At 38.6% G+C, this 60,109-nt stretch overlaps 1 protein-coding gene and 2 pseudogenes across 1 annotated transcript; all 3 read right to left on the bottom strand.

Annotated features, from left to right (window-relative positions):
* Nucleotides 1–11,049: 11,049 nt before the first annotated feature.
* Nucleotides 11,050–13,766, bottom strand: LOC102405362 (annotated as a pseudogene).
* Nucleotides 13,767–20,941: 7,175 nt separating this feature from the next.
* Nucleotides 20,942–21,905, bottom strand: LOC112584346 (olfactory receptor 6C2-like). Its single transcript, XM_025282451.3, has one exon. It carries the CDS (start codon nucleotides 21,884–21,886, stop codon nucleotides 20,942–20,944), a length of 945 nt encoding a protein of 314 aa, XP_025138236.1. The 5' UTR covers nucleotides 21,887–21,905.
* A 9,830-nt stretch (nucleotides 21,906–31,735) lies between these two features.
* LOC123333099 lies at nucleotides 31,736–41,438 on the bottom strand (annotated as a pseudogene).
* Nucleotides 41,439–60,109: the final 18,671 nt, after the last annotated feature.

The following is a 60,109-nucleotide window of genomic DNA, read 5'->3' as shown; positions in this document are numbered from 1 at the left end:
GTAAAGAATCTGTCTGCTCATTGCAAGATACACAAGAGATACGGGTTTGACTCCTGGTATGGGAAGATTCCCCTGGAGTAGAAAATGGCAACCGACTCTGGTATTTTTGCCAGAAAATTCCATGGACAGAGGAGCCTGGTGGGCTACAGTACATGGGGTTACAAAGAGTTGGTCATGATTAAGCATGCCCACACCAATTCTTTTGTAGGGCGAATTTGTAACAGTGCTTTAGGACTTAAAGACCTTTAGTTCAATATTCTATCATTTTATTTTGACTACATGAGCAAGTTTAAGGCATTAATAAATCATATTCATTAGCATTTACTTTTATTTCTCTGCCATTTTCAAAGTCTCCTATACACTGATTTGGACTATATTTCTGAGAATAGAAGTCTTGAGAGATCCACAGACAGCATCTCAGAGTAGATTTTGCTCAAAGCCTCAAAGAGTCCTCAGTGGCAAACCAAGGATGATAAATTTATCATGCTTCAAATTTTCTTGGCATACAGAACCCAGGAAGAGGAACATTCATGTTTCTGACAATGAGTCCTTGTACATAAATTGGTAATCCCCAAGGAAGAAAATTTTACTGGTAGTATCCTGTGTGCCTCTTTAGGTTTTTCTGATTAAGAAGCAGAAACAACGTAAAATACCACTCTAATTCACATGTGTAAGAGTAAGAAATATTGCACCCTCACAATCATTTTTGTCAACCTCCCCATTATTCCATATAGCTTTTGGAGGTATTGACCTATATCCTGCTACAATCCTGCCTTCCTTGTCTGTACTAACCTGTGGTCTTTGGCAAATGCTTCATTTTCATCCATATTTTCACAGTTGGAGGATTTAATCGATCCATATTTATAGAATAATAGCATCATTCACTTTAAAACATCCAGTATTCTCACCCTCATTGATCTGATTGACTCTAGTGCGCTGTTTACCTTGTTGTCCCCAAGAGGTAAATCAAAGGTGAGATGTGCCATGTGAGTGTCTGAGTTGTATAAAATTTAGTATTTTAAAAAATTGGCTTCCCATCCACATTCAATTATTCTTTCAATGGAAGTACCCAAGTTTTTAGAGCTTAACTGGGAAGGAAGTGTATTACTTCCATTCTTTGAATCTGAATCAGAGTCAAATCACAGTTTCTGAGACATAGAGTCCTTCACATGTATAATAAAAAAAAAGAGCAAATAATCACTCCCTTCTCCTGGCAATAATAGAATTAAAAAAGAGGACTTTAATAAGCTGAAAATGTTTCTGTTCTAAGAAAGATTATTGCAGAGTCCTTAGAAGGCAGGATATGGGTGGGCTTCTTTGCAGTTTCTGTGTTCATTAGAGTGACATGGACTTTATTTGCTCTTTTTAGAGCAGGCACATGGGGATCAATTTCTTAAAGAAGTTAAAGATGCCCTGTGGACCCAAGTATAAAAGGTGCAAATAAACCTCAGTTGACAGCTTGGAGAACAAGTTGTAAACATGTGGCTGAGGAGAGAAGTTCCTGGGAGACCATAAGGGTGTCATGAAAGAATCTGCCACGGTCATGAAGTTTGTGATGTTGAGAATGATGGAGTGAGAACCCAGGGGATTGGTGCGCCTGCCCAAGTCATTATTCCCTTTATTTTTCCCTTTAATAAACTAGTTGGCCAGTGCTCAAACTTGATATAAATGAGTGTCACTTCACAGTGGACTATCATAACCTTGGGGCTTCCCTGGTGGCTCAGTGGTAAAGAACCCACCTGCCAATGCAGGAGATGTGGGTTCAATCCTTGGATTGGGAAGATCCCCTGAAGAAAGAAATGGCAAACCAGTCCAGTATTCTTGTCTGGGAAATCCGATGGACAGAGGAGTCTGGTGGGCTATGTCCATGGGGTCTCAAAAGAGTTGGATATGAATTAGCAACTAAACAACAACAACAACAACAACAACTTTAATGCCATGGTATCCTCCATTAAGATCTGCATACTTATTATTTCTGAAATTAATACTCCATCCAGTCAGCACCTGGAAAATATTTTTCTATGGAAGATTTGATTTTATGTATACATTCTAGAGTTCTACAGGCTCTCAGAAACTATTTGTCTTCACCTTCTGAAGGAATAGTATGTTTTCACTTGCCTCCCTGTGAGATATTCCAACAACCTTGCCTATTGCACATAACTCTGCAGGCAAGATCTTAACCACATCCAACTTATTCCAGGAATACAGCTGTGACATCATATTGATAACATCCTTTTGCAAGGAAATTCAAACAATGCTCTCACATGGGCTAAACAAAACTTTTCATAGAACTTTCTAATCAGAATTGGTCCACTGCATCGTATAAAATTCAAGGCCCCGCTACTGCACTAAAATTTCTGAACAATACTCCTCAGCCCAGGAATGATTTATACCTGATGTAGTAAGGAACCAATTCTCCAGTTTTATCAGCATTTGCTATTTTAAAGGAGTCTCAGTATTTACATGCTTAATTGGTTCTCAGAAGCAACATGCTCCTCATTTAGGAATTTGATTTCAGTCCATTATGCTGCTTCTTGCAAATAGACTCACTTTGTTTTGCTTTAAAAATTAATTAATTAATTTTAGAATTAGCATAATTGAATACAACATTGCATTAATATAAGATAATGAGTAGATATTTATATATATATTACAAAATGATCACCACAATAAGTCTAACTAATATCTGTCACTGTACATAGTTATAGAATTTTTTTCTTGTGATAAAAGCTTTCTAAGATAGACTCTCCTAGCAACTTTCAAATATACAATACAGTACCAATAACTATATAGTACATCTCCATAACTAATTTATTTTATAACTGGAAGTTTGTATATTTTGGCTCTCTTTACCCATTTCTCCCAGCTCCATCCCCCGCCTTTGGCAATCACCTGTCTGTTCTCTGTATCTATGATTTTAATTTTATTTATTGATTTACAAAAATTTTTATTAGAGAATAGTTGATTTACAGTGCTGTTAGTTTCAAGTGTACAGCAAATTGGCTCAGTTATACAAACACATATTTGCTCTTATTTAGATTCTTTTCCCATATAGGTCATTACAGAGTATTGAGTAGAGTTCCCTGGGCTATACAGTAAGTCCTTAATAGTCATCTATTTTACTTTTACTTTTTATTAAATGTTTTGTTTTGTGTTAGAGTATATCCAGTTAATGTGATAGTTTCAGGTAGACCAAGGCAAAGGGACTTAGCTACATATATATACACACACACACATACACATATATGTATATATATGTACATATATGTATATGTATATATACACATGTGTCCATTCTCCCCCAAACTCCCCTTCCATCCAGGCTGAAACATGACATTAAACAGAGTTCCCTGTGCTATATAGTAAGTCCTAGTTATCTATATTATATATAGTAGTAGTGTGTACATATTAATCCCAGTCTCCCAATTTATCATACTCCCCCTTATCCCACCTGGTAACCGTAAGTTTGTTTTCTATATCTGTGATTCTATTTCTGTTTTTTAGAGTATGTTCATTTGTACTTTATTTTTAGATTCCATACGTAAGGAGTATCATATGATATTTGTCTTTCTCTGCTTGTCTTACTTAAATTAGTATGATAATCTCTAGATCCATCCATATTGCTGCAAGTGGCATAATTTCATTCTTTTTAATGGGTGAGTAATATTCCATTGTTTCTATCTATCTATATACACCACATCTTCTTTATTCATTCTTCTGTCAATGGACATTTAGTTTGCTTTCATATCTTGGCTATTGTAAACAGTGTTGCAGCGAACACATGTAAGAGAGATCAAGCATTATTTGTTTTTCTCTGTCTGATCTATTCCACTTAGCATAATGCCCTTAAGGTCTCTCTATGTTGTTGCAAATGACAACATTTTCTTCTTTTTTATGGCTAAATAGTTATATATATTTTCTTAATTCATTCATCTGTTAGAGGATGCTTAGGTTGTTTCCATATCTTGGCTATTGTAAATAATGCTGCAATGAATGTGGGGGCACAGGCACCTTTTCAAGTTAGTGTTTTTATTTTCTTCAAATAAATACCCAGAAGTGGAATTGATAGATCATTTTATTTTTAAATTTTTGAGGAAACTCTATACTGTTTTTCATAGTGGCTGAATATAAATTGGCTTGCTCTGAATGGCTTGCCACCCCAAACCGAAAAGCTCTAAATTGCAATAAAACAGGCACTTCTATCAGTGTCATTCAACCATCCCAACCCCCCAAACTTCTTCACTGGAGAGGCTTTGGCTACCTTATCTTGTTATTTTTGGAGTCCCTGAATCAGTCATTGTTCATGGGTTTCTGCTACAAAAAACTGCCTTCTCTGGCTGCACATTTCACAACCTTAGGATGGCAACTGCTGGCTGTATAGTGGATCTTTCTTGTAATAAGTGCTTTTACAAATCCTGAACCTTTGACTCTGCACCCAGTTGTTCATTATGCCTTGGGTCTTTGAAGCACCACCCCACAAACTTGGCATGGCCACAGAGGCCTCATTATTCAAATGAAAATGCTACTTAGAGAGCCAAACCCGGGCCTTCTGGCAAATCTCACCCACAGGAGGAAATGATTTCCATGTCCTCAATCCTTTGCTAGATGCAGTGATGCCTGAAGAAGTCACCCCTTCCCCATATCCATTGGTCATTTGGGGAGCCTCTTGGGATTAACTGAGTGATCAGGAAATGGAATTTGTATGCTTTATAGATTCAGCACCAACATCACACAGGATGAAGCCCACTGAAAATCTTCTGCACTGGGACATCCCTAATCAAAGGTGGGACCCAGGGGACAGCACAGTCATTTTATTTATTTTTTATTTATTTTAATTGGAGGCTAATTACTTTGCAATATTGTAGTGGTTTTTGCCATACATTGACATGAATCAGCCATGGGTGTACATGTGTTCCCCATCCTGAAACCCCCTCCCACCTCCCTCCCCATCCCATCCCCCCTGGGTCATCCCAGTGCACCACAGCACAGTCATTTTAATACTGGAGGACGTGATGGCCAACAATTGGCCCCTTCACATTTTTATAGACTCTTGGTCTGTTGCCGACCATGTGGTCACATGGTCTGGCTAATGCAGCAACAACAGTCCCTTGTTGAAGTTGTTTCACACTCTCTTTTTTGGGTAAAGAACTCCAGGGATTTCTTGCATCACAGATACCCAAAATGCAAATCAAGGTCACATACTAAAATTCAATTTTCAGAGCCTCATTACAATACACAGGCTGATAGAATTAGCTTGGATTTCTGAAACACACACTGGTACAGTCTCAGATCTGATGCCATTATTCTCTTCCTGGTGGGCCCATGAAATGCCAGTCCATAGTATGGCCTCTGCTTTCAAGGCCTGAGAAGAATTAAAGGGACTTCCCTTTTCCAGTGGGAACATAAGATAACACAGTGACTAACCCATGTATCTTATGAGGGAAAACGTGCCCCTGCCTATATAATGGAAGATTATCTCCTTGGGGGATGGCCCTTAGCCAGTGGCAAATAGATTTATGAGGCCACTGACTCCCTCTGCTGTTAGTTACTATTCTTGGATCATGGTAGACACTTGGAAATAGTATTCCCCTCTCCTTCCAGACATGCTACCATTGAAGCCACAATACCAGACCTCAATGAGGCTCTTCTTATACTTTTACTAAAATGAACTAAAGCTCTTCTTGGTAGTTTGTCAAGAGACTATGCTAGAAAATGCATGAATTAATGAATGATCTCAAGGGAGCCTGACCCAGAACAATGTTGCTCAACACATTTCTTTGTTCTACTGATGATAAGAATTGTCTCTCTGATATTCAGCACAAATTGAGTATCTTTCCCCACTTTGTTAGCCTAAATGTTGAAGCCATTTAGGTCATCAGAGTCTAAACTGATGGTGACCACAGTCCTTGAGACTTCAGATTCTGCCCCTGCTTCAGCATGGTTGCTATCCTGTGGTCCATTGCATCTTGGCCCGACTTGTTGCTGCTGCCAGCTCTCAAAATCTGTATACTGCTGTTCACTATTTAGCTCTCAGTTCTCTAAGACCTGCTGAGAAGAAAATTATCCTTGTTCTAATACTCACATGCTGGTGATCATGTACTGGAGACCCTTGCTGATTTGCTACCTCCTGGGGGTGTGCTTTGCATCGATCGCTGAAGAAGGCTTTCTTATCTCTTCTTGCTATTCTTTGGAACTCTGCATTCAGATGCTTATGTCTTTCCCTTTCTCCTTTGCTTTTCACTTCTCTTCTTTTCACAGCTATTTGAAAGGCCTCCCCAGACAGCCATTTTGCTTTTTTGCATTTCTTTTCCATGGGGATGGTCTTGATCCCTGTCTCCTGTACAATGTCACGAACCTCGGTCCATAGTAAATCAGGCACTCTATCTATCAGATCTAGGCCCTTAAATCTATTTCTCACTTCCACTGTATAATCATAAAGGGATTTGATTTAGGACATACCTGAATGGTCTAGTGGTTTTCCCTACTTTCTTCAATTTCAGTCTGAATTTGGCAATAAGGAGTTTATGGTCTGAGCCACAGTCAGCTCCTGGTCTTGTTTTTGCTGACTGTATAGAGCTTATCCATCTTTGGCTGCAAAGAATATAATCAATCTGATTCTGGTGTTGACCATCTGGTGATGTCCATGTATAGAGTCTTCTCTTGTGTTGTTGGAAGAGGGGGTTTGTTATGACCAGTGCATTTTCTTGGCAAAATTCTATTAATCTTTGCTCTGCTTCATTCCGTATTCTAAGGCCAAATTTGCCTGTTACTCCAGGTGTTTCTTGATTTCCTACTTTTGCATTCCAGTCCCCTATAATGAAAAGGACATCTTTTTTGGGTGTTAGTTCTAAAAGGTCTTGTAGGTCTTCATAGAACCGTTTAACTTCAGCTTCTTCAGCATTACTGGTTGGGGCATAGACTTGGATTACTGTGATATTGAATGGTTTGCCTTGGAAACGAATAGAGATCATTCTGTCGTTTTTGAGATTGCATCCAAGTACTGCATTTTGGACTCTTTTGTTGACCATGATGGCTACTCCATTTCTTCTGAGGGATTCCTGCCCGCAGTAGTAGATATAATGGTCATCTGAGTTAAATTCACCCATTCCAGTCCATTTTAGTTCGCTGATTCCTAGAATGTCAACATTCACTCTTGCCATCTCTTGTTTGACTACTTCCAATTTGCCTTGATTCATGGGCCTGACATTCCAGGTTCTTATGTAATATTGCTCTTTACAGCATCAGACCTTGCTTCTATCACCAGTCACATCCACAGCTGGGTATTGCTATCCAAAGAATAGCAAGAAGAAATAAGAAAGCCTTCTTCAGCGATCAATGCAAAGAAATAGAGGAAAACAACAGAACGGGAAAGACTAGAGATCTTTTCAAGAAAATTAGAGATACCATGGGAACATTTCATGCAAAGATGGGCTTGATAAAGGACAGAAATGGTATGGATCTAACAGAAGTGGAAGATATTAAGAAGAGATGGCAAGAATACACAGAAGAACTGTACAAAAAAAATCTTCACGACCCAGACAATCACCATGGTGTGATCACTCATCTAGAGCCAGACATCCTGGAATGTGAAGTTGAGTGGGCCTTAGAAAACATCACTACAAACAAAGCTAATGGAGGTGATGGAATTCCAGTTGAGCTATTCCAAATCCTGAAAGATGATGCTGTGAAAGTGCTGCACTCAATATGCCAGCAAATTTGGAAAACTCAGCAGTGGCCACAGGACTGGAAAAGGTCAGTTTTCATTCCAACCCCAAAGAAAGGCATTGCCAAAGAATGCTCAAACTACTGCACAATTGCACTCATCTCACACACTAGTAAAGTAATGCTCCAAATTCTCCAAGCCAGGCTTTAGCAATATGTGAACTGTGAACTTCCTGATGTTCAAGCTGGTTTTAGAAAAGGCAGAGGAACCAGAGATCAAATTGCCAACATTTGCTGGATCATCAAGAAAGCAAGAGAGTTCCAGAAAAACATCTATTTCTGCTTTATTGACTATGCCAAAGCCTTTGACTGTGTGGATCACAATAAACTGTGGGAAATTCTGAAAGAGATGGGAATACCAGACCACCTGATCTGCCTCTTGAGATTTTGTATGCAGGTCAGGAAGCAACACTTAGAACTGGACATGAAACAACAAACTGGTTTCAAATAGTAAAAGGAGTATGCAAGGCTGTATATTGTCACCCTGCTTATTTAATTTATATGCAGAGTACATCATGAGAAATGCTGGACTGGAAGAAACACAAGCTGGAATCAAGATTGCCTGGAGAAATATCAATAACCTCAGATATGCAGATGACAACACCCTTATGGCAGAAAGTGAAGAGGAACTCAAAAGCCTCTTGATGAAAGTGAAAGTGGACAGTGAAAAAGTTGGCCTAAAGCTCAGTATTCAGAAAACAAAGATCATGGCATCCGGTCCCATCACTTCATGGGAAATAGATAGGGAAACGGTGGAAACAGTGTCAGACTTTATTTTTCTGGGCTCCAAAATCACGGCCAATGGTGACTGCAGCCATGAAATTAAAAGACACTTACTCCTTGGAAGGAAAGTTATGACCAACCTAGATAGCATATTCAAAAGCAGAGACATTACTTTGCCAACAAAGGTTCGTCTAATCAAGGTTATGGTTTTTCCTGTGGTCATGTATGGATATGAGAGTTGGACTGTGAAGAAGGCTGAGTGACGAAGAATTGATGCTTTTGAACTATGGTGTTGGAGAAGACTCTTGAGAGTCCCTTGGAGTGCAGGGAGATCCAACCAGTCCATTCTGAAGGAGATCAGCCCTGGGGTTTCTTTGGAAGGAATGATGCTAAAGCTGAAACTCCAGTACTTTGGCCACCTCATGCGAAGAGTTGACTCACTGGAAAAGACTCTGATGCTGGGAGGGATTGGGGGCAGGAGGAGAAGGGGACGATAGAGGATGAGATGGCTGGATGGCATCACTGACTCAATGGACGTGAGTCTGAGTGAACTCCGGGAGTTGGTGATGGACAGGGAGGCCTGGCGTGCTGCGATTCATGGGGTCGCAAATAGTTGGACACGACTGAGCGACTGATCTGATCTGATTTGATCTGAGACAATTAAAAAAGCTGTTCAAGAAAATGATGTAATTGTATGGTACCACTTGTATTTATTGAAGAAGGAAATGGCAACCCACTCCAGTATTCTTGCCTGGAAAATTCCATAGACAGAGGAGCCTGGCGGGCTACAGTCCATGGGGTTGCAAAAGAATTGGACATGACTGAGTGATGGAGCTAATTTCTTTAAAATGTTCAAAATCTCCCACCTGTGCATTTAAAATACAATTGATGTATAACATAGGGATCTATACCCAGTGGTAGGTGACAACCTAGAAGGGTGGGATGGGCGTGGAGGGGAGGAAGATTCAAGAGGCAGGGGACATATGTATACTTATGGCTGGTTAATGTTGTTGTATGGCAGAAATCAACTATCCTCCAATTAGAAATAAATTTAAAAAACACAATTGAGGAAGCTTTTCAGAAGAAATCATAAGACACTAATTCTAAGGAAAATATCAAACAGCACAGATGGTGGATTATTATTATGAAAAGAGGCACAGTGGAATGCTTCCACTTGCCAGGCAAGTAGATTTAAGATTTTTCTTGTTCTCATTATTTCCTTCAGTGTCTACCTTGCATGTCTAAAACTTTAATTTCTTTTTAAATTAGGTATGACAGTCTTTTCCTTCTCTACATGACCTCTAGTTGTCTGGCATCACTAGATTGAAATAATTTTGAACTTCACTTATAAAACTTTGAAAGTATAGTGAACCTTTTTAACACTGCCAATTCAACTGTTTTGCTTCCACTTTTGACAATTTTTAAGCCTATAATTTCTGACTTCCAGGGGGACGTTTTACTTCCTTTTCTATAATATCTCTTTATTTCCTTTCTCCCTTCTTTCCTGTCTCCTTCCCTTCTTCTCTTTCCACTGTCTCCTTCCTCTTCCTCCTCTTTCATCTCCCTGATGGCTACCCTTGGCAGACTTTATTTCAGAATATCCTTGATTAGAAACTATTTTTCAGACTGTTTCCTAAGTCTGTGCTCTTCAATCACTCTGAGATAAAAGCCAGACATTTATGTCCAAACCTCACTTGTTCCTTGGATAGCTTGCTCAAATTTACCTTTAAATTAATCTTACATTTCACATGTCCTAAAGTTGAGTCCATTGGCACACTGATAAACAAATACTTCTCATACATTTATTTTTTCATCTGTGTTTCAAAACAAACTTGATTAAATATAACTTGTGAGTATTAAGCTGACACATGTTTTCCTCTTGAATCCTTCATTTGACTTATGGCTTTATCAACCATGCAGTCTTCCAAGCTGGAAAACTTTCTCATCTCTGTCCACTACATTGCTTGAATTGAGATTGTAATTGTGACCTTTCTCTCTATCTTATGGACCATAATGAAACCTTTACTGTTGTTTGCTTGAATGCTATTCTTGAGTAATTGCTTGTCACTCATCTTGTATGTAAAAGTTAATTTATTCACTGCTTTATTATATTCCTCATAAAGCAAAATTGATATATTACTGTCTTATAATTTCTCTTGGCTCAGCAATACTTAGTTAACTCTTAAATGTGCAATAAATATCTTCACTACTGGGCTCCTACCATTCATTCTAAATTAATCTCCTACTGTTCCCATTATACACCATTTTTGCCTCTCAAATGTCTCATAAGTGAGAAATCAAATGTCTCAAAAGACAGAAATCATAATATCAAGAGCAAAGTTGTCTCAAATCATTTTTTATGGCATCTCATTTATTTCTTTGTAATAGCATTTATTAAGTTTCATTATAATTTATATGCTTTTATATCTCTCTCTGATACTGGCCTGGAGGTTCTTAGAAATTTGGGAGCTATGTTTCTTGTATTTCTATTCTCAGTGCCCAGAATATCCCTTGAAATATAGTCAACACTTATTAGATATGTATTAACTCAATTATTTGTTAATTTTACTAATTAAAATAATACATTATGATTATTAAAATTTTGTAATTTTTTTTTACGGTGTTCTTAAAAGCTTGATTCACCTGCTGATTCCTTAGGGTATAAATAAAGGGGTTCAACAAAGGACTAACTGAAGTCATGAGCAGAGATATTTCCTTGTCGAAATTCCCTCCTTTTTTGGTGATGGGTTCATGTATAAAAGATGCAGCTGCCATAAGAGAGTGAGATGACAATCATGTGGGAGGAACAGTGGCAGAAGCCTTTGTCCTTTGCTGGGCAGAAGTAATCCTCAGAATGGTCCTGATAATATATGTATAAGAAAGTGTCACCAGCAAAAGAGTAGCCACCAGAGTCAAAACAGCTAAGAAGATGACTATTAATTCTAAAAGGCTTGTGTCTGAGCAGGCAACCTCTAGGAGGGGTCTATAGTCACAATAATATTGATTCAGAACATTGGAGGCACAGAAACCCATCTGGCTTATCAGGATAATTGGTGGCAAGATAGCCAGGGCTCCCCCTAGCCAGGAGCAGAACACAAGTTGTATGCAGCCTCTGCTGCTCATGATGGTCAGGTAATGCAGGGGTTTGTAGATGGCCACATAGTGGACATAGGACATAGAAGTCAGGAGGTAAAACTCTGTTGCCCCAAGGAGTATAGCAAAAAGATACTGAGTCAGGCAGCCAGCAAAGCTGATGACTTTATTTCCTGTTGTCAAGCTGGTCAGAAGCTTGGGAATAAAAATGGATGTGAAAGAAACTTCTAAGAAGGAGAAATTCCAGAGGAAGAAACACATGGGAGTCTTGAGGTGAGGGGCTACCAGAGTGAGTATGATGATAGTCAAATTTCCTAAGATGCTTAGCAAGTAGGCGAGGAACAGAAAGATGAATATCACCACCTGGATTCATGTTGATTTGTGAGGCCCAACAGAATAAACTCAGTAAATGTGGTTTGGTTTTCATTGTTGACCTTCAGTAGATCTAAAGGGAAAAGGGAAGGTCAGTGATGAAAACTGGAGTTTCTCAGGCTAGGACAAATGAAGTTAATTGGAACCAACAGAATCAGGTCATATTATCAAGTCTTCATCCAAATTGGCCCAAAGTGGCATCCCACTGGACTAGGGATGGCTCATTGAGACCCAGGGTTCCTGTGTAAGTGGCTTCATTCATAAAGCTCTTTTTTGGCAAGTGAATATTTTAATGGATCAATATTTTCACATTAAAACATGAATAAAATTGATTAAACACAAAAAATGATCTAAAATACACACAGGAATGATGTGCATAGAGAATTCATATAATGGAGTAAAAACATCAAAACATAAAATACTGTTTCAATTAATAAAGCTTTTGTCATTTCTCCTATTCCTGGGTTCTTAACACAGACATGTCACACAAGAATGACTCTGTCTGTATCTGTCCTTACTTATAAAATATTCATAAGTTTCCTACATTTAAATAATTTTATCAGATTTTAGTTCTCTATGTCTTTTTTACTTCTATGTTCTTGGTATAAATTTTTCTCTTTGTTCTTCTTTTCTCTTCTTTTTGTGTTCCCCTTCATACACTACCTGATGCTTCATCATATATGTAGCTGACCCTCATCTCTTTCACAGTCTAGTTGCCTGGTTTCCTCTTTAAAGTAACCTGTGGAAATTCTCCCAGTACAGGCAACGCTATAAACCCCAGATCCAAAGCTGTTTGTTTTTGCTATCTTCCTGAATTTTTTTTGGATGAATGTCTATTTGGCTTTTAAGATTATGAGACTGTTTCAGGATGCTATCATTTTATACCATAAGTTTTTTCCTATGTCCAGGCTTCTGCCATCACTAAATTGTATTGATATGCATTAAGCCTTATGCTTTTTTTTTTCCAGTTTACTTCTTTTTTTTTTTTAATTTTATCTTATTTTTAAACTTTACATAACTGTATTAGTTTTGCCAAATATCAAAATGAATCCGCCACAGGTATACATTATGGGCTTCCCTGTTGGCTCAGATGGCAAAGAATTTGCCTGTAATACAAGGGACCTGGGTTTGATCCCTGGGTCAGAAAGATCCCCTGGAAAAGGGAATGGCAACCCACTCTAATATTCTTGCCTGGAGAATTCCATGGACAGAGGAAACTGGCAGGCTACAGTCCATGGTGTTTGCAAAGATTTGGACATGATTGAGTGACTAACACTTTCACTTTTCATTTACACTTCATTGCCAGAGTCTTCTGGGCACTGATCTGGCATACAAGTGGGGAGAGAGATATTGTGGTGGTCATAGGACATAGCTCCCAGAATGGATTTTGCTCAAAGTTTTGAAGACTGCTGAATGGTATCTAGGAATAGAGGCTGGTTATAAATCTCAAAAATATGTGTTTCCACTGTTCTTAGAGCACAGAAATGAGGAAATTAATGCCAGTATTATTGGTTATAGTTTTTCTTTGTAGATATACTGGTAATCACTAAGGAAGGCAAACTTGATAGTTACAGATTTTTGCACCTGTAGCCTTATTTGATTAAAAATATTCTTGTGGCAAAGGACATTTTAAGGGATCCTTTAATCAACCTGTATGGTTAGTTAGAAAAGTCATATACTTTCAGACATCACTGATATCCCATGATGGCCATACATGAATATTGAGAGACCAGGTAAGGTGAAACCTGAATCTGGTTTTCTCAGATCTGGATCTTATTTCCCTGGTTGTACTCACCTGAAATTTTTAACAGTGGCTTTACATTTTCTTCCAGAATTTCACGATGGTAAAATTTCATGGTCTATGTCCACTAATGATTCCATCAGTGATTTTGGAAACTAGAAACATAAAGGGTTTATACTGGGGAGGAGGGAGGAGGGTTCAGGATGGGGAACACATGTATACCTGTGGTGGATTCATTTTGATATATGGCAAAACCAATACAATATTGTAAAGTTAAAAAAAAAACAACAAAAAAAATCAACCACCAACAACAAAAATAAATAAAATAAAGCTTGGTGATGTAACCATGAAAAAAAAAAAAGGCTTATACTGTTCACAGTTTGAATGACTGTGGTGGTCTGTTTACCTGGTTGATACTAAAAGATGAATCAAAGGTGAGATTCACATATGAGTCTACAAAGAGCAAAAAATTAGCATAATTTATTTGTATTGTCTTGCCTTATCCTTCCATGCTCTTTCATGGAAGTACTCAAACTTATAAGGCTTAACTACATAGTAAGAGAATTATTTTCTCTATTACTTCAAATAATTCAAATTAGTTTAAACTTCAGTTCTTGAGAGACAGAAGGGTCTACTTAAGGTCTACTTAAGGGTTCTACTTAACAGGGGCAAAATAGCATACCAAAAAACTGTAAAAAGTAGCAGTGATAGGATTAAAAGGGGGACTGATCATACTGAAAATACCCTCAATTTTCTGATCTGTGATAAATTATGTTGCTCTCCTTAGAAGCCAAGATATGGACTTCTTTGCAGATCCTGTGTTATCAACAGTGACCCAGGTTTTATCTGTCCTTTTAGAGAATGCACATGGGGATCAATTTCCATAAGAAGCTAAAGGTGCCCTGTGGACTCAAGTTCAGAGGTGTTAATGAGCATCAGTTGTTGACACCTTTGTGAGCAAGTTGTGGACACATATTTGAGAGAAGAAGGGCCAAGGAGACTATGTTAAAAGTACAATGAGAGTATCAAATTATCACACTGTACATCTTAAAGTTACTCAATATTACATGTCAATTATATTTCAATATATTTGGGAAAAAAGACCAAAAAAAAAAAAAAAAAAGGTACAGTGAGAGAGTCAGCTACAGCCTAAGAATCTGAGAGAGAAGATGAGAGTAATGAGGTGAGGCGTTTGAAGATGGCTAGAAAAATTACCACTTGGTTATCACTGAAACATGCTACCACATTGGTGACACAACTTGAGGGTCATTGAAGAGCCCCACATTCTGAAAATACTTTGTGAGTCATTTTTCTAAAATAAGCACCATTAGGGGCTCTTTCATTTGTAGGAGTGTGAGTGGCCCTGTACAGTACTTCTAAATTCATTAGAAATTAAGCCATGTCTCAAATTATGATTGTCATTCATTCACCACCTACCCCCAAATATAATCAAATATTATCTTATTTTCTGTCCATTTTTTTCTTCTTGTTCATCTTTTTGATATTATAAGATATTATAAGAATGAAGTACAAAGATTATACTCAAAAAGGAAAAAAAACATATGCTGTGATAAACTTCATTTTGGATAATTGTTTGTGTTCTCAGAGATTTCAAAAGATAAAAAATCAATGGCAATACTAACACCACAAACATTAATAGCAAGGCCAAGGGGAAAATTATGAATAACTGTGCTATTAAGTGATCTCTACTTTTTTTAAGCAGGGGGTGAGTCTGTTACATGGATTAACTTCTTCAATTATTTCAGAAATTTTTTGAATCTGGATTTATTTGTATCTCCATTTATATATGAGAAAATTTCAACAAATTAAATTTCTTACATTTACAATTTTATTACTTTATGGATCCTTAAACAATATAGCTTTGTGTTGCCTGTTTTCAACCTTTATAAAAATGGAATTACATTGCATGTATTCCTTCGTGTCTCACTTCTTTTGTTCAGTTTTATGCATACAGTTCATTTGTGTTGCTGCTGATAGCTGTGACTCATTCATTTGCATTATAATATTCCATTGTATCGGAGAAGGTAATGGCACCCCACTCCAGTGCTCTTGCCTGGAAAATCCCATGGATGGGGGAGCCTGGTGGGCTACAGTGCATGGGGTCGCAAAGAGTTGGACAAGACTGAGCGACTTCACTTTCACTTTTCACTTTCCTGCATTGGAGAAGGAAATGGCAACCCACTCCAGTGTTCTTGCCTGGAGAATCCCAGGGAAGGGGGAGCCTGGTGGGCTGCCATCTATGGGGTTGCACAGAGCTGGACACGACTGAAGCGACTTAGCAGCAGCAGCAGCATTCCATTGTATGAATCTGCCACCATTCATTCATTTAGTTAGCAGGGATTTATTTTTCATTTTGGAAACACTATGAAATGCACAGTTCTACTGACACATGTATTCCACAAGTGGAATTGCTCGCTTATTGGGTATGTATTATTTCAACTTTAATAGTAATGCTGAATTGATTTCAAAGTGGTTGAATTGTTTACAATATCCAATTGCTCTCTGTTCCATAGCTTCCTTACTTGGACTTCAGATTGTCCACATTTACCTATCTCATTATGTCATGTTGAACTCATGTGATCTTAATTTGTTTTTCCATGATTGTTAGTATAGGTGAAGAATTTTCTATAGCAATATTAGCCATTTATATTTCTCTTTTTTGAAGTCATTTTTCCAGTCTCTTGCTCACTTTTTTTCCATTGGGCTATCTGTCTTTTCTCTATTGATATGTTGGAATTCTTTATATATTCTGAAGATAAATACTTTTTGGATTATATGAGTTGCAGATATCTTACTATTTTATGCTCTGTTAATGATTTTCATTTGTGAACAGATTCTTAATTTTAATGCAGTCAAATTTATCAATTTAAAAATTTATCAATTTTTTTGTTGTACCTAAGTTAAGAAAAATTTTCCCTAACCCACTGATATGAAAATATTCTTCTATATAATCTTCTTTAATTTTTTGACTTTCAGGTTTATGTCTATAATTCATTTGAAATTGATTTCTTCTGTAATTGATATCCAATTTCACTTTTTCCCATATAGACATCAAATATTCCCAGAGTTGTTTGCTGTTAAGACTGTCCTTTTCCATTTTAGTGACAACTTTATCATAAATTAAGGGTTCACATATATATGAGTCAGTTTCTAAGTTCAATTATCTTCCATTGGTCTATTTGTCTATTTCTACAACAATAATATGCTGTCTTAATTAACTAGGGTTTCCCTGATAGTTCAGCTGGTAAGGAATCCGCCCAAAATGCTGGAGACCTGGGTTCAATCCTTGGGTTGGGAAGATCCCCTGGAGAAGGGAAAGGCTACCCACTCCAGTATTCTGGCCTAGAGAATTCCATGGACTGGATTGCAAAGAGCTGGACATGACTGAGCAACTTTCACTTTTTCACTTTAGAATAATTAGTGATCTCTGAAAATTTCATTTTGTTATCCTTCTTTTAGAGTGTGTCATTATTTTTTATCCTTTGTAACTTGGCAGAAATTTTGCCTATCAAGTATTACAAAAAAATCTATGAAATCCTTACTGAGGTTGCATTATACCTATAGTAAACTTGTGAAAATACAGCCAGTTATTTGAATCTTTAAAATATCTGCAAATAGAATGTTATCTTTTTCTCCAATAAATCTTGCATATATTCATTCACCACTATTTGATTTGTAAATGATGTCTTATTTTAGTTTCATATTCTACTGGTTTGTTTTTGACATATAGACAATACAACTGATTTTTGTATGTTGATGTTATACACAGTAACTTTAAATTGAAACCAAAGTATGGAATATAATACTATTTTATTGTTGATTTTTAAATATTTATTACTGTTAATTTTATTCTTGAATGTACACTGAGGTATTCAAGATCAGAGGCAGATTTCTTATTATTTACCTCTCAGGTCAGGTCAGTTCAGTTCAGTCACTCATTTGTGTCCTACTTCTTGTGACCCCATGAACCACAGCATGCCAGGCCTCCCTGTTCATCACCAACTCCCAGAGTTTACTCAAACTCATGCCCATTGAGTTGATGATGCCATCCAACCATCTCATCCTCTGTCGTCCCCTTCTCCTGCCTTCAATCTTCCCCAGCATCAGGGTCTTTTCAAATGAGTCAGCTCTTCACATCAGGTGGCCAAAGTATTGGAGTTTCAGCTTCAACATCAGTCCTTCCAATGAATATTCAGGACTAATTTCCTTTAGGATGGACTGGTTGGATCTCCGTGCAGTCCAAGGGACTCTCAAGAGTCGTCTCCAACACCACAGTTCAAAAGCATCAATTTTTCGTCACTCAGCTTTCTTTATAGTCCACTCTCACATCCATACATGACTATTGGAAAAATCATAGCCTTGACTAGACAGATCTTTGTTGGCAAAGTAATGTTTCTACTTTTGAATATGCTGTCTAGGTTGGTCATAACTTTCCTTCCAAGGAGTAAGTGTCTTAATTTCATGGCTGCAGTCACCATCTGCAGTGATTTTGGAGCCCAGAAAAATAAAGTCTGACACTATTTCCACTGTTTCTCCATCTATTTGCCATGAAGTGATGGGACCAGATGCCATGATCTTCGTTTTCTGAATATTGGGCTTTAAGCCAACTTTTTCACTCTTCTCTTTCACTTATATCAAGAGGCTCTTTAGTTCTTCTTCACTTTCTTCCATAAGGGTGGTGTCATCTGCATATCTGAGGTTATTGATACTTCTCCCAGGAATCTTGATTCCAGCTTGTGCTTCATCCAGCCCAGCATTTCTTATGATGTATTGTGCATATAAGTTAAATAAGCAGGGTGACATCATACAGCCTTGATGTACTCCTTTTTCTATTTGGAACCAGTCAGTTGTTCCATGTCCAGTTCTAACTGTTGCTTCCTGATCTGCTTTTTTACCTCTCAGTAAATAAATATGGGGCTTTCCTAGTGTTTCAGACAGTAAAGAATCCCCCTGCAATGCAGAAGACTCCAGTTTGATCCCTGGGTTGGGTTGGGGAGATCCCCTGGAGAAGGTAATGGCAACCCACTCCAGTATTCTTGCCTGGGAAATATCATGGACAGAGGAGACTGTCAGGCTACAGTCCCTGGGGTTGCAAAGAGTTGGGACATGCCTGAGTGACTAACATTTTCAACATTTGGTGAGTAGCTATGTAATCCTCTGATCTTAAGAAAGTGCATCTGATTCAACCTTTATTAGTAAACTTTTATAAGCCCACAGGACAGAGGAACCTGGTGGGCTACAGTCCTTGGGGTCTCAAAGAGTTAGATGCGACTGAGCGACTAACACAAATAAATAATAAGTGTATTAGATCTCCTCACCCTAAGTCTAATCACTGTGGTGACATGATGACAGCCAAGTCAGATATCCTGTGTGAGCAATTCTAAACCCACAGGCAATGCATGCATGCTAAGTCACTTCAGTCGTGTCTGACTCTGTGCGACCCCATGGACTGTAGCCTGCCAGGCTCCTCTGTCCATGGGATTTTCCAGGCAAGAATACTGGAGTGGGTTGCCATGCCCTCCTGCTGGGGAATCTTCCCAACCCAGGGATCAAACTTGCTTCTCCTATATCTCTGGCATTGGCAGGTGGGTTCTTTACCACTAGCGCCACCCGGGAAACCCATAGGCAATAGATGAGGAGAAATAATTCTCTGCTTATAAAGGAAAAGGAGGCAGTTGTCCGCTCCCTTCCAGAAAGGGTCTTCTCTTTAGCCATTTGATAGGTAAATAAAATGTCTCCAGGAGTCAGATAGATCTATGCAGGTCTTAGCTTTTACAATTTAGAGATGGCAGCCAAGTTCCTGAGTTTCCTTCTTCCTTGATGTGTAAAATAATTAGGGGAACGATTCTAGTCTTCCTGAAACCTTGGTGTTTAACCTAAAGACAGTCTTTGGCTGTAACCATTTGACTTGCTAGGGGAGATAGAAATTTATTATTATCTTTTTGGATCAGAGCAATTAACTAGTCAAATGGCTGTAGACCTAATTCTTAAGGCAGGAGAAGAGTTGGGAACTGGCATTCCCAACTGCCAATTAGCATTCCCAAATGCCAACCAAAAGAATTAACATTTTACAGGAACCATAAGAAATCCAGGGAAAATTCATACTCCCACATTTATCTGAATACTCTTCTAGACTCATATATCTGCCTTTCATTCTCTAATGTTTCTTGATGAATGGAATCTTCCTAACTGTAAAATATTTCAGTTTACCATACTTTAAAAAAAGTTATTTTTTAGGCTTTTAAAAAAATGATTAATGCTTTCTGTTTTTAGTTTAAAAAAATATTCTTTAGCCACTTGGAACTCTGTTCAATATTCTGTAATAACCTAAATGGTAAAATACTTAGAAAAGACTAGAAAAAAATAGATACATGTATATGTATAACTGGTGGTGAAGGAAATGGCAACATGCTCCACTAGAGTCGGACATGACTAAGCAGCTAAAACAACAACCACAGCATATGTATAACTGAATCACTTTGCTGTACACCTGAAACTAACACACATTGTTAATCAACCATATTCCAATAAAAAAAAAATTCTTTACCCCTAGATCATGGAAATATTCTTCTAGTTTTCATCTAGAAGATTTATTATTTTTCTTTTCACATTTTTAAGATTAGAGTCTGATCATCTATTAAGAAAAAAGCCTTAAGGTGTTATAATTAATTACCATAATATGTTGTCTTAGAGATACAGTTATCAATATCAAAGTGGCAAACAAGCACATACTTGACAGAAAGTGTATCCTAGAAGGAAATAAATCTGTGCATATGACTTCACAAATAATTTCCCTCTTGAACACAGCTTTATTGAGGTATAATTGATATTCACATATTTAACATATGTGCAAAGTACATATTTTCACAGAAATTCACATTATTTAATGTATACAATGAGGTCAGACATATTCATACACCAGTGAAACCATTGTCACTGCTGTTCCTGGGCGATCTGGGACTCAGCTTAGGACATATCAGTCAGTAAAAGAGGAGTAGCTGAGCACCAATATAATAGTACATTGATATTGCCTACATTTCTTGGTTCTGTAAGTAACAGATACATGGTTATAAATATTTACAGAGAATTTCCCCTATGTATTCCTGGAGATAGATTGAGCTAAAAGGATTATCAATACATGTATTAATGGTAGGTACTAAGTGTAACAGAATGAGGTTGTGATGTATAAAACCATGGCTAATATACCATTAGAGAAAAATAAATGAATACCAAGGAATACTTTTACAATTTTTTTTTTGTACTCAGTAATCATTTTAGTCCTTTGAAATAGTATGCAACCCTTTTGATCATGTCTTTGAAAGCTTGTACCACTTGTTTGTTCCTCAGAGTATAAATGAAAGGATTCATTACTGGTGCAACAGAGGTGGTAAGAACTGACACCACTTTATTAATAGCTACCCCTTCTTTTGCATGTGGTTTAATATAGATGAAGATGCAGGTTCCATAAGTGATAGAAACCACAATTATATGGGAAGAACATGTAGAAAAAGCCTTTTTCCTTTGCTGGGCAGAAGGGAATCTGAGAACGGTCCTGATGATGTATGTATAGGACATGATTACACACACCAAGGTGAACAGGAGCATCAATGCAGCCAGGACCAAGACGAATCGCTCGAGGAACTCTGTGTCTGAGCAAGTAATCTTCAGGATTGGAGCAGCATCACAGCCAAAGTGATCTATGACATTAGAGTCACAAAACTCAAGCTCAAAGCCCATGCCAAATGGTGGGAGGACGATGATTAGAGCAATCATGTAACAGCCAATGAGGAACTTAATGCAGACCGTGTTGTTCATGATGGTCGTGTACTGCAGGGGTTTGCAGATGGCCACGTAGCGGTCATAGGACATGGCCGTCAGAATAAAAAACTCAGTCACAGCCAGGATAACAACAAAAAATAATTGAGTGGCACATGCATTGTAGGTAACAGTGTTGTCCCCAGATGCCATTGTGTAGAGGAATCTGGGAATGCAGACGGTTGTGAATGACACTTCCAAGATGGAGAAATTCCGGAGGAAAAAATACATGGGTGTTTTGAGGTGAGGATCTACCAGAGTGAGAGTGATGATGATCAGGTTCCCAGCAACACTCAAAAGGTAGGTTAGAAGCAAAAAGATGAACAGCAGAATCTTTAGATTCGGGTCATCGGTTAGTCCCACAAGGATGAACGTTGTTATTGCTGTGTAATTTTTCATCCCTGATTCCTGACAGTGGTTGTGTCTGTGTGTTAAAAAAAAAGAGAGAAATTAGATCAGAGAACTAGACTGTTACATGAGTTAGCAGAGGGATGACATGAAATTCCTAGCTAATGTTAACTTAGTTACATAAGCCAAGGTTTTATTTTATTTACCTGTGAATCAAGAATGCTATTTTATTTACCTGTTAATAAAGAATGCTATTGGAGCAGTGGTTAATTAATCATTATTGCTACTGCATTCTCACTGCTGAGCATTGTACTGGGTACTAGTCAGAAGGCTCTACTTAAAGATTCTTATTACTATATCAATGTAGTATTAATTCAATAGTAAAGGAATTATTTGGTTAACAACCTAATGGAAAGGAAGCTAGGCTTTATTATCAGTGTTAATGAACAGAAAAACACTGTCATAAAAATACACACGGTTTGTAATTTCCTGACAATAAAACCTCAAGCTGTGCTGTCATCTTGGTTCTATGTGGGATACAGGGGTGACTACAGTCAAGGTTGTGAAATTAAATTTTTTCTCCTCTCTGCCTCTGCTTCCTTGCTTGTGATGATAATCCACATTCTCCTCTAAGGTGCCTCACATCTCTCTGCTCTCTTCCCTTTTAAACCACACAGAAGTACGCTCATAAGTCTATTCGAAAGATAGAATCAGAGTAATTTTCAAAACCTTACATAAGATCCATTTCTCTGTTTACAATCACTCACTGGAGTTCCAGAACCCTTGGAATAAAAGTCAGACTCCTTACTCTGGTTTATAAGATGTTTCATGATCTCATTGCTGTGAAATGCTCCTAATTTGTCTCTAGCTTAGCTGTTTGGGTCTTCTGTTCCTTGAAGATGCCAAATTCTTTTCCATCCCCGACCTTTTGCAGTTTTCTCTCTTCTAGAAATGCTCTGTTTGCATTCTCGTGTGACTGGATCTTATTTTTCAGGTGCCAGCTTAAACATAATCCTCTCAAAGATGCATCTCTGAGGATCCTGTCTGTATTGTTTCTACCTCCAATGTCGTGAGCACACTCTCTGTTTATTTCTTTTATTATCCATTTACCTTTTACTTTCATCCTCTTCTTGATAGCAAGTTCCATGAGAACACAGATGGATTTATTTTGTAAACCACTGTAAACCCAGGGCTAGATTTTTTTCCTGGCACATAGCAGATATGCAATACAAGTTTACTGAGTGAATGAGGCCGGGCATTTTGTCCTCTATAATTGATTGACTAGTTTTGTTTAAAGTGTAACTGAAAAGTTATATCATTCATTTATATTTTAGGTTTTAATCTTCACTTAAGGATCTCAGTGTATTGAGGCAATTCTAGAAATCAGAAAGATAAATGATCAATTTTAGTCATCATCTCCCATGATTACACTAAACTACATCATCTGTACCTAAGGTCTAATAAGAATTAATCTTTTAAAGCTACTTGGGGTTAACAGTGGTGTCTTGAAGGAGGGATTGCAGAGGGAAGGAGGTGGCCTGGAGGCAAGGTTTTCACTTTGTTCATCTCTTTGCCTCATTTTCTCAGAAGGAACTTGGCCGAGGAGAATTGTCACCCAGTCCTAGGTCTCCTCTGAGAGAGCCCATCTGGGTTAATTCTAAGATGTAGGGATGGGACTTCCCTGGTGGTCCAGCAGGAGGATATGGGACTTCCCTGGTGGCCAAGATATGGGGATATGGGTTCAAACCCTGGTTCAGGAACTAAGATCCCACATGCTGCAGGGCAACTGAGCCCATGCACCACAACTACTGAGCCTGCACTCTAGAGCCTGCAAGGCACAACTGCTGAAGCCCATAGGCTCTACAGCCCATGCTCCACAACCAAGAGAAGCCACCACAACGAGAAACCCACACACCACAACTAGAGAATAACCTCCGCTCAGTGCAACTAGAGAAAGCCCACCCACAGCAATGAAGACCCAGAGAAACTTAAAAAAAAAAGAGGTGGGGTTAAGAGTGGAAGTTCTGGAATAAAATAGATACCAGGGCTTGATACTTGGGTTCACACATGGTCATGAAACTTTGGAAAGTTCAGTAATGGGCTCTGTTTCTTGGTCTGTGACAAGAAAATAATAATTGTATGTTTTTCAAGGGTTAGTATAAAGATTAAATACACAAATTCTTCCAGGCTTTTAGCATCCTGCCTGGCATAGAACAGATATCAAATACATTCTATTCACTCTATTTCTTCTTCCAGGACCTACTGCCTCTCCCTGTGTTCACATACTGTCTCATACTTTTCCCCACTTTATCCCTAGATTTACCTCTCACCTCTTACTGTATTCTGTATACATATTTTAAGTTTTCTGCTATCTTTGAGATTAAATACAAAATTATAAGGTCCTCTTAATTTCCACAAATGTAATATTCGTTGATAAGTCTGTTTACATGGAAGTAATTCAACTATATACAATGTAACATGTGACTTATTCTCTCTGAATCTCGAACATTCATGATCTATACTGTTAATACTTTCTAATGTAATTTCCTGCCCAAGTCTTTTAATTCAAGCATTGTTCCTTGGGATATTCACTTCCTCTCAGTAACTGCAGCTTTCATATTCTCTCCTTGTCCTAAGGTCCTCTTGTTTCATTTCATTGTACTTGAGAACTCCCCAGAAATTCCCCCCACTCATTTATAAGAAATCTCTTTTATGGACTCTACATGTTGCCTTATCTCTTTCTCTTTGAACTATTGCAAAGGAACAAGAGAGAGAGAAAAAAACAACAACAAAAAAACAAAACCTTAGTCAAATGGATGCCAGGTTACAGTAAATGAAATGGTCAAGGACTTAAGAGAGCTACATAAATTGAGATACAAATCACCTTAATAATTATTTTAGCCAACCCTCTCATTGTAAAGATAGAAATCAGAGGGTCAGCAGTCACCAGGCTCACTAGGAGCAAAGTCTAAGGAAGAATCTCAGTTTTCTAAATCTGATTTCTATGCTTTTTTTGCACTGTGCCAAAATTATGAGAGAATTTCAGGGTTTTTTTTGGTTTCCCTGATTTCCACTCACCCCTTAGGAAGCTTGCCACTTCTATTGTGTGTGTGTTTTAATCTTCCAAGGGTACTCGGTCCATTCTAGCTGATTCCTCAGTCTCTATATTACTTCAGGGAACACTTACCATCAGTGCTGTAGGAGGAAATAATTCACCTAGGGTTTTATAAACTGGTAACCATATTTATGTTACTCACTTCAGGCATATTTATGTTTTTAATTGAAGAATAAATTTGTCATGAGGAAATTCCTGGGATAAGAATTGGCTTTTAATGGAGATATCAGTGTAGAGAATCCCCTTTTCATTTTATTCAATTTAATTCACAAACTTCTTCAAGGAAGGTAATATTTATAAGGCAGGTACTAAATGTCAATAATTATGTTAAACATTTAGAGTACATCATTTAATTCTCAAAGCAGCTCTCTGAGGCTGGTTGTAATTTAATCCTCATCTTACAATTGAGGAAATCATGGTCCAGAAATATTTAGAATTGTGCCCAAGGTCAATGACTTAGGATGCGGTAAAGCAGGAATATTAACCATCTGTCTATATGACCCAGCTCATAACCACTGTAAAACACTGCCTTCTCAACTCTTTATTAGACTGATTTATTTCTCCTCTTCATCTTTTGAGAAACAGAAAATGACCAACGTCTTCTCTGTGATGCTGTCAGGTAAGTTTCAGGGAATGAAATAAATCAATGCCCAGGGTGTATTTATTTCTGAGTTAAGGGTTATAGTAGAATGATAGTTGGTCTTCTACAGTAATAATTCATTACATTTGTAGGGTTTTCCTGGTGGCTCGGACATAAAAGAATCTGCTTGCCATACAGGAGATGCTGGTTCGATTCCTGGGTCAGGAAGATCCCTGGGTCAAGAAGATACCCTGGAAAAGGAAATGGCAACCCACTCCAGTATTCTTGCCTTGGAAATCCTATGGACAGAGGAGCCTGGTGGTCTACACAGTCCAATGGGTCACAAAGAATCAGACAGAGTGAGCAACTAATACACACATTTGTAGCAAACAGAGTTTCCCATTTGCAGTCACTGTCTCTAGGGCCTCTGGTTTCTCTCATCACTGGGATGGAACAAGATCTTCCCAGGAGAGCTCAATTAGTTTAGAACATGAATGTTTTCTCTTGGATGTTTCCACCTATTTCCCATAATGATCTTCAGGCGAGTTTCCCCTGAGACTAGGGAAATGTGGCTTTTCCCTTCCCACTGGGGGTGCAGCATCCATTTCCAATATGTGCTCAGATCTCACTTCAGAGTCCACTGTCTTGCATTGATGGACAGGGGTCTGATTTGGGTGTGTAATAAATGGTTGGTCAATTAACTGCTTCTTTCTCAGGTATTGTGGAACCACTCAGGGAGTGACCACACCCGACCAGATGTGAAAGTTGAGTAGCATTCCTGTTATCCTTCCTTGTCTTCTGATCTAGATTCCCAGTGCCCACATATGGTGTCCACCAAGCTCTCCTCAACCTGGGATAAGCCCTGTGAACTCACAATATTCTAACTTCTCTCCTTGCAAATATCTGTTATTACCTTAGTCTCACCTGAAACATATTGCATAGACTCATGCAGAATAACATACAAAAGTTCATTGATGTATTGTGGCATCTTATTAATAGCCCCTGTGCAGACGGTGATTGCAGCCATGATATTAAGAGATGCTTGCTTACTCCTTGGAAGGAAAGTTATGACCAATCTAGATATCATATTAAAAAGCAGAGATATTACTTTCCAACAAAGGTCCGTCTAGTCAAGGCTATGGTTTTTCCAGTGGTCATGTATGGATGTGAGAGTTGGACTGTGAAGAAAGCTGAGCACTGAAGAATTGATGCTTTTGAACTATGGTGTTGGAGAAGACTCTTGAGAGTCCCTTGGACTGCACGGAGATCCAACCAGTCCATCCTAAAGGAGACCAGTTCTTGGTGTTCATTGGAAGGACTGATGCTGAGGCTGAAACTCCAATACTTTGGCCACCTCATGCGAAGAGTTGACTCTTCACTATTTGAAAAAGACTCTGATGATGGGAGGGATTGGGGGCAGGAGGAGAAGGGGAAGACAAGAGGATGAGATGGTTGGATGGCATCACTGACTTGATGCACATGAGTTTGGGTGAACTCCGGGAGCTGGTAATGGACAGGGAGGCCTGGTGTGCTGCGATTCATGGGGTCACAAAGAGTCGGACACGACTGAGCAACTGAGATGGGCTGAACTGAACTGAACTGGAGGAGGAAATTGCAACCTACTCCTGGCAACCCACTCCAGTGTTCTTGCCTGGAGAATCCCAGGGACGGGGGAGCCTGGTGGGCTGCCGTCTATGGGGTCGCATAGAGTCAGACATGACTGAAGCGACTTAGCAGCAGTAGCAGCCAGAATTTTTTCCTGGAGAATTCCATGGACAGAGGAGCTTGTCAAGCTACAGTCCAGGGGGTCACAAAGAGTCAGACACGACTGAGTGACTAACACACACTTATTAATAGCACAATGTTTTACCCTCTCAAGTATATTTTGTGGTACTGCTCATTAAATACAGGGAATTATCTCTAATGGTAGACGTTCAAGCTTTTGAGCAAAATAGATACATTAGGGAGACATTTTTTCTGGATTAAGAGAAAAGGAAGTCTTAGGGTTTCACACTTGGGAGACTATATTCTTCCCCTAAAAATGTACTGTCCTAGCCTTCAAATTTTTCCAGAGGACACCTTTCTAAAGTCTTATCAGAATTCAAATGTCACTTGTCAGAGAATAGAATAACATTGGATATAACTATTGATTTCTATTGTGAAACACTGTTCTTAATTCTTCTGGACCTGGGTTTTGAAACACCTAGGTCAAAGCTTTCTGTCTTGTAACTTTGAACCAAGTAAATCATACTCACCTTTCAGATAGCTGCTCATGGCTTCTGTGCAATTTAACCACAAAGATCCTTAGGGTGACTCAGAGCTGAGAAGCCTTTGTTAGCTGATTGTGTGTCCTACAATATGTTTCACGCACTCACACACTTGCACTCACTGGCAAGTGTGTGAGTGAGCAGAGATCTCTTAGGGTCCCATTGCCCACAGTTTCCCAGGGATTTTTCTCAGATGTCCTTTTATCTTCTATAGTCTTATAAGGATACCAAATGAAGGATATTTTCTGACTTAATTCTAGGAAGAATGCTCATATGTTCTGTATAGTTAAAAGAATTAAAGACTCTTGTCGTTGGTGAGAAGCTCTTTTTGGTTTGGGAAACTGATATCTTGACCTCTGCACAGAAAGAGAGCACTCTCTGCAAATTACATATTAACAAGAATGGTATAAGTTATATCTGGTCCCCAACAGGTTAGCAGGGATCATCTGAAACAATACAACGCCTTGGGATCATAGGTTCAAAAGTCACTAATTACCCTATAGTGTAATTAACTTTGGGTGGAAAAAATACTGTTCTCAATTGGGACTGTGTCCTTGGAGAAAGGAAGATGCAACAATAGAATCAGAAATAGGTCAGGTGCAAAACAGTAAGTGTTTGTTGTTGATGAATCATAGTGTGGTTTCTTTTCACCATTTTTTTCATTGTTTAAGGAATTCTGCTGAGTTCAGGGAAGAAGCTCTCAGGAATGCAAAGTTGCTGCTCTTGGTGAAACCACACCTTCTTCTATTGTGGGAGAATTAGCTCTTCCCTTGATTTTGGGCACCCATTCATCTCATGTGTGTTCTGCCCAATTACATGACTTGTTATTATAAGTACTTAGGAGATTGTACACTCATGATTTAAAGTAAAACAATATACCTCACTATCAGATGGTTTTATTTTTTTTAAGTAACATGGGTAGGAAAGAGCAAAACTAACGATTTCAGGTCTACTCGGACACTCCACAATTCACTTCCATTCATAACTCACTAAGAATTATCAAGAATGAATTTTGAATTTTATCAATTTTAAAAATATCTAGTAAATTGGATCCAATGGACATGAATTTGAGCAAGCTCTGGGAGATGGTGAAGGACAGGGGAGCCTGTCATCCTGCCGTCCATGGGGTCAAAAAGAGTTGGACACGACTTAGCAACTGAACAACAACCAAATTCAGTCAGTTCAGTTGCTCAGTTGTGTCTGACTCTTTGGGACCCCATCGACTGCAGCACGCCTGGCTTCCCTATCTATCACCAACTCCCAGAGCATGCTCAAACTCATGCCCATTGAGTTGGTGATGCCATCCAACCATCTCATCCTCCGTCATCCCTTTCTCCTCCTGCCTTCAATCTTGCCCAGCATCAGGGTCTTTTCCAGTGAGTCAGTTTTTTGCATCAGGTGGCCAAAGTATTGGAGTTTCAGCTTCAGCCTCAGTCCTTCCAATGAATATTCAGGATTGATTTCCTTTAGGGTTGACTGGTTGGATCTCCTTGCAGTCCAAGGGACTCTCAAGAATCTTCTCCAACATCATAGTTCAAAAGCATCAACTCTTTGGTGCTCAGCCTTCTTTATGGTCCAACTCTCATATCCATACATGACAACTGGAAAAACCAAAACTATTGATTAATTTCCTTAAATTTTATAGTACCATTTAGGCTTTTTATTTTTTCAGGTCATTTTAAAAAGAAGTAGTTCATTTTACTAAGATTTACATTTACTGATATAATATTTTTATGGCATTTTTATCTTTGCTATCTAAGTTGTAGCTATCAAAGTCTCTCCATTTTTAATATTATCTATATCCTCCTTATTATTTGTTTATCAATTTTACCAGAACATGAAAAGCTTATTAGTTCTGTTTTTTGGGAGAGCACTTTATTAATTTCCCTCGTGCTGTATCTTTGTTTTTCATTTCATTAATTTCTGATCCTATCTTTATATCTTATCTTTATATTTTAATATATTTACTTAGAGTTTTAAAAAATTCCATTAAAGTTGAAAATTTAACTTTGGTCATCTTTTCCAAATATGTGCATTTAACTTTAAAAACACCCCTCAAATCTGGCTGCTGATACAGGATCTCCAGTGACATTATATATGGAATTTAGAAAGATGGTAACAATAACCCTGTGTACGAGACAGCAAAAGAGACACTGATGTATAGAACAGTCTTATGGACTCTGTGGGAGAGGGAGAGGGTGGGAAGATTTGGGAGAATGGCATTGAAACATGTAAAATATCATGTATGAAATGAGTTGCCAGTCCAGGTTTGATGCACGATACTGGATGCTTGGGGCTGGTGCACTGGGACGACCCAGAGGGATGGAATGGGGAGGGAGGAGGGAGGAGGGTTCAGGATGGGGAACACATGTATACCTGTGGCAGATTCATTTTGATATTTGGCAAAACTAATACAGTTATGTAAAGTTTAAAAATAAAATAAAATTAAAAAAAAAAGATTTAAATTTCAAATAAACAGAAATATTTCTTAAAAAAAAATGCCTCAAGTTAACACTTTCAGAGCATGATACATGCTTAAATGTGTCATATTGGCATTCAGTGTTATGATATATGCATTCAATATAAGCTTATATTTTAAATTGTATGAATTATGAATGAACTTGCATGAATGATAAATATGAATTAAATACAGATGTGAATAAAATGTAAATATAAGATTTTAATATTAATGAAATATAAATGTATTTTATATAGTATATATAAGTTCATTTTTGATGGAATATATTGTATAAATTGTATTTGTATATAGTACTTTTATATATTTACATGATGAATACTCATATTTATTATATGAGTTTTTAAAGCTTTGTAAAAGCAGAATGTATAAAAAGATACTCAGTTAAAGCTCATTTTCATCATCTTATCCTTATATACTTGGTTACCTATCCATATATTTTCACTATTTTTCCATTGTTTTAATGAATTTTTAGGCATATGTATAATTAGATGATAAGTTTTCATCTTTTTCTAAACAGAAAGGATGTATGCACTGTTTTGCATCTTTCTTACTTTAAATATATAGCATAATGGAAAATTTTCTATGTCAATATACAAAAAGCTAACTTTATTTTTTAAATAGATGTAAGGTATTCTACAGAATGGAACTTCTGTTGAATAGATCAGCCTTCTATTGAAAAACATTGCACTTAATGCCTTTTGCTATTACAAGCAATGCTGAAAAGAATGACTTTAAATGAATATTACTTCACAGATTTATTCACATACCACAAATTGGGAGAAAATATTTGATTTTCAAATATCAAATATTTGATAAAGGACTTGGATCAAAATATACAAAGAGTTCTTACAACTCAGTAAGAAGACAAGCAACCTGGAACTTCCTTATCAGTCCAGTTGTTAAAACTTCAGGTTTCTCATGCAGGGGGCACGGGTTCAATATCTGGTGGGAAACTAAGAACCATGCATGCCATGTAGTGCAATCAAAAATTTACAAAAAAAAGACAAGCAACCCAATTAAAAATGGGCTAATTATTTGAATAGAAATTTCACCAAAGAAGATATACAAACAGATGATAAACACAGGAAAAGATGCTCAATATCGATATATTCATCATTAGGGAAATACCAATTAAACCCATAATCAGGTGTCATCACACACTCATGAGAATGGCCATAATAAAAAAAGAGTCAAAATTCAAGTATTGGTGAATATGTCATGAAACTGGATCCTTTACACATTGCTGGTGAGACTAACATGGTACAGATTTAGAAAACAGCTCTATAGGTACCATACAACTCAACAACTCCATTTTAGGTACAAAGAATGAAAACATATGTGTCACAATGACATGGAAACAACCCAAATGTTCAACTGGTGAAGGAAAAAATGAATGTAATATATCCATGTGATGGAATACTATTTGCTATAAAATGGAGTAAGCTTCTAATAACTGCTACAACATGAATGAACCTCAAAAACATTATGCCCAATAAAAGAAGTTAGACACAAATACATATATGTTTCCATTTGTATGAAATGTCCAGAAAAAGCAAATTTATAGAGAAGGAAAAGAGATCAGTGTTCGTACTGGAGGTGAGGGGATGAAAGCTGTGCCTGACTGCCGATGGTCATCAGAAAAATATGTGGGGTGATGGAAATGTTCTAGAATGGATTATAGTGGTGATTGGACAGCTCTGTTAACTTACTTGAGTGTATTCAATGGTACAATGAAAACTTGTGAATTTTATAATAGTTAAATTACATCTCAATAAAATTGTTAAAATTATAGAAAGTTGTTTTACACTAATCTTAGTTCTTTGAAATACATGCAACCCTTTTGATCATATCTTTGAAAGCTTGTACCACTTGCTTGTTCATCAGAGTATAAATGAAAGGATTCATTACAGGGCAATTGAAGTTGTTAGCACTGACACCACCTTATTCATAGCAACCGCTTCTTTTGCACGTGGTTTGATGTAGATGAAAATGCAGCTTCCATAAGTGATAGAAACCACAATTATATGGGAAGAACATGTAGAAAAAGCCTTTTTCCTTTGCTGGGCAGAAGGAATTTGAGAATGGTCCTGATGATGTATGTATAGGACATGATTACACGCACCAAGGTGAAAATGAGTCTTAACACAGTCAGGACCAAGAAGAATCACTCTAGGAACTCTGAGTCTGAGCAAGTAATCATCAAGATAGGAGGAGCATCACAGCCAAAGTGATATTATTGTTATTTTTTAAAATTTTATTTTATTTTTTATTTTAATTTTTTTTATTAAAAATTTTTTTAATTTTATTTTTAAACTTTACATAATTGTATTAGTTTTGCCAAATATCAAAATGCATCCACCACAGGTATACATGTGTCCCCCATCCTGAACCCTCCTCCCTCCTCCCTCCCTATACCATCCCTCTGTGTCGTCCCAGTGCACTAGCCCCAAGCATCCAGTATCGTGCATTGAACCTGGACTGGCAACTCGTTTCATACATGATATTTTACATGTTTCAATGCCATTCTCCCAAATCTTCCCACCCTCTCCCTCTCCCACAGAGTCCATAAGACTGTTCCATACATCAGTGTCTCTTTTGCTGTCTCGTACACAGGGTTATTGTTACCATCTTTCTAAATTCCATATATATGCGTTAGTATACCGTATTGGTGTTTTTCTTTCTGGCTTACTTCACTCTGTATAATAGGCTCCAGTTTCATCCACCTCATTAGAACTGATTCAAATGTATTCTTTTTAATGGCTGAGTAATACTCCATTGTGTATATGTACCACAGCTTTCTGATCCATTCATCTGCTGATGGACATCTAGGTTGCTTCCATGTCCTGGCTATTATAAACAGTGCTGCGATGAACATTGGGGTACACGTGTCTCTTTCAATTCTGGTTTCCTCAGTGTGTATGCCCAGCAGTGGGATTGCTGGATCATAAGGCAGTTCTATTTCCAGTTTTTTAAGGAATCTCCACACTGTTCTCCACAGTGGCTGTACTAGTTTGCATTCCCACCAACAGTGTAAGAGGGTTCCCTTTTCTCCACACCCTCTCCAGCATTTATTGCTTGTAGACTTTTGGATCGCAGCCATTCTGACTGGCATGAAATGGTACCTCATAGTGGTTTTGATTTGCATTTCTCGGATAATGAGTGATGTTGAGCATCTTTTCATGTGTTTGTTAGCCATCTGTATGTCTTCTTTGGAGAAATGTCTATTTAGTTCTTTGGCCCATTTTTTGATTGGGTCATTTATTTTTCTGGAGTTGAGCTGTAGGAGTTGCTTGTATATTTTTGAGATTAGTTGTTTGTCAGTTGCTTCATTTGCTATTATTTTCTCCCATTCTGAAGGCTGTCTTTGCATCTTGCTAATAATTTCCTTTGATGTGCAGAAGCTTTTAAGGTTAATTAGGTCCCATTTGTTTATTTTTGTTTTTATTTCCAATATTCAGGGAGGTGGGTCATAGAGGATCCTGCTGTGATGTATTTCAGAGAGTGTTTTGCCTATGTTCTCCTCTAGGAGTTTTATAGTTTCTGGTCTTACGTTGAGATCTTTAATCCATTTTGAGTTTATTTTTGTGTATGGTGTTAGACAGTGTTCTAGTTTCATTCTTTTACAAGTGGTTGACCAGATTTCCCAGCACCACTTGTTACAGAGATTGTCTTTAATCCATTGTATATTCTTGCCTCCTTTGTCAAAGATAAGATGTCCATATGTGTGTGGATTTATCTCTGGGCTTTCTATTTTGTTCCATTGATCTATATTTCTGTCTTTGTGCCAGTACCATACTGTCTTGATAACTGTGGCTTTGTAGTAGAGCCTGAAGTCAGGTAGGTTGATTCCTCCAGTTCCATTCTTCTTTCTCAAGATCGCTTTGGCTATTCGAAGTTTTTTGTATTTCCATACAAATTGTGAAATTATTTGTTCTAGCTCTGTGAAGAATGCTGTTGGTAGCTTGATAGGGATTGCATTGAATCTATAAATTGCTTTGGGTAGTATACTCATTTTCACTATATTGATTCTTCCAATCCATGAACATGGTATATTTCTCCATCTGTTAGTGTCATCTTTGATTTCTTTCACCAGTGTTTTATAGTTTTCTATATATAGGTCTTTAGTTTCTTTAGGTAGATATATTCCTATGTATTTTATTCTTTCCGTTGCAATGGTGAATGGTATTGTTTCCTTAATTTCTCTTTCTGTTTTCTCATTATTAGTGTATAGGAATGCAAGGGATTTCTGTGTGTTGATCTTATATCCTGCAACTTTACTATAGTCATTGATTAGTTCTAGTAATTTTCTGGTGGAGTCTTTAGGGTTTTCTATGTAGAGGATCATGTCATCTGCAAACAGTGAGTGTTTTACTTCTTCTTTTCCAATTTGGATTCCTTTTATTTCTTTTTCTGCTCTGATTGCTGTGGCCTAAACTTCCAAAACTATGTTGAATAGTAATGGTGAAAGTGGGCAGCCTTGTCTTGTTCCTGACTTTAGAGGAAATGCTTTCAATTTTTCACCATTGAGGATAATGTTTGCTGTGGGTTTGTCATATATAGCTTTTATTATGTTGAGGTATGTTCCTTCTATTCCTGCTTTCTGGAGAGTTTTTATCATAAATGGTTGTTGAATTTTGTCAAAGGCTTTCTCTGCATCTATTGAGATAATCATATGGCTTTTATTTTTCAATTTGTTAATGTGGTGTATTACATTGATTGATTTGCAGATATTGAAGAATCCTTGCATCCCTGGGATAAAGCCCACTTGGTCATGGTGTATGATCTTTTTAATGTGTTGTTGGATTCTGATTGCTAGAATTTTGTTAAGGATTTTTGCATCTATGTTCATCAGTGATATTGGCCTGTAGTTTTCTTTTTTTGTGGGATCTTTGTCAGGTTTTGGTATTAGGGTGATGGTGGCCTCATAGAATGAGTTTGGAAGTTTACCATCCTCTGCAATTCTCTGGAAGAGTTTGAGCAGGATAGGTGTCAGCTCTTCTCTAAATTTTTGGTAGAATTCAGCTGTGAAGCCGTCTGGACCTGGGCTTTTGTTTGCTGGAAGATTTTTGATTACAGTTTCAATTTCCGTGCTTGTGATGGGTCTGTTAAGATTTTCTATTTCTTCCTGGTCGAGTTTTGGAAAGTTGTACTTTTCTAAGAATTTGTCCATTTCTTCCACGTTGTCCATTTTATTGGCATATAATTGTTGATAGTAGTCTCTTATGATCCTTTGTATTTCTGTGTTGTCTGTTGTGATCTCTCCATTTTCATTTCTAATTTTATTGATTTGATTTTTCTCCCTTTGTTTCTTGATGAGCCTGGCTAATGGTTTGTCAATTTTATTTATCCTTTTAAAGAACCAGCTTTTGGTTTTGTTGATTTTTGCTATTGTCTCTTTTGTTTCTTTTGCATTTATTTCTGCTCTAATTTTTAAGATTTCTTTCCTTCTACTAACCCTGGGGTTCTTCATTTCTTCCCTTTCTAGTTGCTTTAGGTGTAGAGTTAGGTTATTTATTTGACTTTTTTCTTGTTTCTTGATGTATGCCTGTATTGCTATGAACTTTCCCCTGAGGACTGCTTTTACCATGTCCCACAGGTTTTGGGTTGTTGTGTGTTCATTTTCATTCGTTTCTATGCAAATTTTGATTTCTTCTGTGATTTGTTGGTTATTCAGCAGCGTGTTGTTCAGCCTCCATATGTTGGCATTTTTAATAGTTTTTCCCCTGTAATTGAGATCTAATCTTACTGCATTGTGGTCAGAAAAGATGCTTGGAATGATTTCTATTTTTTTGAATTTACCAAGGCTAGCTTTATGGCCCAGGATGTGATCTATCCTGGAGAAGGTTCCATGTGCACTTGAGAAAAAGGTGAAATTCATTGTTTTGGGATGAAATGTCCTATAGATTTCAATTAGGTCTAACTGGTCTATTGTATCATTTATAGTTTGTGTTTCCTTGTTAATTTTCTGTTTAGTTGATCTATCCATAGGTGTGAGTGGGGTATTAAAGTCTCCCACTATTACTGTGTTATTGTTAATTTCTCCTTTCATACTTGTTAGCATTTGTCTTACATACTGCAGTGCTCCCGTGTTGGGTGCATATATATTTATAATTGTTATATCGTCTTCTTGGATTGATCCTTTGATCATTATGTAGTGACCTTTTTTGTCTCTTTTCACAGCCTTTGTTTTAAAGTCTATTTTATCTGACATGAGTATTGCTACTCCTGCTTTCTTTTGGTCCCCATTTGCATGAAAATCTTTTTCCAGCCCTTCACTTTCAGTCTGTATGTGTCCCCTGTTTTGAGGTGGGTCTCTTGTAGACAACATATGTAGGGGTCTTGTTTTTGTATCCATTCAGCCAGTCTTTGTCTTTTGGTTGGGGCATTCAACCCATTTACGTTTAAGGTAATTACTGATAAGTATGATCCCGTTGCCGTTTACTTTATTGTTTTGGGTTTGAATTTATACTCCGTTTTTGTGTTTCCTGTCTAGAGAATATCCTTTAGTATTTGTTGGAGAGCTGGTTTGGTGGTGCAGAATTCTCTCAGCTTTTGCTTGTCTGAAAAGCTTTTGATTTCTCCTTCATACTTGAATGAGATCCTTGCTGGGTACAATAATCTGGGCTGTAGGTTATTTTCTTTCATCATTTTAAGTATGTCTTGCCATTCGCTCCTGGCTTGAAGAGTTTCTATTGAAAGATCAGCTGTTATCCTTATGGGAATTCCCTTGTGTGCTATTTGTTGTTTTTCCCTTGCTGCTTTTAATATTTGTTCTTTGTGTTTGATTTTTGTTAATTTGATTAATATGTGTCTTGGGGTGTTCTGCCTTGGGTTTATCCTGTTTGGGACTCTCTGGGTTTCTTGGACTTGGGTGATTATTTCCTTCCCCATTTTAGGGAAGTTTTCAACTATTATCTCCTCAAGTATTTTCTCATGGTCTTTCTTTTTGTCTTCTTCTGGGACCCCTATGATTCGAATGTTGTAGCGTTTAATATTGTCCTGGAGGTCTCTGAGATTGTCCTCATTTCTTTTAATTCGTTTTTCTTTTATCCTCTCTGATTCATTTATTTCTACCATTCTATCTTCTAATTCACTAATCCTATCTTCTGCCTCTGTTATTCTACTATTTGTTGCCTCCAGAGTGTTTTTAATTTCATTTATTGCATTATTCATTATGTATTGACTCTCCTTTATTTCTTCTAGGTCCTTGTTAAACCTTTCTTGCATCTTCTCAATCCTTGTCTCCAGGCTATTTATCTGTGATTCCATTTTAATTTCAAGATTTTGGATCAATTTCACTATCATTATTCGGAATTCTTTATCAGGTAGATTCCCTATCTCTTCCTCTTTTGTTTGGTTTGGTGGGCATTTATCCTGTTCCTTTATCTGCTGGCTATTCCTCTTCATCTTGTTTGAATTGCTGAGTTTGGGGTGTCCTTTCTGTATTCTGGCAGTTTGTGGAGTTCTCTTTATTGTGGCGTTTCCTCGCTGTGTGTGGGTTTGTACAGGTGGCTTGTCAAGGTTTTCTGGTTAGGAAAGCTTGTGTTGGTGTTCTGGTGGGTGGAGCTGTATTTCTTCTCTCTGGAGTGCAATGAAATGTCCAGTAATGAGTTATGAGATGTTTATGGTTTTGGGGTGGCTTTGTGCAGCCTGTATCTTGGAGCTCAGAGCTGTGTTCCTTTGTTGCTGGAGAATTTGCTTGGTATGTCTTGCCCTGGAACTTGTTGGCCCTTGTGTGGTGCTTGGTTTCAGTGTAGGTATGGAGGTGTTTGATGAGCTCCTGTCAATTAATGTTCCTTGGAGTCAGGAGTTCCCTGGAGTCAGGGTTTGGACTTAAGCCTCCTGCTTCCAGTTATCGGTCTTATTTTTACAGTAGTTTCAAAGCTTCTCCTTCTATACAGCACCATTGATAAAACATCTACGTTAAAGATGAAAAGTTTCTCTACTGTGAGGGTCACTCAGAGAGATTCACAGCGTTACATGGAGAAGAGAAGAGGGAGGAGGGAGTTAGAGGTGACCCAAATGAGATGAGGTGGAATCAATAGTGGAGAGAGTGGGCTAGCCAGTTGTCACTTCCTTATGTGCACTCCACAACTGGACCGCTCAGAGATGTTCACAGAGTTATACAGAGAAGAGAAGAAGGAGGAAGGAGACAGAGGTGGCCAGAAGGATAAAAGGGGGGAATGAAAAGGAGGGTGACAGATCCAGCCACTAATCAGTTCCCTAAGTGTTCTCCACCATCTGGAACACACAGAAATTCACAGAGTTGGGTAGAGTAGAGAGGGGTTAGGGAGGAGACACAGGCGACCTGCTGGAGAAAAAGGAGAGTCCAAGGGGAGAGAGAGTAGTCAAGCCAGTAATCTCCCTCCCTAGTGAAAAATGGGTCCTGAAGATTGGGTTCTTAAAGGTACAAAATTGGTAACAAATACATAAAAGCAAAAATTAAAAATCTGGAGTAGAGCTTGGAATTTCAAAAATACGATGTTAAAGAAAAGAAAAAGGAAAAGAGAGAAATAACAAACAAATAAAAACAAACAAGGTTGCAAAAATTATAAAGAAACTACAGGTACAAAATTGATAACTAATACCAAAAAGCAAAAATTAAAATTCTAGAGTAGAGTTTGGAATTTCAAAAATACAATGTTAAAAAAAAAGAAGAAGAAAAATAAAGAGAGAAAACAAACAAACAAAAACAAACAATGTCGCAAAAATTATAAAGAAAATTCAGGTACAAAATTGATATCAAATACCAAAAAACATAAATTAAAAATCTAGAGTAATGGTGAATGGAATTGTTATGTAAAGTCTAAAAATAAAATAAAATTAAAAAAAAATCTAGAGTAGAGTTTGGAATTTCAGATATACAATGTTATATAAAAGAAGAAGAGAAAGAAACAGAGAAAAAAAAAGTCACAGAAATTATAAAAAAAACTATAGGTACAAAATTGATAACATATACCAAAAAGCTAAAATTAAAAATCTAGAGTAGAGTTTGGAATTTCAAAAATACAATGTTAAAGAAAAGAAGAAAAAAAAAAAACAAGGTCAAAAAATTATAAAATATATATATATATGAAGTTTGCTGAAGAAGAAAAAAAATAGGGTCTTTTTTTTGGCCAAGTAATAGGTTATAAAAGTGAAAATTAAAGGAACAATAGAGGACTTAAAATTAAAAAGAAAATTAAAAAAAAAGAAAGAAAGAATGATTGTAAAAATAGTAAAAATATATCTAGGTCTTTCTCTGGTTTTGTTGTGAGTATTGTGGGTTCAGTTCATTTTTGGCTAGTTCCTTGGTCTGACTTATATTTTTCAAGATCTATAGGCCCCTTCCTATGTAGTCCGTAGTAACCACAGGGTTTTAATCTATTGCCTGTAGCTTCCAAGTCGTTTCCCTCTGTTACAGCTTCTTCTGTTTGCTGGTCTCTTCCGTGTCTGGTTTCCACCCTGACACAAAGGGGACGGTGGAGGACACTTTTTTTTTTTTTTAGGCTCACTTGTTCAGTCGCGCTGTGGGGAGGGAGGGAGGGATGCTGCAAACAAATAAAACTGGTGTGCGCTCGCAGTGCCTCAGCCACACTGGGTCTGCCCCCGCTCACGGCGCATGTAGCCTCCCTGCCCACACTACTCGGGCTCTAGGTTGTTCTGCCGGGAACAATCCGAGGCCGGCCCTGGGCTGCCTGCACTTCTTAGGTCCAAGCCGCTCAGGTTCAGGCACTCGGGTAGTCCTCAGAGGCGCAGACTCGGTTGGGCCTGCGTTTTGTGCTCTTCCCAGGTCCGAGCAGCTCAGGTGATGAGGTATTTGGCAAGCGCCAATGCTGTGACTTATCGCCTCCCCGCCACTCAGTTATCTGGGTGTAAAACCGGCGCACCTTCTCAGGCAGATGTTGACCGTCCAGACCCCCAAGAAGTTTTAGTTAGCAAAGAAGCCTGCTTACAGTTTTATAGATAATGTCTCTCTAGGGCTGCGATTGCCCCCTTCCGGCTCTGGCTGCCTGTCACCGGAGGGGGAAGGTCTGCAGCTATCTCTGTTCAGTCCTTGGTTCCGTGCGCAGGCCTGGCGGTGTCTTAGGTTAGGGCTGGCTTTTCGCGTGGTAGATATCCCACAGTCTGGTTTGCTAGCCCAAATTATTTCGCTCAGATAGCGCTCAGGGTATTCATGCCAGATTCTTACTCTAAGTGATGCAGCCCACGCCGCGCCTCCCTGCCCAGCCCCCGCTTGCTAATGGCGTGTGCAGGCATCTGCGCTGCTTCTCCACTGGGGGAGTTACCGTAGGGCTCGCAATCTGCGAGTTTTAATTGTTTATTTATTTTTTCTCCCTGTTATGTTGCCCTCTGTGCTTCCAAAGCTCGGCACAGATTCGGCAGTGAGAGGGTTTCCTGGTGTTTGGAAACTTCTCTCTTTTTTAGACTCCCTTCCCTGGACGGAACTCCGTCCCTCCCTCTTTTGTCTCTTTTTTGTCTTTTATATTTTTTCCTACCTCCTTTCGAAGAGTTGGATTGCTTTTCTGGGTGCCTGATGTCCTCTGCCGGCATTCAGAAGTTGTTTTGTGGAATTTACTCGACATTTTAATGCTCTTTTAATGAATTTGTGGGGGAGAAAGTGTTCTCCCCGTCCTACTCCTCTGCCATCTTGGCTCCTCCCTCCCAAAGTGATATTAGAGTCACAAAACTCAGCTCAAAGCCCATGCCAAATGGTGGGATGATGATGATTAGAGCAATCATGTAACAGCCAATGAGGAACTTGTTGCAGACCATGTTGTTCATGATGGTCATGTAATGCAGGGGTTTGCAGATGGCCACGTAGCAGTCATAGGACATGGCCGTCAGGAGGAAAAACTCAGTCACACCCAGGACAATAAGAAAAAAGAATTGAGTGGCACAAAGATTATAGGTAACTGTATTGTCCCCAGAGGCAAGGGTATACAGGTATCTGGGAATACAGACAGTGGTAAAAGAGACTTCTAGAATGAAGAAATTCCGGAGAAAAAAATACATAGGTATTTTAAGGCGAGAATCTATAAAGGTGAGGGTGATGATTGTCAGGTTCCCAATCACACTCAGCAGATAGGTGATGAACAAAAAGATAAAAAGCAAAATCTGTAAATTTGGGTCATCTGTCAGTCATACCGGGATGAATGTGTTAACACAGTGTAATGTTTCATCACTGACCTCTGACTTCTGCACCTTCTGTTGCTTAAAATAAGGTAGAAATTGGATATGCTGCTGCTGCTGCTACTGCTGCTAAGTCGCTTCAGTCGTGTCCGACTCTGTGTGACCACATAGATGGCAGCCCAGCAGTCTCCCCCGTCCCTGGGATTCTCCAGGCAAGAACACTGGAGTGGGTTGCCATTTCCTTCTCCAATGCATGAAAGTGAAAGGTGAAAGTGAAGTCGCTCAGTCATGTTCGACTCTTAGCGACCCCGTGGACTGCAGCCTACCAGGCTCCTCTGTCCATGGGATTTTCTAGGCAAGAGTACTGGAGTGGGGTGCTGAGTAGGGTTCAAATGGCTTAAAAATGTGAGTAGAGTAAGAATGCCAGGCAAGACAATATAATTTTATTTGATAATGTGATTGCAGTGGTGACTCATGCTCGTCCAAGATTCATACAATAGTGTGGCCAAAAGCTGGTATTAAACATTCTTATCATTATACTTATAAGTCTGTGATACAAGGACTTCCAGATTAAAGCCGTCTAGAGAATGAAACTCTTTCAGATGACATCAGTCATGTAGAAAAGGAAAAAATAAAGGCAAAAGTGTTATTTATCATGAATCATATAAAGACACCAGAGAGGCAGCACAACACATTGGCTTGGGGCATGGACTCTGGAGCCTGATTTTCTGGGCTCAAATTATCATTATTTAGCACAGACTTTAGGCAAACTATTAATCTCTGTGTATCATTTTCTTTATTCCATGGAGAATAGCTGAATTTATTGCATAGTGTTGTTAAAGGAATAAACGAGTCAATATGTTTGAACCACTTAGAAAATTATCTGAAATATAATCAACACCATATATGATTATGTTATTATTATTCTATACAAGACTTCAGAATGAATGCCAATAATCCTTCTGGTCATAAATACTGTGTATCTTCTTTCAGTGGAATGTAAACAGAGTTGACTATAATGAAAGGTGGAATGTTCCTAAAGCTTTTTCTATCACTCTCTGTCTTTTCTGAATTCCACAGCCAAACATGCTCATTTAACAATTGCAAAGAAAAAAAGATTGCTTTTCTACTCTCTTTACTTTCAAAACTAGAAAAAAAGAAAACGAGGCATCTTCTACGTATTAACCAGAATGCTCTTTTAAGCTGATACATTGAACCGTGTCATTTCCTGGTTTCAGTTCCTTCCGTGGTTTCCTTCTGAACTTGGAATTAAAGTGAAATTCTCACTTTGGCCTGAAAATTCCCACGTGACCTGGCTTCCTTATCTCTCTCCAACCTCAGTTTTTCTACTCCTTCTCTCACTCGGCAGGTCCCATTTAGTGTGCCCTTTTTTAGTTCCTCCAGCTTCAGAGAGCAGGTCCTATGCTCTCCTAAACAAACCTGTGAACTTGGGGTTTTCAGAACATCACTGTTTATCTTATGGCACACCTTTGCTATTTGCAATTATGTATTTTTCTTTTAAACTTCATCTCTTTATTCTCTTACCCCACTATAAGACACACAAGAACACAAATCATATTTGTTTTGCTCACTATTCTCAGTGGATTGCCTTGCAACATGTCTGGCACACAGGAAGAGTTAAATAAATATTTTTCAAGTCAATAAGAAGGACCAAGCATTTTATACATGGAAATAAGTTGGCTGATTTCCTTTAAACTGAAACATCATTCATCTATTTCCATATAGTCTTACTTACCTCCCATAATGTCTCAAAACTTATTGAAACTAAGTTTGGCATCAAGGGTAAAGAGATCACTTTTACCTGAGTCCCTTCAACTGACGTGGGTGCATGCTTGCTCAGTTGCTAAGTCTTGTCCGACTCTTTGTGACCCCATGGACTGTAGCCCGCCAGGTTCCTCTGTCCATGGGATTTATCAGGCAAGAATACTGGAGTGGGTTGCCATTTCCTCCCCCAAGGGATCTCCTCAACCCAGGGATTGAACCTCTCCCATGGCTCCTACATTGGCAGGCGGATTTTTTTACCACTGAGCCACCTGGGAAGCCCCTCTCCTCAACTGACACCAGGTGTCTTTGCCTTGGCCCAAGAGTAAGCCAGACAAAAATTTTTATGTTATTAAGATTAATGTGCAGAAATGTTTTGTGGAAATGAGCTGCTATAGGACTGAATTCTGTTCAAGCCCTTGAGTCTACCCCCATTCCCAATTCTTCTCTAGGAGGTTGGTTGAGACTTCAGGAAAGGTAATTCCTGAATCGGCAGAGTTCAGTTACCTGGGTCATTTTGTAAATGGTAATGGTGAAGGACTGGGGTATTGGAATCAGTCAGATTACTGTAATGATCTGGATAATGAGCCAAATAATGGATCTGCCACCCTCTGCTCTCTTTATTTCATCACCCAAAAAGTGCAAATATTAATATCATGTGCCTCATTGAATTATGGTGAGAATTAAGTAAGATTAAACCCAAGGTTCTTAGCATAGTTTTAGGGACATTATTAATACTAAATAAAGGCTGAGTATTTTCACTCTTCTTTTTCCCTTAAAAGGGAGTTGTGTGTGCTAAGTGCTTTCTCTCTTTGGTTTTGTTTGTTTTTGGCTGCGCTGTGTCTTCACTGCAGCCTGCAGGCTTCTCTTCTTGCAGAACACGGGCTTTGGAATACACAGGCTCACTAGTTGGTGGCTCTCAGGCCTTTCTAGTTGTGGCATGCAGGCTTACCCTGTGGCATGTGGGATCTTGGGCTTCTCTGGTGGGTCAGTGGTAAAGTATCCACCTGCCAATGCAGGAGACCTGGGTTTGATCCCTGAATTGGGAAGATCCCCTGGAGAAGGAAATGGCAACTCACTCCAGTACAGTCTTCTTGCCTGGGAAGCCCGATGGACAGAGGAGCCTGGCGAGTTGCAAAAGAGTCAGACATGACTTAGCAACTAAACAACAATGACATATGGGCTCTTTGTTCCCTTACCAGGGGTTGAACCTGCATTCCCTGCATTAGAAGGCAAATTCCCAACCACTGGACCAACAGGGAAGTCTCTTACTTTCCCTCTTTGGTTAAGTGAAGTTTGGTACCCTTTCCATTCTTTCCTTCACTGTGATCATAGTTCTATCCTCCTTAATTTATTTCCCAGACTTCCATAAACTTTTCTATCCACTTTTATTTTGAGGACTTCTGGAGTCTCACAAGTAGTGCTTCCTTGGAAAGTCTAATTATTAATAGAGCTCTTCATATACGTAGCACAAAGTATGATCTCTTCTTTCCAAGAGAGAAAGAAGTACTTAGGTTTGTCATTTACTGTTTGCAGTTTGTGGCATAACATGCTGACCATATTTCTTAATCCATTCACCTCTTTTTGAACTCACTCTACACATGCACATAACTTTAAGTTAGCTTCTGGACTTGTCCTAGTACCCTGACCTTTCAAAACCTTCTGCCAAATCAGAATACCTCATTCAGACTGTGCTGCAAACTTAGCTGTCTCTTCCACACTCTTATTTATTTCCTTTTATCTCTTTGTTTATTAAAAAAAGCACTCAAACATAATGAATACCAGTCCCCTTTATATAAAAATTTTATTTATAAATTATGAAAATATCAATACAATTTTAAATGCAGCTGATACTCTCAACCATTTTGTTCAGTCCTCTAATTTTGATGTTGAGAACAAATTGTTGGAAGTATATGTATAAATGTCTCATAATTGGCAAGAAAATAAATTTGTCTCCTGAATCTTAATTATATATTTTCTTTCCTATAAAAGTGTGGGAAAAGAAGTTTTAGGAATCTGTTTTGTGATATTCAGATTTTCTAACTCTAAAGTGTTCTCTAGCTTCCAACAATTACTAGTTCACCTATTTCGTTTTCTTAGTCTCTAAAATTCTCTGGAAAACTTAATAAGTGAATTACTTATTATGTGAAAGGTTAACCACTTAGTGAGGGTTTCTTCTCTTTCAGAAAGCTTCTTTCTAATAGCTTTCTTGTTGTAAAGTCAGAACATGGTTCAATATTAAATTTTTGAAAGCTTCATTAAGTTTTTAAAAAACTCAAAATATTTTGAACTATTGATTCTAGAGATATTTTGTTTTAATTGGAAAGTATATTTCTTTTAATAAATTTCAATCATAAAAAGATGCTTCTGGATAAGGAAGTCCATTTTTCTTCCTTCAAATTAACTTCCAAATTTTATTTGGCTAACAGCTAACATTTCTTAAACTAGGTGCCAGATGTAGTGTTAAACACATGACATAGTTTATCTCAACATACCAGACCACCTGACCTGCCTCTTGAGAAACCTGTATGCAGGTCAGGAAGCAACAGTTAGAACTGGGCATGAAACAACAGACTGGTTCCAAATAGGAAAAGGAGTACGTCAAGGCTGTATATTGTCACCCTGCTTATTTAACTTATATGCAGAGTCCATCATGAGAAATGCTGGGCTGGAGGAAGCACAAGCTGGAATCAAGATTGCCAGGAGAAATATCAAAAACCTCAGATATGCAGATGACACCACCCTTATGGAAGTAAGTGAAGAAGAACTAACGAGCCTCTTGATATAAGTGAAAGAGAAGAGTGAAAAAGTTGGCTTAAAGCCCAACATTCAGAAAACGAAGATCATGGCATCTGGTCCCATCACTTCATGGCAAATAGATGGAGAAACAGTGGAAGCAGTGTCAGACTTTATTTTTCTCATCTCCAAAATCACTGCAGATGGTAACTGCAGCCATGAAATTAAAAGACGCTTACTCCTTGGAAGGAAAGTTATGACCAACCTAGACAGCATATTCAAAAGTAGAAACATTACTTTGCCAACAAAGATCTGTCTAGTCAAGGCTATGGGTTTTCCAGTTGTCATATATGGATGTGAAAGTTGGACTATAAAGAAAGCTGAGCGCCAAAGAATTGATGCCTTTGAACTGTGGTGTTGGAGAAGACTCTTGAGAGTCCCTTGGACTGCAAGGAGTTCCAACCAGTCCATCCTAAAGCAGATCAGTCCTGGGTGTTCATTGGTAGGACTGATACTGAAGCTGAAACTCCAATACTTTGGCCACCCAATGCGAAGAGCTGACTCATTGGAAAAGACCCTGATGCTGGGAAAGATTGAGGGCAGGAGGAGAAGGGGATGACAGAGGATGAGATGGTTGGATTACATCACCAACTCAATGGACATGGGTTTGGGTGGACTCCGGGAGTTGGTGATGGACAGGGAGGCCTGGCGTGCTGCAATTCATGGGGTCGCAAAGAGTCGGACACGACTGAGTGACTGAACTGAATGTAGCAACTCTCTGCCGATCTGTAGTATTGCAATTCACACTTTGAAGATGAGGAGTAAGTATTGTTTTTTAGTTGCTAAATTATATCTGACTCTTTGTGACCCCATGAACTGTAGTCTGCCAGGCTCCTCTGTCCATGGAATTTCCCAGGCAACGATATTGGAGTGGGTTACCATTTCTTTCTCCAAGGGATCTTCCCATCCCAGGGATTGAACCTGTGTCTCTTGCATTGGCAGGTGGGTTCTTTACTGGTGAGCCTTGAATGAAGCTCCTCATAAGTATTAGGGAACCTAAATTATCCATCTAGTTTACCATCCATCAAAGGTATGGTAAAGTGGGGATATGAAGACAAATAATTTGATTCCAAAGATTCAGTTCTTAAACATTGAAGAATACTGCCATTGAAACTTCCTTCCACTTTACCTGTGTATAGCTTTTCATTATTGGGCAGATGGGAGGACATGGATAACTGACTTCCCCATGTTCTCATTTCCCCTGTTTTTTTTGAGTCGAGAATCAATCTTTTATATGATGCCACCTCTGCCTATTTGACCAAAGTAAATGTCAGTTAACTAATTGAATCTGAATTAGGACCAGTAGTAGGCAGACAATTGCTCTTTAAAACCTATTATTAATCACACTCTAGCTATTCAAATGTTTCCCATCTGTACTCTGTCTCCAGGGCTCCTGATTTTTCCCTTTTAGAACAGGATCTTCCCAGTAAACACCAATTAGTTTTTTTGCAAGAATGGTTTTCACTTGGTTGTTGGAAAATATTTTCCACAAAGAGGCTTGAGGTGGGTTTCCCCTGAGTCTAAGGAAACATGGCTTTGCCCTCCACAATGAGGGAATGGACTGTATCCAGTTGCAGAGCTTTCAGATGCACCTGATTTTCAGATGGCATTATGGGGATGTGAAATGGCTTTTGTTATCTGCTAGCTGCTGCCATTCTAGGTAATACAGTCACTCAGGGACTGATCACAGGAGACTTCATGTGCAAGGCCAAATCTCTGACTTCCAACTGTCTTTCCATCTTATCTACCTGATTCTATCTCTTATTTTTGATTCTGGCTTCAGGTAGCCTCATATGATACCTTGCCCTGGACTATTCTTTGGTCCCTGAAAACTTCCTTATTTTTTCCCTGTCAGTAGCTACTTTTTCCATATTTCAATTTCATCTGGGAAATAAATTAATAAACTCCTGTGCAATAGCATAGAAATGTCCTGACTTAATGTATTCATTGACCAATAGCCTAATGTGTTTACATACATGGGGACAAATGTGTTATAAAATATAAAGCTCATTAAAGAAGATTATATTCTCAGCTTGGAGATTTAGATTGTGTAGTGGAGAAAAATGAGGGAGACATTATCATCAGACTGAGAGGAAAGGGCTTTCTTGGAACTTTTCCTATTGACTGTATCCTCTATAAATTATTGGTCTCTGTTCTTAACCATTCTCCCTTTCATGAACATTATTCAAAGATCTTGTGCAAAATCATGTCACATGTCATAGGACAAGGCAATATCTCAGAACTATCTGTTGATTCTTCTTCTGGAATATTGTCAACATTATTTAGTACCTAAATTTGAGTCTATTAGTTTCGAGTGGTGAATATCTGTCAAAATCAACAAACTTACAGAACAAATTTTATTATACTTCACAGTTGTAAAGTTTAATTATTCAAAACCAAATATGTCAACAGAGGAGAGCAATGATACAGGATGAAGGAAACAGGATGCTGTGAAAAAAGTTGAAGGAAACTTCATTTAAAATGGAGGCAGAAGGCCAGAAGGAAGAACCTTCACATACTACAACTTGACATCAATCACAGACCCTGACAGGAAGAATTTTCCTTGCCCAGCAACAGGCCCAGCCAATGGAAACTACTGCACTATACTTATTTACTTATTACTTATTTATTTATTGAACTCCTTTCCTTACCAAGGACAGACTTGTGGTTGCTGAAGGGCAGTGGGTAAGGGAGGGAAGGAATGGGAATTTGGGATTAGCAGAGGCAAACTATTATATATAGGGTAGATAAACAGTGGACCTATGGATAAACAAATGGACCAACTCTACAGCACAGAGAACTGTATTCAATATCATTTGACAAATCATAATGGAAAAGAATATGTAAAAGAATATATACGTGTATAATGGAGTCACTTTGCTGTACAGAAGAAACTAACACAACATTGTAAATCAACTATACTTCAAAATTAAAAAAATAAACTCACTTTCCTTACAAGGAATTTCATATGAAACAACTCCTTCCAACTTCCACTCTTTTCTCTACAAAGTAATGTTTTTCTTATTTGCTTGTTAGACTTGCCTATAATTTTTGCTATAGCAGCTTGTCCCAAATTACAGTCTTCTGCTAAAGTCATTATGCTGATAAAAATATTAGCTTGATTATACTCACCTCTTTGATGGTCCTTCATGGCTTCTGCATGCACTTTAATCACAAAAGTCCTTCGTGTGACTCAAAGCTAGACAAGAATGGATGACTGAAGGCAAGTAAGTGTAGACTTTAACACATTGTTTGTGTGCACCTCACATTAGTATTTCACAAAAATTCTGTGAGAATGTTCTCGTCAGTAACCAATGCCTATTAATTTCCAGTCACCTCTCCTTTTAAGAAATTAAAAAAAAAACCAAATTTCAGTTTTATGGTTCCACTCTATCAGTAGGAAAAAATGTTCATGTATTTTGAAAAGACTCTGATGCTGGGAAATATTGAGGGCAGAAGGAGAAGGGGACGACAGAGGATGATGGTCGGATGGCATCACCGACTCTATGCACATGAGTGTGGGTGAACTTCAGGAGTTGGTGATGGACAGGCAGGCCTGGTGTGCCTCCTGGTTCATGGGGTTGCAGAGTCAGACACGACCGAGTGACTGAAGTGAGCTGAACTGAATTATGGTTAACTGAGAAGATGAAAAGACTGTGGAAGCTGATTGCAACTCTCTCCAGTTTGAGAAATTGAGATTTTGGCCTTTTCAAACAGGGAGACAGGTTTCCTCCTAAAATTTACATTTACAAGAACAGGATTAGTTATATCTGCTGAGTCCACCACAGATGTGGAGGGAAAAACAGACTAAACAAACTCAAGTTTCCCTTGGGAGCACAGGTTCAAAAGTCACTAATTAATCTACAGTGTATTGAACTTGAAGAAATTCTTTGAAATAGAAGTTTTCATCATACATCAGGGGAGGTGTGTCTTTGGAGAAAGGAAGATGCAACAACAGGTCATCTGCAAAACATAAAGAATCAGATGAAAAGTCAAAAGACTTGATTCTCTCCACATGGCCTAGAGATAGTTCAGATGAATTTAGGAGAGAAGCTGCTCAGAATTCCCTGAGGGAAGCCAGACTGATTTATTTATAGCTTCCCTGGTGACTCAGATGGCAAACAATCCACCTGTCACTGCAGGAGACACAGGAGACTCTGTGTTCTATCCCTGAGTTGGGAAGATCTCCTGGAGAAAGAAATGCAACCCACTCTAGAATTCTTGCCTGGGAAAATCCATGGATGGAGGAGCCTGGTGGGCTATAGTCCCTGGGGTTGCAAAGAGTCAGATACGACTGTGCGACTAACACTTTCATAGTTGATTTACCATGTTGTGTTAGTTTCTACTGTACAGCAAAGTGACTCAGTTATATACATACATATATCCACTCTTTTTTAGATTCTTTTCGCATATAGGCCATTATAGAATTTTGAGTAGAGTTTCCTGTGTTATACAGTAGGTCCTTATTAATTATCTATTTTATGTATATAGTAAGGTATATATGTCAATCACAATCTCCCAATTTAGCCCTATTCCTTTTTCACCCTGCTAGAGCCATAAGATTGTTTTCTACTTCTGCAATATAGAGTACAAACTAGTGGTTACCAGTAAGGAGAGGGAAAGGGAAAAGAAAGGTTATTACAGGATTATATGAAAGCATATGTGTGGAATTTTTGAAAATTGTAAAGCACTATAGAATTTAAAGAATCTTTCAATTAAAAAGGATGAGTTTTATGGTTTGTGAATTATATATCAATAAAGCAGTTATTTTTTATTTATTAAAATTCTTTTTATTGAGGTATAGCTGATTTACAATTTTATGTTAGAAGCAATTATTTTTCAAAAATGGATGGATCTTCTAGACTGAAGAAACTGCATTGCAGAAATTCTGCTGCATGATCTCATGTTGACTGTATAGAAGGCCTGAAATATTAGAAGAGGACAGTGAAAAAGAATTTTTACACTGGATGTACTAAAGTCCTAGAGTCCTATCTTAAGATTTGACTAAAATCTGTCCTCAAGGAGGCACTGAAGAATTTTTTTGAGGAATGTGAAAAGCTCAAATTCATTTATGGAAGATTATTCTGGAAAAAGTAGTAATGTGGATTTAAGAAGTAAGAATCTTGAAAGAAGGTGGAAAGACCAATTTGGAGAAATGATCAAAAAGCACAATGCTGATTCTCCATGTTAATTGCCTATTTGTGTCAAGAGCAGTATAATTCCAGTCATCCAGACTGAAACTCTGTAAGAAACTTATACTTTGCTTTCATCTAGTATTAATGCCAGTAAATATCATTAATTATTTCTAATTTTTATATTTGCATAAAACATTTTGCCCAGGTGGAACTATTAACCCAAAGAGTTTTAAAAGACAGACTCTTATATTTGTTGATCCAGTTTTCTTAAAGAAATGCTCTCTGCTTACTTTTCCACTTTTCTCCGCTTACTTTTCCACTTTTCTAATCTTTTCTGAGTCTAAGGTGGGTTCTATCCCCTTATTGGTCCTGCCAGAATAGAAAGTAGTATTGTGCTTCCATCATATACACAGACTGTAGATCCAGACATGCATACTTAGTTGCTCAGTCATGTCTGACTCTTGCGATTCCATGAACTGTAGCCCGCCAGGCTCCTCTGTCCATGGGATTTCCCAGGCAAGAATACTGGAGTGGGTTGCCGTTTCCTGCTCCAGGGGAGCTTCCCATCCAGGAATCAAAGCCGCATCTCTTGTGTCTCCTGCATTGTCAAATGTGTTCTTTACCATTGCACTATCATTAACTTTTTAGAGGTTTTTAAACATCCAAAGTAACATATTTTTTCTCTCTTCAGAACAGCCACATTGGGATGAATTGTGCTGAGAAACAATACATTCCTTAGGGATCCTGGTTCTGAGGGACTAATAAAGACATTTTGTTGCCATCTCCAAGAACAAAGTTAAGTAGATGTTTAAGAGAAGTCATCCCAGAGAGATTGGTAAGAAAGTTGCAATGAGAGCATCAAATACTGGTCATGAGGAGACTAAGGAGAAGAATGAGAGACAGAACAATGGAGTTGGGAGGCATCCTTGCATTGAGTGGCCAGCAAAACACATCTTTATGTCTTCATTCAAATCCATCACTTAAGTAACCATGGATTTTTCTCAGCATGGAGAAATAGTTGCTATTTGACTTGAGGATTTATATTTATTTTTTAATAGATTTTATTTTTTTAAGAACTTTTTTTTTAAAAAAGAACATTTTAGATTTACAGAAAAATGGAGAAGGTAGTGGGCTTCCCAGGTGGCACTAGTGGTAAAGAACCCACCTGCCAGTGCAGGAGATGTAAGAAACACGGGTTCAATCCCTGGATTGGGAAGATCCCCTGGAGAAGGATGTGGCAGCCAACTCCAGTATTCTTTCCTGGAGAATCCCATGGAGAGAGGAGCTTGGAGGGCTACAGTCCGTAGGGTTACCAAGAGCCAGACATGACTGATCTCCCACAGAATAAATACTAAGGGTGATTCCTGTATACCATATACCCAAATTATCCTTTTAAAATCTTACATTAGGATGATGCATTTGTTACCATTAATGAACTAGTGAAAAAGTGAAAGTGAAAGTCTCGCAGTCGTGTCCAACTCTTTGTGATTCCCCATACTGTCCATGGAATTTTCCAGGCCAGAATACTGAAGTGGGCAGCCTTTCTTTTTTCCATGTGATCTTCCCAAACCAGGGATTGAACCCAGGTCTTCCGCATTGCAGGCGGATTCTTTCTCAGCTGAGCTACAAGGGAAGCCCAAGAATACTGGATTGGGTAGCCTATCTTTTCTCCAGGGGATCTTCCCAACTCAGGGATCGAACCCAGCTCTCCTGCATTGCAGGCGGATTTTTTACCAGCTGAACCACAAGGGAAGTAGTTTAGGACTATAATGAATAAATTTACTATAATAAAAGTGATAGTCACTCAGTCGTGTCCAGCTGTTTGAGACCCCATGAACTGCAGCCTGCCAGACTCCTCTGTCCTTGGAATTCTTCAGGCAAGAATGGTGGTGTGAGTAACCATTCCCTTCTTCAGGGGATCTTCCCAACCCAGGGATCAAACCCGGGTCTCCTACTTTGCAGGCGGATTCTTTACCAACTGAACTATCAGGGAAGCCCAATGAACTAGTACTGATATATTATTATTAAATAAAGTCCACATTTTATTCAGCTTTCCTTAGCTTACACAGGTTTTTTTTTTTTTTTTTTCCTCTTCCATGACCTCATCTAGGACACTATGCTACATTTAGTCGTCAGATCTCCTTAGGCTCCTCTTACCTGTGACAGTTTCTCAGACGTTCTTATATTTGAAGACTTTGGCAGCTTTGAGGATTGCTGGTTAGATATTTTATTAATATAAGAAGTTGCCTGACAATATTGGGAAGAAGACCACAGAGGTAAAGTGGCATTTTTTTTTCACTTGCTGTCAAGGATACGTACTATCAACATGATTTATGATGTTGATCTGGATCATCTGACTGATGTAGTGTTTGTTAGTTTCTCCTCTATAAGAGGAGTATCTATATGAATTATTTGGGATCCTTCTGCACAATATTTTTCCCTCCTTTGTTAATTTATTCCATCACTTATTTGTATCAGTATGGACTCTTGGTGTTTTAGAAATTTTAAATGGAAAAAGAAGAAAGGTCTTGGAGAATAGAGTCCTATTTTCCCTGAATATTTTTGAAGTATAGAAGAAGCTTGCACTCATGCTATGGCCACTATCATGTAAAAAACAATTAAAAATATGATCAAAATAAAAAGTACATTTGAGCAACGAGGTGATGGTTAATAAACATAGATAATATTGTGAAAGCACAAAATTTTATTTTCACAAGTGCAGAATTACAAAGACTGTCATTACCATTTAATAGAAAGAATTTTAATCATTTGATCCAAGGTCCTTGTGTAACTGTTACCTGTTTTACTGCTTCTATCTTCTGTAAGTCTATCATTTTTTTCACACTATACCTGGATTTTATCTTCAGTAGTCTAGGATAAGCAACAAAACACTCCTTAGAATATCCTTCCCAGGACCCACCTAAGATGGCAGAGGAATAGGATGGGGAGACCACTTTCTCCCCCACAAATTCATCAAAAGAACATTTAAACGCTGAGTAAATTCCACAAAACAACTTCTGAATGCCGGCAGAGGATATCAGGCACCCAGAAAAGCGGCCCATTGTCTTTGAAAGGAGGTAGGAAAAAATATAAAAGACAAAAAATAGAGACAAAAGAGGTAGGGATGGAGCTCCATCCTAGGAAGGGAGTCTTAAAAAGAGAGAAGTTTCCAAATACCAGGAAACACTCTCACTGCCGAGTCTGTGGCGAGCCTTGGAAGCACAGAGGGCAACAGGGAGGAAAAGTAAATAGGGAGGAAAAGTAAATAAATAATTAAAACCCACAGATTATGAGCCCAACAGTAACTCCCCAAGTGGACAAGCAGCACAGATGCCTGCACCCAGCACTGGCAAGCAGGGGCTGGGCAGGGAGGCGTGGGTTGCATGGCTTAGAGTAAGGACCAGGCCTGAATGCCCCAAGGGCAATCTGAGGGAACTAACTTGGGATAGCAAACCGGACTGTGGGATAGCTACCACACACAAAGCCAGCCCTAACCTAAGACACCGCCAGGCCCGTGCATAGAACAAAGGACTAAACAGAGATAGCGGGCTGCAGACCATCCCCCTCTGGTGACAGGCAGCCAAAGCCAGAAGGGGGCAATCACAGCCACAGAGAGACATTATCTATCAAACTGCAAGCAGGCTTCTTTGCTAACTAAGATTTGGGGTTCTGGATGGTCAACATCAGCCTGAGAATGTTCGCTGGTTGTACACCCAGAAAACCAAGTGGCAGGGACTGGGGAGGTGATAAGTCGCAGTGACTGTGCTCGCCAAACACCTCATCACCTGAGCTGCTCAGATATGGGAAGGGCACAAAACGCAGGCCCAGCCAAGTCTGTGCCTCTGAGGACTACCCAAGTGCCTGAACCTGAGCGGCTTAGACCTGGGAGGTGCATGCAGCCCAGGGTTGGCCTCCGACGGTCCCTGGTGGAGCAACCTAGAGTCTGAGCAGGATGGACAGGGAGAGCGCACGTGCCGTGAGTGGGGGCAGGCCTAGTGTGGCTGAGTCACTGCGAGCACATGCCAGTGTTATTTGCTTGCAGTGTCCCTCCCTCCCCACAGCACGACTGAACAAGTGAGACTAAAAGGAAGTGTCCACCACCGCCCCCTTTGTGTCAGGATGGAAATCAGATACTGAAGAGACCAGCAAACAGAAGCTAAACAGAAGAAACTGCCTTGGAAGTGACAGGTGCAATAGATTAAAACCCTGTCATTATACCGACTACATGGGAAGGGGCCTATAGATCTTGAGAATATAAGCCGGACCAAGCAACTATACGAAAATGAACTAACCCCACAATACCACAACAACACCAGAGAAAGTCCTAGATATATTTTTACAATCATTCTTTTATTTTTTTAATTAAAAAAATTTAGGTCCTCTATTACTCCTTTAATTTTCACTTTTATAACCTACTATTACTTTGCAAAAAAAAAAAGACCCTATTTTTTTTAAAAGAAAACTTCATATATGTATGTATTTTTTATAATTTTTGTGACTCCGTTAGTTTTTTTCCTCTCTCTCTCTTTTTTCTTCTTTTCTTTAATATTATATTTTTGAAATTCCAAACTCTACTTTAGAGTTTTAATCTTTGCTTTTTGGTATTTGTTATCTGGGGAGGCCTTACAAATAGCTGTGAAAAGAAGAGAAGTGAAAAGCAAAGGAGAAAAGGAAAGATATAAGCATCTGAATGCAGAGTTCCAAAGAATAGAAAGGAGAGATAAGAAAGCCTTCCTCAGTGATCAATGCAAAGAAATAGAGGAAAACAACAGAATGGGCAGGACTAGAGATCTCTTTAAGAAAATTGGAGATACCAAGGGAACATTTCATGCAAAGATGGGCTCGATAAAGGACAGAAATGGTATGGACCTAACAGAAGCAGAAGATATCAAGAAGAGGTGCCAAGAATACACAGAAGAACTGTACAAAAAAGATCTTCATGACCCAGATAATCACGATGGTGTGATCACTGACCTAGAGCCAGACATCCTGGAATGTGAAGTCAAGTGGGCCTTAGAAAACATTACTAAGAATAAAGCTAGTGGAGGTGATGGAATTCCAGTTGAGCTATTTCAAATCCTGAAGGATGATGCTGTGAAAGTGCTGCACTCAATATGCCAGCAAATTTGGAAAACTCAGCAGTGGCCACAGGACTGGAAAAGGTCAGTTTTCATTCCAATCTCAAAGAAAGGCAATGCCAAAGAATGTTCAAACTACCACACAATTCCACTCATCTCACACACTAGTAAAATAATGCTAAAAATTCTCCAAGCCAGGCTTCAGCAATATGTGAACCGTGAACTTCCAGAGGTGCAACCCGGTTTTAGAAAAGGCAGAGGAACCAGAGATCAAATTTCCAACATCCGCTGGATCATCAAAAAAGCAAGAGAGTTCCAGAAAAACATCTATTTCTGCTTTATTGACTATGCCAAAGCCTTTGACTGTGTGGATCACAATAAACTGTGGGAAATTCTGAAAGAGATGGGAATACCAGACCACCTGATCTGCCTCTTGAGATTTTGTATGCATGTCAGGAAGCAACAGTTAGAACTGGACATGGAACAACAGACTGGTTCCAAAAAGGAAAAGGAGTATGTCAAGGCTGTATACTGTCACCCTGCTTATTTAACTTATATGCAGAGTACATCATGAGAAATGCTGGACTGGATGAAACACAAGCTGGAATCAAGATTGCTGGGAGAAATATCAATAACCTCAGATATGCAGATGATGCCACCCTTATGGCCGGAAGAAAGAGGAACTCAACAGCCTCTTGATGAAAGTGAAAGTGGAGAGTGAAAAAGTTGGCTTAAAGCTCAACATTCAGAAAACGAAGATCATGGCATCCGGTCCCATCACTTTATGGGAAATAGATGGGGAAACAGTGGAAACAGTGTCAGACTTTATTTTTCTGGGCTCCAAAATCACTGCAGATGGTGACTGCAGCCATGACATTAAAAGACACTTACTCCTTGGAAGGAAAGTTATGACCAACCTAGATAGCATATTCAAAAGCAGAGACATTACTTTGCCAACAAAGGTCCGTCTAGTCAAGGCTATGGTTTTTCCAGTGGTCATGTGTGGATGTGAGAGTTGGACTGTGAAGAAGGCTGAGCACCGAAGAATTGATGCTTTTGACTGTGGTGTGGAGAAGCCTCTTGAGAGTCCCTTGGACTGTAAGGAGATCCAGCCAGTCCATTCTGAAGGAGATCAACCCAGGGATTTCTTTGGAAGGAATGATGCTAAAGCTGAAACTCCAGTACTTTGGTGACCTCATGCGAAGATTGACTCATTGGAAAAGACTCTAATGCTGGGAGGGATTGGGGGCAGGAGGAGAAGGGGACGACAGAGGATGAGATGGCTGGATGGCATCACTGACTCGATGGACGTGAGTCTGAGTTATCTGCAGGAGTAGGTGATGGACAGGGAGGCCTGGCGTGCTGCGATTCATGGGGTTGCAAAGAGTCGGACACGAATGAGCAACTGAATTGAATTTGTACCTTTAAGAACCCAATCTTCAGTACCGATTTTTACTTTAGAGCGAGATTACTGGCTTGACTGCTGTCTCCCTCTTTGGACTCTCCTTTTTCTCCACCAGGTCGCCTCTGTCTCCTCCTTACCCCCTCTCTTCTCTACCCAACTCTGTGAATCTCTGTGTTTTCCAGATGGTGGAGAACACTTAGGCAACTGATTACTGGCTGGATCTGTCTCTCTCTTTTTGATTCCCCACTTTTATCCTCCTGGTCACCTCTGTCTCCTTCCTCCCTCTTCTCTTCTCTGTATAACTCCGTAAACATCTCTGAGCAGCCCAGTTGTGGAGCGCACATAAGGAAGTGATTACTGGCTAGCTTGCTCTCTCCTCTATTGATTCCACCTCCTCTCATTCAGGTCACCTCTAACTCCCTCTTCCCTCTTCTCTTCTCCATGTAACTCTGTGAGCCTCTCTGGGTGTCCCTCAGTGTGGAGAAACTTTTCATCTTTAACATAGATGTTTTATCAATGGTGCTGTATAGAAGGAGAAGTTTTTGAAACTACTGTAAAAATAAGACCAATAACTGGAAGTAGGAGGCTTAAGTCCAAACCCCGACTCCAGGGAACTCCTGACTCCAAGGAACATGAATTGACAGGAGCTCATCAAACGCCTCCATACCTACCCTGAAACCAAGCACCACCCAAGGGCCAACAAGTTCCAGAGCAAGACATACCACGCAAATTTTCAAGCAACATGGGAACACAGCCCTGAGCTCCAATATACAGGCTGCCCAAAGTTACTCCAAAACCATTGACATCTCATAACTTATTACTGGACACTTCATTGCACTCCACAGAGAAGAAATCCAGCTCCACCCAGCAGAACTCCGACACAAGCTTCCCTAACCAAGAAATCTGACAAGGACCTGTACAACCCCACCCACAGCAAGGAAATTCCACAATAAAGAGAATTCCACATACCGCTAGAATACAGAAAGGACACCCCAAACTCAGCAATATAAACAAGATGAAGAGACAGAGGAATACCCAGCAGGTAAAGGAACAGGATAAATGCCCACCAAGCCAAACAAAAGAGGAAGAGAGAGGGAATTTTCCTGATAAAGAATTCCGAATAATGATAGTGAAAATGATCCAAAATCTTTTTTTTTTTTTTCCCAAAATCTTGAAATCAAAATAGAATCACAGATAAATAGCCTGGAGACAAGGATTGAGAAGATTCAAGAAAAGTTTAATGAGGACCTAGAAGAAACAGAAAGAGTCAATATATAATGAATAATGCAATAATGGGATCAAAAACACTCTGGAGACAACAAATAGTAGAATAACAGAGGCAGAAGATAGGATTAGTGAATTAGAAGATAAATGGTAGAAACAAATGAATCAGAGAGGAAAAAAGAAAAACGAATTAAAAGAATGAGGACAATCTCAGAGACGTCCAGGACAGCGTTAAATGCCCCAACATTCGAATCATAGGAGTCCCGGAAGAAGAAGACAAAAAGAAAGACCTTGAGAAAAATACTTGAGGAGATAATCGTTGAAAACTTCCCTAAAATGGGGAAGGAAGTAATCACCAAAGTCCAAGAAACCCAGAGAGTCCCAAACAGGATAAACCCAAGGCGAAACACCTCAAGACACATATTAATCAAATTAAGAAAGATCAAACACAAAGAACAAATATTAAAAGCAGCAAGGGAAAAACAACAAGTAACACACAAAGGGGATTCCATAAGGATAACAGTTGATCTTTCAATAGAAACTCTTCAGGCCAGGAGGGAGTGGCAAGACATACTTAAAGTGATGAAAGAAAATAACCTACAGGCCAGATTAAAAAGGAATCCATATTGGAAAAGAAGAAGTAAAACTCTCACTGTTTTCAGATGGCATGATCCTCTACATAGAAAACCCTAAAGACTCCACCAGAAAATTACTAGAGCTATTCAATGAATATAGTAAAGTTGCAGGATATAAGATCAACACACAGAAATCCCTTGTATTCCTATACACTAATAATGAGAAAATAGAAAGAGAAATTAAGGAAATAATTCCATTCACCATTGCAGTGAAAAGAATAAAATACTTAGGAATATATCTACCTAAAGAAACTAAAGACCTATATATAGAAAACTATAAAACACTGGTGAAAGAAATCAAAGAGGACACTAATAGATGGAGAAATATACCATGTTCATGGATCGGAAGAATCAATATAGTGAAAATGAGTATACTACCCAAAGCAATCTATAGATTCAATGCAATCCCTATCAAGCTACCAACGGTATTCTTCACAGAGCTAGAACAAATACTCTCACAATTTGTATGGAAATACAAAAAACCTCGAATAGCCAAAGCAATCTTGAGAAGGGAGAATGGAACCGGAGGAATCAACCTGCCAGACTTCAGGCTCTACTACAAAGCCACAGTCATCAAGACAGTATGGTACTGGCACAAAGACAGAAATATAGATCAATGGAACAAAATAGAAAGCCCAGAGATAAATCTACACACCTATGGACATC

This window comes from Bubalus bubalis, chromosome 4, assembly GCF_019923935.1.
Source record: "Bubalus bubalis isolate 160015118507 breed Murrah chromosome 4, NDDB_SH_1, whole genome shotgun sequence".
Taxonomy (NCBI): Eukaryota; Metazoa; Chordata; class Mammalia; order Artiodactyla; family Bovidae; genus Bubalus; species Bubalus bubalis.
This window is presented reverse-complemented; position numbering and strand designations above follow the sequence as displayed.

Bases quoted from the DNA above. Each gene is read 5' to 3' on its own strand.
- LOC112584346 (XM_025282451.3), bottom strand. From the start codon at position 21,886: ATGAAAAATTACACAGCAATAACAACGTTCATCCTTGTGGGACTAACC.